This window comes from Juglans regia, chromosome 2 (assembly GCF_001411555.2).
Source record: "Juglans regia cultivar Chandler chromosome 2, Walnut 2.0, whole genome shotgun sequence".
NCBI classification, from domain to species: Eukaryota; Viridiplantae; Streptophyta; class Magnoliopsida; order Fagales; family Juglandaceae; genus Juglans; species Juglans regia.
This window is the reverse complement of record NC_049902.1, coordinates 32,722,851-32,780,836: the sequence shown is the minus strand read 5'-3', so window position 1 is coordinate 32,780,836 and position 57,986 is coordinate 32,722,851. Positions and strand designations below refer to the sequence as shown.

General features: G+C 34.8%; 4 protein-coding genes across 5 annotated transcripts; 3 read left to right on the top strand and 1 right to left on the bottom strand.

Moving 5' to 3' along the window:
- Positions 1 to 510: 510 nt before the first annotated feature.
- Positions 511 to 5,890, top strand: LOC109011398 (transaldolase). Its single transcript, XM_018992587.2, has 13 exons — positions 511 to 702; positions 795 to 909; positions 1,032 to 1,110; positions 1,397 to 1,472; positions 1,589 to 1,672; positions 1,759 to 1,863; positions 2,121 to 2,201; positions 2,324 to 2,388; positions 3,303 to 3,372; positions 3,455 to 3,532; positions 4,701 to 4,798; positions 4,896 to 5,031; positions 5,445 to 5,890. The coding sequence occupies exons 1-13, from the start codon at positions 643 to 645 to the stop codon at positions 5,589 to 5,591; spliced, it is 1,194 nt and encodes a 397-aa protein (XP_018848132.1). The 5' UTR covers positions 511 to 642; the 3' UTR covers positions 5,592 to 5,890.
- A 5,707-nt stretch (positions 5,891 to 11,597) lies between these two features.
- Positions 11,598 to 16,336, top strand: LOC109011390 (acid beta-fructofuranosidase-like). Its single transcript, XM_018992574.2, has 6 exons — positions 11,598 to 12,536; positions 13,325 to 13,333; positions 14,059 to 14,909; positions 15,060 to 15,457; positions 15,571 to 15,658; positions 15,765 to 16,336. Exons 1-6 carry the CDS (start codon positions 12,098 to 12,100, stop codon positions 15,966 to 15,968), a joined length of 1,989 nt encoding a protein of 662 aa, XP_018848119.1. The 5' UTR covers positions 11,598 to 12,097; the 3' UTR covers positions 15,969 to 16,336.
- Positions 16,337 to 23,714: 7,378 nt separating this feature from the next.
- LOC109011384 (monocopper oxidase-like protein SKU5) lies at positions 23,715 to 28,458 on the top strand. Its single transcript, XM_018992563.2, has 9 exons — positions 23,715 to 23,992; positions 24,250 to 24,359; positions 24,447 to 24,717; positions 24,811 to 24,949; positions 25,518 to 25,884; positions 26,174 to 26,539; positions 26,644 to 26,722; positions 27,691 to 27,890; positions 27,974 to 28,458. Exons 1-9 carry the CDS (start codon positions 23,852 to 23,854, stop codon positions 28,074 to 28,076), a joined length of 1,776 nt encoding a protein of 591 aa, XP_018848108.1. The 5' UTR covers positions 23,715 to 23,851; the 3' UTR covers positions 28,077 to 28,458.
- Positions 28,459 to 34,629: 6,171 nt separating this feature from the next.
- On the bottom strand, positions 34,630 to 37,451 carry LOC109011373 (protein YABBY 4-like). 2 transcript variants are annotated; one of them, XM_018992540.2, is made up of 7 exons: positions 37,084 to 37,444; positions 36,774 to 36,929; positions 36,543 to 36,660; positions 35,635 to 35,683; positions 35,429 to 35,504; positions 35,171 to 35,245; positions 34,630 to 35,071 (listed from the first exon to the last, which is right to left on the bottom strand). In XM_018992540.2, exons 1-7 carry the CDS (start codon positions 37,174 to 37,176, stop codon positions 35,003 to 35,005), a joined length of 636 nt encoding a protein of 211 aa, XP_018848085.1. In that variant the 5' UTR covers positions 37,177 to 37,444; the 3' UTR covers positions 34,630 to 35,002. The 2 variants fall into 2 exon arrangements, with proteins under 2 accessions (XP_018848085.1, XP_018848095.1); XM_018992550.2 differs by having other exon boundaries at positions 35,025 to 35,087; positions 37,084 to 37,451.
- Between the last annotated feature and the right edge of the window lie 20,535 nt (positions 37,452 to 57,986).

Below are 57,986 nucleotides of genomic sequence, written 5' to 3'. Positions count from 1 at the left end.
AAAATGATTTAATTCTGTTTTATTTACAATTTTAAGACTTGCAACTTCTCGACTGTGAGGGGCCTTTTTTCGGTTTTGGCAATCCTACTGTTGAGGTTAAGATTATGTTGGATATTGAATTGAGTTGAGTTGAGTTGAGTTGAGATGATAAAATATTGTTAGAATATTATTTTTTAATATTATTATTATTTTGAGATTTAAAAAAATAGAATTGTTTATTATATTTTATATTAAAATTTAAAAAAATTGTAATGATAAGTTAAAATGAATTGAGATGAATTTAGGATCTAAACTCACCCTCAATTAATATGTCAAAAATAATTTATACAAGTCTTAAATAGATAAGTCTCGGATAGACTTTTATTAAAAAAGAAATTATACCTTAAAAAAGTATAAAAGAAAATATTTTTTTAGCAGGACATACCTTTTATAAAAAGAAATTATCTATTTAAAAACAACATCACTTACAATTAGAAATAAAAAGAGAGTAATATTTTGTTATTGCATCACGTCATCACTTCCACTTCAATGTACTATTGGGTGTCGATAAACGTTTAATTTTTCTGTATATATACGAACGAGTCATCCATAGTCGCTCCCAATCACTTCGAAAACTCCGAGTTCCGATTGAAACACAAAAATATGTCACTCTCCTTGCAATCTCCGCCCTTCTCAGCCCTCTCTTCCTCCTCCTCTCTCCAGGTATGTATGTGTGTATGTACGTATGGATAAATGGGTCTGTATGTAAGAAGTATGCATTTGTGTACGAGGGAGTGAATTGATTTTGATGTCAGGGGAGTTTGAGGTTCTCAGCTAGATCAACTGCTTCTAATCTGGTTACACTCAAGCTTCAGAGGTCGTTTCCTCAAATTCGAGCTTCCTCGGGATTTTCGTCCTCGCTCGACACTGGTTATATATCTGGCATTTAGATAGATCCTGATGCAATCTAAAATTTCATTTTTTTTTAACCGTATTGTATTTGAATTTTGACGTTGTTGTTGCTCATCTTGAGATAATTGCTGTTTTTTTAGGTGCGAGCACTGAATTGGATGCAGTGTCTAGCTTCAGCGAGATCGTTCCGGACACCGTCATTTTCGATGATTTCGAGAGGTTATCTATTCTTCTATCTTTTAATTTATTATTGTTATTATTTTTTGTTAGCTGGATATGGAAGTATTATTTAAATTGACTCTCATTAATTAGAAAATATGGAAACCAAATGAATATGTTCATCAAGCTCAGTCTAGCTCCACTTAGTGGAATTAATTGTTTCTTTTTAAGAACCAAGTAAAATAGGAATTATAGAACATATAATCCATTTACTTATTTATTTTTTTGGAGCGACAGAATGATGAGCTAGTGCTTTTGTTGATGCTTTTCTTATTATTCGAAATAGGTTTCCTCCAACAGCGGCTACAGTTAGCTCGGCACTACTTTTGGGTATATGTAGCCTTCCAGACACCATATTCAGAGTAAGGATCCAGTCTCATCAGAAAGGGCAAAAAACTAGATTTATGATTTGCATATTGATATTGAAATAACATATGGTGTTTTTGTTCGTCAATTGATTAATCTTTTTATTTTTCAGAATGCTATTGAAATGTCTTTGGCGGATTCAGGGTGTTATGGGCTAGAAAACTCTGAGTTGAGATTGTCATGTTTCTTTAATAAGGTTGGATTTCAAACGTCAAAATTATGAGATATGAATTTGATTGGTTAACTTGACAAAATGGTTTACAACAACTGATGGAAGTGTAGGCCTTGGTGAACGTTGGTGGTGACTTGGCAAAACTAGTCCCTGGTCGAGTTTCAACTGAAGTGGATGCACGTCTTGCTTATGACACACATGGCATTATCAGAAAGGTTGGTTTCTTTAATGTGTCATTGTTGATTCCTTGTTTCGGTGAAAATGCTTTACTTTCATGTTTGAAACGGAGTATATAGTATGGCTATTGATTTTCAATTTCCGTATATCAGTTATTGATTGATAATTCAAGCTCATTCAAGGGAAAAATATCTATTTTTTGTGCGTTTGTTTTTCACAAGTAATTGGGTTGGATAATGGCACCCTAGATTTGTTCTATCCGTCTTAATAGTAATTGGGTAGTGTTATATTGCAGGTGCATGACTTGTTGCATTTGTACAACGAAATTAATGTACCTCCCGAACGATTACTGTTTAAAATTCCCTCAACTTGGCAAGTGAGTATTTGAGCAAGATAGTTCTGTTTTTCACCTAGGAACCTTCCTTAAAGACTTGATTCATGGAAGCTAATGAATCTGTTCATACTTTTGTTCTAATCACTTATTGGCTCTGTATACAGGGAATAGAGGCCTCAAGATTGCTGGAATCTGAAGGCATACAGACTCATTTGACTTTTGTATACAGGTACACACTGTGATGAGTACTAGTGCTAGCTTGAAACTCTAAAACAATGATACAGTTTTATATTTTCTTTTATTTGGGACAGTTTTAAAATTATGTCATGCAATTTGAATTAAGAAAATGTATTATATGCTACTATATTTTTATTAAATTTAACATATTTAAAGAGTGTTACACCATGGTGAGGTACACTCAAGGTTATTTCTGGCTAGGGGTACCTATTTCTGACGTTTATGGGGATTAAAATCTTTATTCTCTGAACATGATATTTCATAAAATATCTTTCAGGCATGTAACAAAATCTATCAGGTTCAATTAAAGACATGGTTAATTCTCATGAATGATTTTGCCCTAGTCATTGTTTAAGTACATTGGCTTGTCTCAAGTTGCTTTGCTGTTATCCTTTGTGATACCCCATTCTAACAAGGGTAGGTGGTGTATTCCCACATTGTTTGAGAATGAGAAGTTCTTGCTCTTTATAGTGTTCCAATGGGGTTTCAATTGTATCATTAACTAGACCTTTTGGAGTATATGCTATATGGTTTGGGCCTTCCATTAGGGCATTACAAATGGTATCAGAACTTATCCCAACTAGAAATGTGGGACTTGAGCCTTGCCACCTATGACAGACTGGTTCAACGAGGACGTCGGGCATATAAGGGGGGAAGATTGTGATATCCCATTTTGATAAGGGTAGGTGGTGTATTGGATCCCACATTGCTTGGAAATGAGAAGTACTTGCTCTTTATAATGTTTTAATGAGGCTCCAATTGGATCATTGACTAGTCCTTTTGGAGTATAAACCATGTAGCTTGGGCCTTCCATTGGGGTGTTACATCCTTGGCATTCTTAGTTTATTAGATTTTCACATCTTGTGATGTATCTTAGTCATAGATGGTTTTGACCTGTTTTTTCAGCTTTGCACAAGCCGCAGCAGCAGCCCAAGCTGGTACTTCTGTTATTCAGATTTTTGTCGGGCGTATAAGGGTAATTTTTCATCTCTGTTGTGTATTGACATTTTCTGTGGAACCTTTAGTTTGGTCATTACAATGCATTCCTTGTCCTTCAGGATTGGGCACGCAACCATTCCGGTGACCCCGAGATTGAATCTGCTATCAAAAGGGGAGAGGATCCAGGGTTGGCTTTGGTTAGTTAAACAACACTGATCTTCTGATGTGAAATTAATTTTGATATAGTCTTGTGTAGTTTACCAATAAAAAAAAACTGCTTATGAGTTTCAAATATCATATTAAAATCTGATATTGTTGTTGTTTGGGACTGCGGGCAAACTTGTCTTTTGACAGCCCTGGGGATTGGATAAGGTGGTAAGGGTTTGGAGAGATTTTAGATACAATTCTTACTTAAGAAAAAGAAAGAGACATTCTCATTGAGTTGTAGACCTTTCATTTTAGTACTTCATTTTTAATTTTGTATTTTGCCAACCCTTATCCTGACTGTTCAACCAATGCTGTCAAGATCATTGAAATACTTTGTGGAATGCCATTTTTTTTTTTCCACAGAAAGCTTATTTGGTTTGGATACTAAAATCATCTCAACTCATTTCATCCTATCTCATCTAATCATTACAAATTTTTCAAAGTTTCAAATAAAAGACAATAAACTATTCAATTTTTTCAAATATCAAAACAAAAATAATATTAAAAAATAATATACTAACAATATTTTATTCAACTTTCAACTTTCATCTCAACTCACTATCCAAACCACCTTTTTACCCTCATTGATGGTGTTATTTCCACCTTGGCTGTGTGTGATACACCAGTCCATTTCAATTGTTTACCAAAGTCAAATGCCATTATGCCTTCCTCACTATTTCTATGCTTCTTGCCTTTTAATTAGTTATTGGCACCTTCAACTTGGACCATATTGCCCTCTTATGGTGTTGAGGGGCTGTAATTGGTTGGCGACCTTGGTGTTGCATGTGATCATGGTGTCACACAACCAGATTTCCCTCCTTTTGGCCAAATTGGGATCTCAACTTCCACTACCACATGCACGTCTTCCAATACTTGTGTCTTAACGTTACAAATTTGTAATTGGAGGTGTAAATTGATTTGTAGGTAACGTTTTATTTCATCATTTGTGGTTCCATAACTCAATGCATGCTTCATATTTCATATCATCTTGGAAACAAATCTTAAAGCTCATTTCTTTCAGCATTGAAATAAAAATCTGCCAAGTTGAATAGATTTCTGGTGCTGTTTTTGATCACTCTAGTGACTTGGGTCTACACTTAACAGCCCACGAAGATCAAAATATTCCTAAATCAGACATTCGGTATTTTGCCCTTGCAGGTGACAAAGGCTTATAATTACATTCACAAGAATGGATATAAATCAAAGTTGATGGCTGCAGCCGTTCGGAACAAGCAGGACTTATTCAGTCTCCTCGGGTAATCATATGACTCACCTTTTATCACATATATACCTGGCAATTCTTGAGAAGTTTTTTCAGAATAGCCGCCGATGCTTGTGTTTGTCTGTGCTCAGAGTTGACTACATTATTGCACCGTTGAAGATATTGCAATCTCTCAAAGAGTCTGTTACTGCTCCTGATGAGAAGTACTCTTTCGTTAGGAGACTCTCTCCAGAGTCTGCTGCCACCTACAATTTCAGTAAAGAAGAGGTCTGCTTTCTTTTCATATTCTTATCATGTATTCTCTTGAGCATCGGGATTTTCTGTGCTTGAACTGAAAAAAAAAAAAAAAAATAGGGAAATGTGGTGTCAAGGTCCTCTCCTTCAAAATATTATCATATTTCTGCAGTCACCATTGTCACTGACATATCGCTACCTTCCCCTTCAATGGGTAGCACAAACACTGAAGATTTCTCTCTCATTGGTTAGGTTGTTTAAGACTGAGATATAATATCCTGCTTGGAAAAACTTGACCAATTCATAGTTGCTATGCGACAACACCAAATTGCATGGGTAAAAATCAATTCTGCACAGATTACTAAAACATTACTGCTGCTAGTGACTCCTACTTTGATTTCTCTAATTGCTCTTAAATGGTTAACTAATCCACTGTTCATCTTCAGCTTGTGAAGTGGGACCAATTAAGCCTTGCATCAGCCATGGGACCGGCGGCTGTGGCGCTTCTGGCTTCTGGACTAGACGGTTATGTTAACCAAGCCAAGCGAGTGGAAGACTTCTTTGGGAAGATTTGGCCTCCCCCAAATGTTTGAGGAGCTCCCATCCCTTGCCATGCAGATCTTTCTGTTTCTCGAGAAAGCGATGTGAATTAGTGTTATCTTTTGCAACACCTGTTTCCATGTAGTGATTCTAGTCTATCTGTAAACTGTAATAACCGGAAGGAATGGTCCGATATGATGTATTAAATGGGAAGTAATGAAACTGGGAATGCAGGGAAAGTGTTTGAGAAAAAGTAGAGGATTGTATTGATAACTGGGAAATAGTTCGAGGCAAATCCCAACCTCCAAATGAACAAGGTTCTTACAAGCAATTTCATAATCTTCCCCCAACATTTTCCCTTCCCCCATGCTCTTCAGAATAACAAATTAGACTATTTAACAAAAGACACGTGTATTATAAAATACTGAATTACAAAAGGGCAAATTGGTAATTAAGTAATTTCTAAAATAACTAACTAGCTTCTAGAACACTTAGAGATGAAACACAACATTCCATTCTCTCAGCATGTCACTTATCTTTATCCCTTTCAACGTTGCATTTTGACTCCAAGGCTTAAGGTAATGAGCCGAATCTACAGCAAAATACTTTGGCTCCTAGCTGATCTGCATTTTCCTCATGGGCATCATTACATACTCCCCCACTCAAAGAACCTTGTCCATGATGTTTGCATTGGTGCAATTGTCACACACCTCCAAAAGAAGAGTATAGACAATGAAAAACCATTATCCATTGTCAAGATACTAATATCAAATGTCCAACCACCGAGATAAAAAACAAGTATATTCTTTTTGCCCAGAGATAAACATGCCACAACTGTTGTAACAAAAGGGACGAGTGAAAGCAGTTTCGAGCCAAGTAGGATAAACATAGGCGAAATATCAAGTGAAAAAATGGCAGAAGCCATCTGCATGGCAAGTAAAACTGGTAAGAACACTAGCACGATAATCAAACTCCCATAAGTAGCAATTGATACCAGAACCCTGCAAGCATGCTTGTGCATAGGGTCATCACGCAATGGATTGTAGGTTGTATAAGTAGGATCACAAGGAAAGTACAACACTCTATTATGCAAAACCCCTTTGAGAAGGCGAGCGAATAGGCTTATTTGTAGCATGTAAACAATTCCAACAACCCAATGAACCAATGAGCTTGAAAAGGAGAAGTTGAGAAGAATTTAACTCTTTGAGCCAGGGACTTCCCAAACATCCTTATAGTATTGATATCTATCCACCATCAACATATCAGAGGAAACACTCTAAGTTCAATGACAAGAAGAAAGCAACCTTTATCATGGTCATCAAATGCCTTATTGTTGCCAAACATTGTCTGAAGAGAGATGGAAATATCTCTACTATAGAAGCAATACCATAGAATCTCCCCATAGTCAAAGGCTCACCCTTAGTGTACCGACTCAACGCCACAATGCTAAGATAGAAGAGAACTAGAGAAAAGATAAAAATATATTCAACAACGAGAGTGGTAACATAAAAAAGTCGTGATACCCCAAGGCATATAAGTAATAGAGTTGTAACTAGCAATGCCGATGGCTTAGCATATGGGTGGATTGATAAAAACGCATCCTAGGTGTTCCATCCAATCCACTCCATCTCATCTCACCCTATCGATTGTTACGCCATTCCAACTAATTTGATTGTCTAACATTGTTGCTCCATTCCGACTAACATGATTGCCTTATTCAAAAGGGGTATGCAAAATTTTTATAATAAATAAGATCATAAATTTTACTAACAAAACAATAGGGATGGTCCAAGTAGGACATATAGTATACAAAATTATCATTTTTTCTTTTCATTTGAGAATTTTTTTCCCGAAATCTATGTTCTTTTTTCTATTGGTGGTTTGAATGTAAATTGGGTTTTCTAAGGTCTGGTTTGGTTTCACGAACTTTTGAAGCCATATCATTCTATCTAGGGGTGAATTTGGTCCGATCTCGGAGGCTACTTTTTGGACTGGGACCAAATTCCTTTAGTCTAGGATTTTCCCACCCTGGACTGGACTGAACCCCCAAAGGGACCTGACCGAACTAGTCTCTATCGGTTCGGTCTGGTTGGTCTGTTAGGTCCATATGATCTAAATGGCGCTGTTTAGATCCTACTTCACTCTAAACGTCCATAGCAACCCGTGAGTTTGCTCGATTTTCGTTCGAGTTGGCACTCAAGCGAAGATCAACCCATGAGTTTGCTTGATAAGCGCTCGACACACCGCTCAAGCGAATCACTAACTCTAGTGTTTGCTATAGGCCCATTTGACATGCCACTCGAGTCAAGAAGAAGAGAAAATGAGGGAGAAAACAATAGTAATAAAAAATCGAAGGTCCCTATGGGACTCTTCATAAGTATGCATGTGTACTACAAAAAAAAAAAAAAAAAAAAGCAATGAATAATTAAAATTTAGGAAAAATATTTTATGGAACTAATATTTTTTTATTACTATTGTCTATTTACACATAATGACATAAATTATCATATGATTTATGATATATTATTAATTGATAGTATATATTATTTAATATTTTATATAGTCAATGATAATAAATTAGATAAAAATTACATTATTAACTTATATAATTATTAAATAAAAATAATATATTAAATTATTACAAATATTTTAAATATATATATGGTTTGGTCCGATCCGGTCTAAAATTTATAGACCTCGGGACTGGACCGAACTTCTTCGGCCCACAATTTTTGGAATTGAGATCCAGTCCTATCCAGACCAAATTTTGTACACCTCTAATTCTATCTAATTTCATCTCAACACTCAAACACCATTTAAACATAAATATTTTTCAATTTTAAATTTCTAGATTTTTAAATTTTTCATCTAATAATTATAAATTTTCCAAACTTTTAAACAAAAATAAAAAATAATTCAACTTTTTCAAATCTCAAATTAAAAATAATATTAAAAAGTTATTCTAACATTCTTTATAATTAATTAATTTATTATTTTTTTTTATCTTCTAAAATTATATAAAAATCTTAAGCCAAATTATTTTATTATTATTTATAAATTATTTTATTATTATTTATTAATTTTTTATCTGATCCATATAACTAAACGAGTACTAATTGGTAGGTTTTAAATTTTGAGTATTAATTTTCATTTCTTTATTCGTGATTGTGGTGGGGTTCCCAAATCCATAGACTTCTGAAATTGGAAAAGATATGCAGAGGCCCCAATAAACTGTATCATCCGGAAATGACTATTCTGAAATTGGAACAGACAAGAGGCCCCATATAAAATGTGTCATCCGGAAATGACTTTTCTGAAATTGGATCCCCCGCGGACCACCCCCCTGCCAAAACGTGTTGCCACGTTTGGCTCCGGACCACGTGCATAGTGAAGAAGATAAGGATCAGAAGATCGTAAGCAAACAAGCTTGCTTTGTGATACATACATAAAACGCTCCTTAATTTTCTTTGATTAATTGTATTTAAAATTCTTTAATTTACCTATCTTAGTTTTCGTAATTACAGTGGATCGAATCTTTAGGTTTCCTTTTTTGAAGTAAGGAGCAGATTATCTCAAAATTACAGAAATCATTTGTGATTAATGATCCAGGGAAATTATATTAATACATAATGACATAGTCTCGTTTGTTTTAGAAAATATCTCATCTCATCTTATTATTATAATTTTTTTAACTTCTAATATAAAATAAAATATACAATTTAATTTTTTCAAATCTTAAAATAAAAATAATATTAAAAAATATATTAAAAACAAACGAACACTGTTGAGGTTTAAGTTTGAGAGTGGGTGGCAGTTCATGTTCATATTGTGTCAAGTTATAAGTATTAGACTATGTAAATCAATTCAAATATAATCCATTTAACTAAATGGGATAATATCCTAAAATTTTAACAAGATCTAGGCAAATAGCAGGTGACACATATAATTTATTTAATAATTAATTTAATTAAGTTAATATGGACATGGTTTATAGAATATAGAAATCCTTTTAGACCTGGTTAATTTAGAGACATTTTTCTTGGTACTATATGCAATGGCCATCGTTGCAACAACTTTGCCAAACGGAATGGAGAGAAAAAAATAATTTGGGAAGATGCTCTTCTTTCGTGGTCTGTGTTCCTCCACGCCATGATTGGGAAAAAATAAAACTAATTAAAAAGTTGAAAGCCGTTGGTCACGTGGATCATTTGCTACAGAAAAAAGCTAGCTAGATCACTAGTCACCATCTAGTGTTGGTTAAAACAATCATCCAATACATTATGACAATGAATATATATATATATATATATATATATAAATTTGTATTTTTTATTTTTTGAATCATGTGACGGTTCTGAATTTGAGATTAAAAAATTATTTCAAAAAGAGAAATTTTTTTTATATATATTTTTAATCATTATAAATATTTTTAAAAAAATAAAAAATTCACAACATCATTAAAAAATATTTTTTTAATCATTCAGTAAAAAAAATAAAAAATCCAAGTCTCATTCGGGATATTTTTTGAGTTCTGAATTCGACACCCAAAATATTTCTCTTATTTTTTTTGGCTTATGGGTTTGGACTCCATCCGCGGTAGCTTGTGATTGTATAGGTTTTTATATTTAATTTGGGTGAGATTGGTTTTTTATTTGTTGAGATGTGATTCTTTATTTTATTAAAAGTTTTCATCCATAAGAAGTGAGGGTTAATACCGTCTTCATTTTTATTAAAAATAAAAATAAAAATAAATATTTACCTATATATATAATTAATTAATTAAATTTCAAGGATCAAAGCGATCCACTTTCTTGCATGATTGCAGTAGGGACCCAAGAGACAATAATGATATATTACGAATTTGGTATAATTCCTATCCCATTTAACTTCCACGGAGACAAATTAAGGTGGCATGTGGGTCAGCATGTGAAAAAATGAAGAGGCAACTGGGAATATGAGCTAGCAAATGGAGATTATGATCTGGTTCATGTGTATTCTTTTCATCATTTTTGTCTCTCCTCAATAATCATAACCAATAACAGAGAAAGCTACAATTATTATTATTAGTATTATTATTGCTATTATTTTAAACTCCATTATTGACCTAAAAAAGTAGGTCCTAATAAGCGCCTAGTCATGATCTCTTGCGTACGTGTTTGGAATCATTTTCTCTGACGACTCTGTCAAAACTACACATGGGATAGATTCAGATTGGAAGGCCACGTAATTATAATTTTGATCAGGTAAACAGTCTAATGGTTCATTAGCAAGCAGCTGTCCCTTTCAAATATGAGTCATCAACTCTGAATTATTTGATCTTTTCCAGTGAAATAATAGCCCCAAAAATGTTTGTGGAGGCAGTTAACTACGTACCCTAATAATGGAGTATTGTAATAGATCAGCGTTGCTTCTTAGATCGAGTGATTACACGTACGCACATATATATATATTCTTCTTTCAATATTTAAGATAGAGTTGTATTATATAAAAATCTCATATTTTACACATTACTTAAAAATATATAATTTTATTTTTTTATCCTCATATTTCAAATTTCATTAAAGAAAAATTTTATAAATCATACTATCATCTCATTTTCATCCAACTAAGTATAATGTGACATATTTATTACCATTAAATAATTCTTTATTATATAATTCTTTATCATCTAATGATAATAAATATATCACATACCATTTAATATGATTAAAATATGATGAGAATGTGATATGTAACATTATTCTTTTTCTTCAAGATAATGTTTCTTTGTTTCTCATTATCTAATCTTGGGGTGTCTATCAATCAAAATTTACTGTTTTATTTTATATTTTTTTCAAAGAAAATTAAGTAAAGGTTTCCTGGTTGAGTTCTTGACGTGTGGATGTCGTTTAGGATCAAAACAGTCCTGATCAACTGATAATGTTGACGGAATATGTGCCAGCTCAGCTCGATCTAATTGATATAAGATGGGGGAAAAATGGCAACCTAACTAACTTGCATTATTAACATGTGACAAAGGATATAATTGATGAAAAGTTAGGGGGTCGGAAGTCATAGTCTGAATTGGTCTCCTAAACTTAATGTGCAGCAACCAATAGGAGTGTAGAGGGTGGCATTATTTATTACACTAAGCTTTCACGACCAATAAAGCATTGCCCCATATCGATGACCCCAAAAAAAAGAGGCTCCACCAACCGCCCAGGTTAGCATTAAACTTCGTTGCAATAAGTTTGGAGCCAACAAGGAATGTCCAACCTCGTTTCTGCAACATCCTTACCTGTATAATGCCTATATATACGTGGTACTGGAATTTGTATGACTCAAAGCCTCGCAAATCCCTCTCTCTCGCTGATCCCTTCCCCACCAATTGCAGGAAAACCAACCAGAGCACATGAGAAACAGAGAGCTCGCCCAAACATCCATATTTGAAACAGTACTTTTAACGAGAGAATAACAAGGAGCGAAAGGAGAGCAAACAGAGGGTCTCTCCATCTCTTTTTTTTAATCCCATTTTCTGGTTGCTTACCCTCTCTGTTGTTACAAAACCCCAGCTGGTACCATGGTGGTGTCTACCCTATTACGGTCCTTCTCATCAAAGCATGAGGACCCCGCCGCCGCCACCTTACCTAGCTCCACCACCCCTCTCCTCTATGAACCCCACCCCGGGGAATTGGATCTGGAGAGGCGCTGGCCACCCAAGAGGGCTGCCCTCGTGGTCATTTTTGGGTTCTTGTTGCTTGCACTATTTTTGGCCATTCTCATTGCTGATCTGAATTCAGATGTCCATGCAAATGGGAATGTATCATTGGCTACGTCGGGATCATCGATGGCGTCGGAGCCCTTGAAGCTGGTGTCACGTGGGGTATCCGCTGGCGTGTCCGAGAAGGCGAACGGGGTATTTGCCTGCGTCAATGTCGTGTCGTTTCCATGGAACAATACCATGTTGTCATGGCAGAGGACTGCTTATCATTTCCAGCCTGAGAAGAATTGGATGAACGGTATGTTAATTTGTAAATCTAATCATTTATTTTCTCTCGGCTTGTTTGTTGGTTTTAAAAAATAAAAACTCAGTCAATTTACTTTTGCCTATTCTTTGTATACTTTATTATTTATATATTTTATTGATATGATTGATTGCATTATTTTTTTAATATAAAATAAATATTTTGGCCAATAACATTAGTAGAGTGTATAAAAAATAAATAAAAAAAATTATATATAGCAGAACTCTTTGAGAAATACTCTAGTAATAAATAGATTATAAAAAAATAATCTTATAAACTGATATGATTTTATGTAATTTATTAGATCTAATATTTTATAATAAAAATAATTTAATAAATCATATCAATTTATGATAAAATTATTTTTAAGTAATACTTTTATAGTAAGAGTAATTCTTTTTTGGTCTCAAAAGAGTTCTCTATTGTATCAAGGTCGTCGAATAGACAGCTCGCATTAACATTTAAAAAGTGACATAGAAGGGTGTAAAAGGCGTTCATAACTGGCAAAAAGTGCTATTAATTTTACTTATAAATAAAAAATAAAAAATAAAAAAATAGTGCTATTAACTGGTTTGCAGAGTTACATGTTTTCCACGTTGTCAGATAGTGACGATACAGGCACTGACGACAATCAAAATGTCAATATGTGTTTTAAGCAATAATAGGCGAATTTATTAATTTACAACATTAATCAAACGCTTATTTTTTTCCCTTCTCTGTTTTTTTTTTTCTGGCTGCGTGCTGCAACTATCATGCGGGGAATCTGGCTGGCTCTGCTTCAGATCCTAACGGTAAGACCTTCCTCTCCAATTTAGGTCGCCAGATATGACTTACTCTTGCGAAAAATAAAGAGAAAAAGGAAAGATAAAACGTTGGCAGATGTTTATCTATTTATTTTCATAGCTATGATATATTGGCCCCCATCTTGAACACCTAGACGATTGATGATTTCTGTGTTATGATGATCAAATCTTTGGAAATGAGATTTCAGGAAATTAGGTCATTTCAATAATCTATCACAATAGTGGATGGTTACAACTGTTCAATAGCATAATCATATGAGAATTGTGGGTCAAAATGATGACAGACCAAGTAGAAAAATACTTGCTTGCCAAATCTTAGTCGGAATTTTGCTATTCTGGTTGGTATTAACTTGTTGAGGTGGCTGGTTCAAAAGTTAGTCTGGTCATAGTTTTATGTATGATGCATCGGGTTGCTTGGTACCTGTTGGTTGGCGATGAAAAGTCGGGCATGTTACCTTGAGTGTGGTTGGCGGTGACGGTCTCATTAATGATTGATTTAAAATGAGTTGAGTTTGATTCAACAACACAACGAGTTCTCATAAGAGTATCAAGGGAAAAAAAAAAAGAAGTTCCAGGACAAGGCAAGAATCAGTTTTATAACTATAACTATTCCAAAACCCGTCGCCAAACTAAGCCGAATCATTTAACAATTTCTGTAATTTTTTTCATCCATAATTTGCTAACTGTTACAATCCACTTGCAAAATACTACAGGCCCTATGTATTACAAGGGATGGTACCACTTCTTTTACCAATACAATCCTAATGGAGCAGTGTGGGGTGACATAGTTTGGGGTCATGCTGTCTCCAAGGACCTGATACATTGGCTTCACCTCCCCTTAGCAATGGTTGCTGATCAGTGGTATGACATGAATGGTGTTTGGACAGGATCTGCTACAATCCTTCCTGATGGCCAAGTTATCATGCTTTACACTGGATCCACAAATGAATCAGTGCAGGTTCAAAATCTTGCATATCCAGCCAACTTGTCTGATCCCCTCCTCATAAACTGGGTCAAGTACTCTGGCAACCCGGTCCTTCACCCTCCACCAGGCATTGATTCGCAGGATTTCCGTGACCCAACAACGGCTTGGTACACCTCGGACGGGAAATGGAACATTGCCATAGGGTCCAAGGTTAACAAAACAGGCATTACTTTGATCTACAGCACCGAGGACTTCAAGAACTTCGAGCTTTCAGATGGGGTGCTGTATTCTTTCCCTGGCACTGGAATGTGGGAGTGTGTGGACTTCTATCCTGTGTCTAATACATCTATAAAGGGTTTGGACACATCGGTTAAGGGCCCTGGAGTGAAGCATGTAATCAAAACAAGCCTTGATCAGGATAGAAACGATTATTATACACTCGGGACTTATGATGAGAAGACAGGTAAATGGGTTCCTGATAACACCACGATTGGTCTTGGATTGAGGTATGACTATGGGATGTTTTACGCATCCAAATCGTTCTATGATTTGCATAAGGGAAGGAGGGTGTTGTGGGGTTGGATTCAAGAGTCTGATAGTGAAATTGCTGATGTGAAGAAGGGCTGGGCATCAGTTCAGGTATGCTGATTTCTTTCTAGCTAAAAGTCATAGGTTATCATGAATTTGTTTTTGAGTAACGTAACCGAAAGAAATACCATGAGCTTGTATATCTTGCGTGATTAACTTTCCCTGACAAGATTTTCATGTTTGTGTAATGATCCTCTGCAGAGTATTCCAAGGACAGTGTTGCTTGATACAAAGACTGGTACCAATTTGCTTCAATGGCCAGTGGAGGAGGTAGACAGTTTGAGATTGACCAGCAAAGTGTTTGACAAGGTGGAGGTCAAGGCAGGATCAGTCGTTCCTCTAGATGTTGGCACAGCCACGCAGGTAGATATTGTCGCCGAGTTTGAGTTAGATAAGGAGGCTTTAGAGAGGACAGCCCAAACCAATGTGGAATTCAGCTGCAGCACCAGTGGTGGAGCTGCTGAACGTGGCGCACTGGGACCCTTTGGACTTCTTGTTCTTGCAGATGAGAGCCTTAACGAGCACACTCCTGTGTATTTCTATATTGCCAAAGGAACTGACGGCAATCTCACAACTTTCTTCTGTGCTGATCAAACAAGGTATTCTATGGTCTTTCTAATTCTGTTCCTTGTTTGATTATTATCTTGATTTGATTTTTTTATCTCTATTATTATGCACTCAAAAAATAAAGTACTTGATTGTTTCCTTTCAGGTCTTCTGAGGCAACTGATGTCGATAAAAAAATTTATGGGAGCACCATTCCAATACTAAAAGATGAAAAGTTGTCTGTGAGATTACTGGTTAGTAGAGCTTTGGTTTTAGTTCTAAACGATTGAATGTGTTGCTATAATTAACTAGATCCATGCATCAACTTTTATATTTGCGTGTACATTTATGGTAATCCAGGTGGATCATTCAATCATTGAAAGCTTTGCTCAAGGTGGGAGGACCTGCATCACTTCTCGTGTCTATCCAACAAAAGCAATCTATGGAGCTGCTCGGATATTTCTGTTCAACAATGCTACTGAAGCCAGTGTGACTTCATCTCTCAAGATATGGCAGATGAATTCTGCATTCATACGCCCCTTCCGCCCTGAGCAAGATAATTGAATTGAGCAGAGACAAAGAAGATGATGAAAACATGATGAGCTTCTTTTGCAATCTGCATAATGCACGAATCAAACGTCCAAGCCCAATCAATTTATCTTATGGGAAAGTGATCATCATGTTGATCACATTGGGAACAAAAATGTAGGGACTTGTTGCGAGATAGCGTAACGTTTACCACCATTGCAATCGGTGGCAGTGCCATTGAAGCTCCGAGTTTGGTGCTCTGTCTGTACCATTAATTCTGTACCATAATTGTTGGAGTGGAAGGCCTAATTTGATTACGCGGTTCAAATGAGATGAGATGATATGAGACGTTGTGTTAAAAATTAAAAAAAATATTATTATAATATAATTTTTGTTTTAAAATTTATTCCGAAGAAGTGGTTCACAACTTTGACTAGAATTAGGAAAATACAAATAACAACATTAAAACCAAGAAAAATAGGATATGAGAACTTAGACGAGAATTGGTTTTTAGGTCTTTCATCAAAGGATTGACCCGTCTATCAAATCTTATCAAAATTTGAAAAAATACACTTACGTAATTGACCCGTCTATTTGTTATTAACTTTCCTTAATTCAAATCTGGGTGGGCCTTTTGAAGTTTATGAGGCCTATGCTGAATGCTCTTTTTTATCCCAATCTGCCCCCTTGTAAAGAAAAATTGTCTGTTTTTGCTCATATTTTATAACTGTGAAGTGATGCAGCTAAAACAAATTTCATAAAAGTAAAATTATAGATCGACTAATTTTATGTAATACATTAAATCTATTTTATAATAAAAATAATTTTATAATTTAATATATTATATTAAATTACGTTATTTTATAAGTTTAATCTTATAAAAAAATTTGTAGATAAAGATTATCTTAAGTAAAAGGCAAAAAAAAAAAATATATATATATATATATATATATAAAGGCAAGAGGCAAGGTACCTCCTGGTTGAGGTTGTTTGCTTCTTGGTACTTTTATCTAATAATAAATAATAATAAAAAATGCATGCTAATATGTCGTATGAGTTTATTTTTTCATTTTGATTGTTTATGTATTTAATTTTTTTATTTAATAATTAAGAAAATAATTTTTAATATATTGATATATATTTTTTTTAAAAATATATTAAAAAATATAAAAATAAAAAAATAACTTTATATTAGCAGACACGTCCCGCAATCAAAGGTGGACCGCACGCTAAGGACTCAATAAGGCGTAATATGTGTAATTACTCATAAAAGGAAAACGTAACTGCCTTGAGAAACCTCGAAGGCTATCGCTGCTTAATCTTAAAAAATTGTTTTGCTTATTTAATAGTTGTCTGCTACTGCTATCGGAGCCAATCGCGGCCTGATTTGCAGTTGGCAAATTGTATATTTTTTTAAAAAAATTTTACTCATTATTTTTATTTTTTATTTTTTTTCTCTTATGTGTAATATAATGATGATAGGTAAATGATTTTTTTTTTTCTTTTTCATTTTAATTGCGCCTTGCTACCACAACTGCAAGGCAATAAATGTTTTATTTAATCTCAGTTAAAGCTATTTATTTTTAGGACGTGCTACGTCCACAGAATCCTCTGCCGATAAATTAAAATCCTTTTATTTTTTTATTTTTTTTACTTTTACCATTTTTTAAACTATTTAGAGATTTTTTTAAAAATAAAAAAATCACATATTCATTTAAAAATATTTATTTAATTACTAAATAAAAAAAATTAAAAAAAAAAAAACCACCAACGATGACTACCTTACGTGGGAAAAGCATTTCCCTTGTTTTTTTAATAGGCAACCTAATCCAATTATTATAATACGACCCATTTTTATAGGCAACCTAATCAAGTTGATAAAGCTGTCGACGCAGTCCAAGCAAGACTTTAACGTGACAACATTTTTATTTTTTTTAATGCAATTATATTGACGATCTTTTAAAATGGAAAATAATTCGTCTATAGGGAACAAAATAATTCGTTACTTTTTCTAGGGTTTGATGGTTTTTCAATTTAACTAGGTCTGGGAAGAACTCTCATGATGGAGTTCAAGTTAATATTTTAACTCTAAATTTTAAAATGGAAAATAAATAAATCATATTTAAAATAAATTTTATAATATTTATTGTTGTTTTGTGTGTTCGGGTAAAATATTTAAAAAAATCTTAATCCAATTGTGTCATATGATACTGAAGACTTCGATCACTGTACAGTCACTTCCACCTTGAATCTCATTTCTTAAAATCTATGCCACTATACGTAGCACTAAAAATTCTAAATCCCAACAAACATGTTATGTTAGGGCTATAATCGAATTAAGTCGATTTGGTATTTGGATTATAAAGTTCCGCTCTGTTTACAAAAGTCTAGCTTGAATTTTAGATTTTTATCTTATTTTTGTTCAGGCTCGACTCAGGAGCTGAGCTCCCAACTCGAGCTCGAGTCGAGTCCGCTTGATTTTGAATTGATTATTTTTTATTTCTAACTAAAATTTAGTAATTAAGAAATTACATAATTTGTAAAATACAAATTTGAAGTTCAATGGAATTTTATAACTAACAAATATACTCTCTATTGAATTAAAAAAATTGTAAAATTTTATAAATAATTAATATATAACTAATTATGTTTATCCCTAATAACTATATAGAATAAATCTGCTCATTAGCTAGTTACCAAACCCCACACCCCACACTCTACGTGTCAAACCAGTGAACCGGTTCTCTCAATCCACCCCACCGAAGCACGAAAGCGCGATTTCCCTCTCCCTTCAAAAATTATACCCAAGGTGGAGGAGTTGAGCTAGGTAGTAGTGGCTCTCGATGGTACAAGCTAGGAATAGAGACAGAGGCAACGACAGCGGCTGACTAGGCTTCATGGTCTTGCTACTGTGTGGTGGCTCGTGGCGACTGTGGGGGTGGTCAAGGGTGGCATTGACCGAGAGGAAAAAATGGGGTAAGACTTCGGGGGGAGGGCTGGGTGAGGGATGGCGTCATGGCATGGAGTGGTGGCTCGGAGTGGCCTTGCGGTGGTGCTGCGCCGTGGAGGAAGGCAACGCACAGTGGAGGTACACGGATTTGTTGGGATTCGAGAGGGAGGGAGAGAGAGAGCGTTGACAAGAGACTAAGGGAGAAAAGACCCATGGTGGCTTAACGGCAAGAAAAGCCATTCGCGGTGGCGCAGTTGGCGGCGTTCGATGGTTTCGTGGAGAGAAATCAAGGGAAAGGGAGAGAGAAGCTTCAAGTGTGAGCTGGGGAGGAGTCGTGGGAGGAAGGGGATCGAAGGTGAATGTCGGGAGGGTGCCAGTGGGTAGCGTCTATAACATTGGGAAGAGATAGAGATTGGGAAGAGAGAAGTGGTCGACTGGAGGGGAGGAGAGAGAAAATGAAGGGATTTGAGGGAAAAAAAAATCCACATCAAGTGTGGGGTGTAAAATGAATATAGTTGTTGATTTATAATAGAAGTCAACTATATATTATATGTTTACATAATTTACTAGTATTAGTATCTATAATAGTATAGTATAAACATTTCATATATAGTTCCTACATACTAGTATGTAAGATTATTAAAATCTTACCGACTTATTATTATACAAATTATAAAATAATTATTATAATTTAATGATTTAAGTATTTGAGTAAATAACATATAATTATGGAGAATATTCAATACATAAACTTAAATTATTATGTATAAATAATTAGATTACATGTTATATATATAATTATAAAAGATTATATACTTATATTATTAACTATATATATATATATACATTCATCAATACATGAACGAGCTTTAACTGAGTTAAACTAAGGAGTCAAAACCGAGTATGCTTCGTTTGGATGACAAACATCTCTCAATTCATCTCAACTCATCTCAATTCATCATTATAATTTTTTCAAATCTCAATATAAAATATAATAAATAATTCAACTTTTTCAAATTCTAAAATAATAATAATATTAAAAAATAATATTCTAATAATATTTTATCATCTCAACTCAACTCAACTCACTTCAACATCCAAACGCAACTTAAAAGTTACTTTTTCGATTTGATGGGAAGAAGGGTGACGGGATTTATAAAGTTCATACTTGAATTTTAGAATGTAAAATGAAAAAAATATATAAAAAATAATCTTATAATATTTATTATTTATCATTTTGTGCGTTCGGGTAGAAAATTAAAAAAAAAAAGAAATCTTAATCTAATTGTGTTATATGATATTGAGGACTTGAAAAAATATGATATATGGCGCGTTTACACACAATTGATCACAGATCATTTGGTACAGACATCCATTATTTGTTGTGGCTCAGGACTTCAATTAATGGGGACCTTTATGTGTAGTTAATAATCATTGACCATTTATTCAAAAATAATAATAATAATAATAATCATTGACCAGGCCAATGCACCAACAATACACATATGCACGCCAGGTTATATTATTTATTTTGGATAATCATGATATTTAGGTAATGTTAGGTAAGTATATATATTAGGGTGCTACCCGTGGGGCGGGGTCACTCCTTTCCCACCCTCCGCCCTCGTATGAGCGGGGGTGAGGATTTTTTTCTCCGTAATCCGCCTCTGTCCATGCGAGGGTAGGGTACCCTATCCGTTGCACGAGGTGCTAGGGTAGATCCACATTTGTCCGCCCCCCACCCCCTCCTCTCCTCCCCAACTCTCCCAATCGATTATAACAAACCCAAACACCATAACAAGTTACAAACTCAGATCAAGAGAGATTTATTTATCTCGGTGTCTCTTACAACAATGAACAAACTCAGATCAATAGAGATTCATCTACTTCGACGTTTGTTACTTTCATGGCAAACGAAATCAATTTCTCCCTGTCGGCATCTATTACTTTTATGGCAAACGAGATTGAGAGAGTTCAGGATGAAAGAGATCAAGATGAGAGAGATTGAGACGAGAGATTTTTTTTTTTTGGAGGGGGGGGTTGGTTGGCCTTATACATGCAGGAGCGGAGCGGGGGATTTACTGAGTGGGGTTAAGCCCCCTCCGTCTCCTGCCTCCACAATGCCCCTTTCATACGGGCGGGGGGCCTCGCCCCCTGTTTGTGTGGAGCGGATCCCCCGCCCCACCTAAGTGGGGGCGGTACAGTGGATGGCAGGCACCCGCTACTGACCTTAATATATATGTCATTTTTCATTTTCAATGGGAACTCCTGCTATTATTCGTTTATGAGTCCTACGGGACTCTCCTTACAATCCTATGTACGTGCACACATGTTTCTCATGTGAATGACTATTCCGTTTCTGATTCTTATTTTTTTGTAAAAAAGAAATTAAATAGTGAGAAATGGTAAGGAGTTGAAATTTAAAATCTAAAAAATTTCTCTCCTCTCACCAATCTATTATGAAGTTGCAGTGGTCGTGTCCTTCACCACCACTGTCTTCTATTAACCATCGATTCATTCTCGTGTTTGTTTCGAGTTCAATCACCTATCCATCTACTTTGAACTCTATTTTTTGGTGTCGACTCGATTTTCTTCACCACCATCGACAACCGACCACAAAAGGAATTTGTATGTTTTGTTAAAAATCCAATGTTTCTCTTTCTGAAGTCTCTACGTTGGTTAAAGATAGCATAAAACAAGTACACTGAACCTACTTATAGTTATCCGGTGTTTCTTTGCATTCATTTCTTCCTTGATGAATCTCGTCAGCATTAATTAGGTGAAACTCGCATTGTTTTGGGTCCCTAGAGATGTTTTGGGTCAGAGATGTAATCTACATTTTCGTTGTAATTTTTGTTCAGTCCCCCCAAAGGTGTTTTGGGTCTACAGGTTATTTTTCCACTTTAGAGAGGACTCAACGAAAATTTTAAACATAATTATTCTTTGTTTATTCCCTTCAAATTATTCATGGTATATATTCTTCATTTTCATTTTTTTTATATCATATTCTATTGATTATTGCTGACGTGGATCTCCAAGTCAAGATGTGGATTAAAATTGAGCTGCTCGTATCTCTTGCTTGTGGCTACGATAGTGTTTGCTCAATTGGCTTACTTATTATCACACCTTGGTTTTTGGCATTTTTCACACAAGAGATGGTAAGGATTAGATAGACATTAATTAATTTGTAAGCCTTTTGTAAAAAATATATCTTTATAATTAATTGTTCGGCACATATTTAGAAAGTAATCTTAGACCATTCCTTATTGAGGTTCTCATTAATAAACTATGCAATTAAAAAAAAATTAATTAAGATGAGATTCCTATTGGATATCCACCTTATTGCCAACTCAGCTAAGAGGTAGAAGTAGTTTAAAATAAGAGAAATGATATTTATAATTGTGAATGTGCAAGTGCCGTGCAGTCGCTTCGAAAAAAATAAATAAATATGAAATCCATATGAAAAGAAATAAATTTTTTAATAATAGATCTCACTTATTTTTAAAATGATTATATGACGTTTAAACATTCTATAATTATATATAATATTACTTTTAAAATAAACCAACGACGTGGCAATCCACGTGGGTAATCGAGTACTCTCCACCTCAAAACAAATCGTTACCTTATCCGTTGGATGTTGCCTTCAAAAAGTGTCTGTAAAAGTTTGAATTTACAGGGCATTGTTCTCCCACCACTACCAAAAGCCACTCCCTCTACGAAGACAGCATACTTATTATTTGCCTTTGGCATCTCGAGGCTAATAATTTGGCCAAAAAAAAAAATTCCATTATCATCTCCATAAATTAAGGAACGAATTTATCCTTTGCATTTCAGAAAATCATAATCTTTGAACAAGGGTCGCTTCTGGTGTGTACTGTATGGCCTTGTTTGAAAAATTATAAGTGAGATAAAATGAAATGAGGTGAGACGATTTTAAATAATTTAAATAAAATATTATTTTTTAATATTATTATAATTTTAAGATTTAAAAAAATTAAATTGTTTATTATGTTTTATGTGAAGATTTTAGAAAGAGTCTACATATAATTTTCAAATAGAGATTTTTCATGTAAGTCTATATAATTATGTTTAAAAAAAATTTAAAATTATAATAATATCTTTTTTAAAATAATTTTTTTTTTTATTTCAATTCATCAATATTCTCTCACTCAAAATTATAACTAAAATTTCTTATTTCTCTTTTAGAAAATTATAATAATAAAATAAAATAAAATAAAATGAATTGGATCAATCCAACTAAAATGTAACTGTAATCAGCAGGCATCCTAGTATTTATGGGTAGGGGTCCACGCGTGGACAATGGGGCTCTCGGCTGGCAATCATTTGGTGCTTTCCCAGAGATCTGAAACTCGTGTATTTCTTTCTTTTTTATTTTCTTATGAGATCTTGAGACACACAACAGCCAAGTTTTTCTTTTTATTTTTTTCTTCTTAAAATTTATTCTGAGCAGACAACGGTCAAATTAAAAGCGTAGATATTTTGGCCAAGGCGCAATGGTGAGTGTATGTACTCGACGTGTGAACTGGCTACTCGCTGTCACTTCTCTCTCTAAACTCTCTCTCTCTCTCTCTCTCTCTCTCTAAAAGCTCTCTCACCCATGCTCGTACCGTATGAATGACGACTGGGGACCGACAAAAGCTTGGAATCAATCTTAAAAAACCATCCAAAGTGCTTTTTCTCTCTTAATCATACACCCAAGTTACGTTCTTAACTAAAGATAATCGTAAGGGGAAAATAAAAAAAAACTGCACACAGAACAGGACACGGGACGATAGCGACATATAGAGCCGTTCACACTCGTCCTCTCTCCCCCTCCCAAGCACACACATACTCTGCTTTGAGCCTCTGGTAACTTCTCTCTCCCTCTCTGATAATGTAAAAATCACAGAAAAGCTAGACAAAGATTGGCTCTAAATTTCAAGCGCACGAATTCAAAAGTCGCAAAATGGCTTTGTGTAGCTTTTTATCAGTGTTCCTCATCTACATTACCTTGTTTGTGAGCTCATGTTTTGCTGCGGATCCATTTGTAAGCTATGAGTTTGAAGTCTCTTACATCACTGCCTCCCCTCTGGGTGTCCCCCAACAGGTATGTCTCTCAGATCTCTTTCAGTCTGGAGTACCTACTTTCTCTCACTGCTTTCAGTAATCTTTTTCATGTGGGTCTGTTTAATATTCGTGGGTGACAAAATGGATTGGCTTTAGATTTAAGAAAGTTCAAATTTTTATCTCCAGATCTACAAAATGTCTTGCATTTTCATTTCCTGAGCCTATGAGTTATACTGTTTAGTGCTATCAGCTTGTAAGGTTTGAATTTTATGTCCAAATATCTGGATTATTTTGTAGGTTATTGCTGTTAATGGAAAATTTCCTGGTCCTACTATTAATGTGACTACTAATAACAACGTCGCTGTCAATGTCCGGAACAAATTGGACGAGAATCTCCTCATTTCTTGGTAGGATTTATTGTAACTTCTCAGGAGTTAGATAGGAAAAACTGCAGATTTTAGGAAATCACTGTATGGAATTTGGTGGTGTAACAGGTCCGGGATTCAACAGCGGCGTAGTTCATGGCAGGATGGAGTTCTGGGAACGAACTGTCCTATCCCTCCAAAGTGGAATTGGACTTACCAATTTCAGGTTAAGGATCAGATTGGGAGCTTCTTCTATTTTCCATCTCTCAATTTCCAGAGAGCTTCCGGGGGGTATGGTGGCTTTATCATCAATAACAGGGCTATAATTCCAATTCCTTTTGCAACCCCAGATGGCGACATTGTCATTTTTATTGGTGATTGGTACACCCAGAATCATACGGTTAGTGTTATTGGATAATCGGAATATCCCAATTGGTGCCGGGTAGATATTACAAGTTTATGTGATTTCAAGCTGTTTTCTTTTTGAATGCAGGCCTTGAGGAAGGTTCTTGATGCTGGGAAAGATCTTGGAATGCCAGATGGAGTTCTTATTAATGGGAAAGGTCCTTTCAGATATAATGATACCCTTGTCCCAGATGGCATTGATTATGAAACAATTGAAGTCCACCCAGGTGACATGATTAGCAAAGAATCTTTTTTATTTTTGTACTGGATGAAAAGTGTTTTAATACTGTTCATACAATGTTTGGAAATGCAAGCAAATTCGATCATGATATTTGATTGATGCCCGTATGACTAAGCCAGTGTCAACAGAATGTATTCTTTTTAAAGCTGAACCTCTTACGAGGTGTTGCGGTGGACTTGTATTTTAACCTTCTTAATTAGTATGATCTCTGAGGGCATGCATGTTAATTCTACCAGGTTTTAATGGGTTTTGGCTTAATTTTAGCATCATGATCAGATTTGTTGCAATTCTCTTTAGCATTTTTGGATCTGTTCCATTTGTTTCATTCCAAATGTATAGATGAATCTTTTTTCCCTTGAATGTACAATTCTCCATTCAAATTCTCCATCATGCAGGAGTGATGATGACGGTTTTACCCCTATTTTAGTGTGTTTCATTATTCATTGCCCGATGTCATCACTTCTTATTTGGTTATTGCCTTTTTTTTTTCTTTGAATTTTGCCTTGGTTGAGTCATTCAAACTCCTAAAATGACAAATTCATAATTTTTGACAGGGAAAACTTATCGCATTCGAGTACACAATGTTGGAGTGTCAACTAGTCTCAATTTCAGGATCCAGAACCATAATCTGCTTCTAGCTGAGACAGAGGGATCGTATACAGTGCAACAAAACTACACTAGCTTAGATATTCATGTCGGACAATCCTATTCGTTTCTGGTGACCATGGATCAGAATGCAAGTACCGATTACTACATTGTAGCAAGCCCTAGGTTTGTGAATGAATCGCGCTGGAAAAGAGTTACTGGTGTTGGCATCTTGCATTACACGAATTCCAAAGGAAAGGCAAAAGGTCCCCTTCCAGACCCACCAAATGACGAATTTGACAAGACTTTCTCAATGAACCAGGCAAGATCCATCAGGTTTGTTATGGTTTAGTTAAATGTTTTGTGGTCTTCCCATGTCTTTATCACAGGGACAACTTTTTTAACAAGTACCTGGTTTGGGATTCTTTTATTTGGATGAATTCTTTGTTTAATAATATCTGTTTCTGTTATTCTGAAATCATTTGGAAGAGTACAAAAACACCAGATAATTCAGGAAAGGCCATAACAAATAATAGCTCAACTCAAACTTAGGACTAGAAACTTTCAGTTCTGAGAATCACTTTCTGTGACTGATTTTTGAGGATTCTATTGTTAAATTCCACAGATGGAATGTATCTGCTAGTGGTGCTCGCCCTAATCCACAGGGTTCTTTCAGATATGGCTCAATCAACGTGACTGAGATTTATGTGTTGAAAAACAAGCCACCAGTGACAATTAATGGGAAACGACGGACAACACTAAGTGGAATCTCATTTGTCAATCCTTCCACACCAATCAGGCTTGCTGACTGGTTCAAAGTGAAGGGAGTATACAAGCTTGATTTCCCAACTAGGCCTCTTACAGGACCATCTCGGATGGAAACATCAGTTATTAATGGGACATTTAGAGGATTTATGGAAATAATACTACAGAACAATGACACGAAGATGCAGAGCTATCACATGAATGGATATGCATTTTTTGTTGTGGGGTAGGGATCTGTCATTTTTGTTCTGCTTCATTATGTTAACATCCCTAGGTAAGTATTTCTCTTTACAATGCTTTTAACCCTGCAGTTTGATTAATATATTGCAGGATGGATTATGGTGAGTGGACCGAGAATAGCAGGGGCACGTATAACAAGTGGGATGGAATTGCCCGCTCTACAACACAGGTATATTTTTGGCATTATCGTGCTCCTAGGCCATGTCTGGGCAATGAGATGAGATGAGAAATTATCAAAACTTACAATTTCCATCTCAAAGATCACTAAAACACAAAACACTTTTTAATTTCATATCTTCAATCTTTTCATCTAATCATTACAACTCTTACAAACTTCAAAACGAAATAGAAAAATCAATACACATTTTTCAAACTTTAAAACAAAAATAATTTTTAACTTTATAATATTTTTATTCAACTATTTCTCTTTTATTTCCCAAAACCCAAAAAACCAGCTGAACTAAAATCATTTTCACTACTATTTACAAACCATTTCACTACTATTCACAGAATTCTGAGATACTCCAAGGGTCCAAACGAGCCCTTAGTCTTATTTGGTTCCTCTAAACATTAAAAACCTTTACGAGTTGACATCTAGTTTCTGTTTTTGTTTTGACTTGTGATCTTCTAACTATAACTAGTCAGTCAAGGATTGACCGCATATTTGAGTGTTAAGAATCATGTTTTTGCATCTCTTGTTATCAAAATCATCATTGAGGTTTAATACTGGTTGTCCAATCATTTAAATGACCAGAGTGATTAGGATGGATCTCTATTACCCGTGTTGTGGACTATAATTAAAATGTTATAAACAAACTGCAAGTTGAGATTAACATATTTTAACCATGTCACAGTTTGTCAAATTCTGAAATTTAATAATTTTGGAGTATTGGTTGTTAAGGGACAGATCACTCTGTCAACTCCAAAAGCCCTCATTGATTGTCGCTACATTTGATAGTAGAAACTGAATTGGGTAATTATCTTGATGAGCATGACATTTTACCTCATAGTAAACAAATGAAAACATTTTCCTTTGAAAGACCTTTTTAAGTATTTATTATTTTGTGTATGCTCAAAATGGTCCTGTTATATGTCACCAACAGTCACTGGATTATGACCCCTCTCTTGGTTGTCTAGGTTTATCCTGGAGCATGGACGGCAATCTTGATATCCCTTGACAATGTTGGAGTCTGGAACATTAGAACAGAAAACCTTGACTCATGGTATCTTGGCCAAGAAACATATGTACGAGTTGTCAATCCGGAGGCTACTAACAAAACTGAGTTACCCTTACCAGACAATGCCCTCTATTGTGGTGCCCTTAGCAAATTGCAGAAGTATGTACTTCTGAATAATTTGTGCCAAATATTCTTCATTTCATCTGAGGGCAAACCTGACTCAGTTTTTTCTAATTTTGCAGGCCAGAAGATATCTCTTCAGCAAATTCAATCAATGGAAGTAGAACGGCGCTGTTCCTTACACTACTGATGATCATCTGTGCTGTAATTCCCATTTTCCGCTAAGCGTGTTCCTTTGAGCTTCTCCTCTACGTTGGTTTCTCTTAGTGAGGTTTGTGGTTGAGTTCTTCGTTCTGTAAAATTAGTCTTGTTGATATGAATCTTCGGTGATTTTGACCTTCATTTTTTTTTTCAATGTTCTAATTGTTGGCCAGCTTCCTCGTTTCGTTTATAAAGACTTGTCATTCTTTTAATGTCTACAATTTATGTTGATGACAATTCATCAAGTTGCAATACATCTTACTTACTTCCCAGGTAGTTTGATCTGTCATGTGTGATGGCTTTTGAGAACTTGTAGAATTTTGTATTGCTGAAGACAAGATGTAAAGATGTGTCTTTTTTTATTTATTTGAAGATTCATATGATCAAATGCACGAATTGCTGTAAATATCTGAAGCTACAAACAAATTTTCCATTTAAACTTGAAAGTGACACCGTCCGATATATGTTGTCCCATGCGGCTTTATTTGAAAATGCCTCTATATGATCAGTGCACGAGCTTGAGGAAATATCTAAAGCTACAAACAAAATTAGCCATTCAAACTTGAAAGTGACAGTCCCTGCAAAGAAAGGCAGGAGCATAAGCAGGCCGGCCCCTACATTTTCAATGTTCTTGCTCAGAAAAGAGAAGAGGAAAAGTCCTATCACTAGTGGACATCATGTCTCCAATACAATAAAATATTACTTGTTTACTATAAGTATTGCTTGCATTCATCACTATATGCCAAGTATTTGTTTATCTGTATTGATACCTGTACATGAAAAATAAAAAGACGGTTGTGAGATTAAACCGGAATAAAAAACACATTTGATTGGTGAACAATAACACTTCGAAGGAAAAAAGTGTTTTACTGTAGCTCAAAGTTTTTAATTTATTTTTTAACTAATTCAATGCAGTTGTGTTTGAAAGAAATAAGTTGTATTTTGTATTTGACTAAGTTTTGTATGAAACCAATGCCAATACTCTTAACTTGGAGGCGAAATATGGATCAGCAACATCTTCAATATTATAGCACCCTTTTGCAGAGATACAACATTATTTGTGGTGCTGTGGTTCAATCATATTCATGATTTTCGGTTTGTAATATGAGTTTTTTTTCTGTATTTTATCAGTGAATAGTCAGCTGTAACTTCGAGTTTTTATTTAATGAAATAAAGTATATTTTCAAAAAAAAAAAAATCATTATTTCTGGATTACAAACAGTAGTAATATATATAGCTATCGGCCTTTTTGGTAATGGGTCAGGGTCGCATCCTATTCACAGTACTTGAATTCAACTTTTAAGAGTCACGCTTGATCGATCATACAAAAACTTATAATGACGTTAACTATTTAAACAGGGGAATCGAGATTTGACCATGTCCTTCGCGTCGCCAGTCGCTTTTCTTTTCCTAAACACTCGGGTTCTTGTCCTTCGGCAAGCTTAAAAAGCTCATCTCACCCACCCAGCCTGTAACTGATCAGAATATCTCAATTTAAAATGATATGGTGGTGAATATATACTAATAAAGTTTTACTATTTTGTGTGTAAAGTATATGATATCACTTATATAGTAAGATTTGGTTTGTAAGATTCAAATTTTAAAATTTATCTTATAAATAAAAAAATTTATCTTATAAATCAAATTATTCTATATAAATATTTTACTATGTATGTTCTATACACTAACTTGTTTAATATAATTTTTCATAATAATATATACGTGAATTTTCTCCTAATCCCAAAATTATATTGAAAAATTGTATTTTAAGTAGGAGTATTATTTATCTGTAAGAGTTAAATTAACTTTTTTTTTTATAAGTAAGTTGTAAGAGTTAAACATTAACATGATGCATGGGAATTGATCTTCACGTGATCGGGCCAACATATATATATATATATATATATATATATATATATGACACATTGGGATATCCTAATTACAACTCTTAGGTGGGTTAATTGGATATTTAGTACAATATGAGATGAGATGAGATGAGATGAGATGTTAAGGTCTTAGATTTGATCTAAAAATTGTAAACCTAGCACTCATATATATATATATATATCTTATATATAATAAGTGTCAATAAGCAGACACCTCTTGGTTTATTATTTTTTTCCTTTTTGTCCCTATTTTTGTATTTCTTTTTCCTTTGTGTCACTTGGTCTATCTTTTTTTTTTCATTTTTACCCCTGCTTTCTATATTTGTTTACCCTCTATGTTCCTTTGTTTATATTTTTTACCTTTCTGCCATTGATTTTATATTGATTTTCCTGATGTATCCTTCATTTTTTTTGTTCATCTTTTCCCATTTTATTTTCTCATTTTTGTCCTTCAATTGGTAGTTGTTTCTCGTTAATGTCCTTTAGTGAATTTACAATTTTCTCATTTTTCTCCTCTCAAATTTCTGCATTCCATTTTATATGAATCTAAATTTTCCTTCTTCTGTTTTCCACAGATTTTTGGAATTTTCCTTCTCCCCTTTTCCACGGTTTTCTGGAATTTTTTTTTTCCATCTTTATTGGATTCTAGATTCCTCTTTCCCACCGCCTTCACAGTGTTCATCTTACAACATTTTGATATATTTTTTTTTACATTTTTTTAATGCTTCATTTTTTTTTGTCTTGTCTGCTGTTTTAGCTGCTCTTTTTTGCCCAATTTTTGTTCTCCCGTTTTCTATCTGTTTCTTGATTTCTTTTCTCTTCGTCTTTATCAAGTTATAGATCCATCTTCCATGTTTCGCACCACTTTAGCCGCTTGTTTTTTCTCCATCTTTATCAGATCCTGAATTTCTTTACATTTCTTTATCGTTTCAGATTTTTTTCCCAATTTATTTTGGTCTTCTCTACTGATTTAGCCGCTTGTTATAAATTTTTTCTTTTTTATATTTCCCCACCGCTTAAACAATTGCTATCAGATTATTTACTTAGTTTTTTTACACCGCTTTCACCGCCTATGCTTTAGTATAAAAGCAATTGTGATGTTTTATTTTTTCTGCTGTTTGCAATTTGATAAAATCACAAATCTAACTGCTACCTTTTGAGTTCTAAATTTCGTCGACTCTACTATTTCATTTGTGAATTTCGGAATATATTAGGTATGTTTCTACTTGCTTTTATGCTAAGTTAAATATGCTTCTGTTAATAGAATTGTTAAACATTTATGGCTTTGATATTTCCGAATTTGTTGCCTCCAATATTTTCTATGCATTCATCAAATAATACATACACATACAATAAGTCGCCGCAAATAAGCCTGCCGTATAATATGCTTAAATTATAGAGTTAGTGAGAATATATTAACTTTTTGTAGTGACTTTTTGTCACCGCAAATAAATATTCCATTTATTCCGCTACAAAAGAGTTATTTTTAATCTCCACCATTAGAATGTACAACTAGGATAACTTTAATAAAACCCTAATTTCCCCCCTCTCTCTCTCTCTCTCTCTCTCTCTCTCTCTCTCTCTCTCTCTCTCTCTCTCTCTCTCTCTCTCTCTCTCTCTCTCTCTCTCTCTCTCTCTCTCTCGTCAATGCCCCCTCGAAAGTCGAAAACTCCCCAACGCATGCAATGGCTACTTAGCGTCGTCGCCGGCAACCTCTCTGGCCACGACGAGCACGCCATCATTGGTAAACCACCCCTCCTACCCCTCGGCTTCACCCTCACCCGTAGATCTCTCTCAGTATCTCCCGATTTCTCCCCCTTCCTCTCCTCTCTCGCGTCTACCACCTCTCTCCACCACTCCGTCGTCGATGCATAACCAATGAGTTTCACTGCTCCTTCGCATCTCACCACCCACCTAGCAGTCCAACTCCATCCACCATCCATGGTAAGCTCCCTCTCTCCTTCTCTCTGTTGTTATTTCTCAATGTCAAGACTTTTGTTTCAAGGGGGAAAGAGCTAGGAAAGCTTGATGCTTGATTATTTTTTCTTTCAAACCAGAGTTTGAGTTTTTCTGACCCTTTGCATTGTGGGTAAGCTTTAAATCTCATGCTCTGTGATGTGCAAAGTGTTTCATATATTTAAGTCGTTGTTGCTGGGTTCTTAACTTCGTGTTGATGCCTCGGTAGTGCAAGAAATTTTTTATTTGTAGTATTTAGACTAGATTTAACTTTGAGGTAGGTTTTATGATTTTAAACGATTCACTTCTTTAAGCTTCTTCAACTTCCTTTGCCCAAATCTTAACTAGTAATTAGTTAAAACCCAAAACTGAATACACACAAACAAATAGAAGACTCGCCAAATATATCATCATGGGTGTGCACAACTGGTTATTGGCACTTGAATGCTTGCCTGACCGTTTGTTACTTTTATCTGATTCTAGTGATTGGGAAAGTTGTGTGTGTTTTTATTCCAGATATAAGGGAACTCATCAACTTCAATGATGTTATGGATGAACTTGGACTAGGTCCCAATGGAGGCCTTATATACTGCATGGAGTATCCTTTTTCAATTTCTTTTAATTGCCTTTCCTCTTTGTTTTTGATGATTGCATTTATGTTTGATAGTCATCTTGTGTTAAAGATTTATTGACTTCAAGGCAAGCTAATGTAGCAGATGGATTTTAGGATAGAAAGTAGTTTCCATATCAGAACCCTTTTATGGGCCCTCACCAATCACCTCCATTTTTGCTCACATGTTACCCACTACTAGGCTTGATGTTTTGAACTTATGAAATCATGAGTATGCTTGTCATGCTTATGAAATCATGATTTCATCAATTCCCATAGTGCTTTAATGAGGATTATTTTCTGTGCATGCTATTCTATGTTATGAATCTGCTATTATATGTGTGTATAGATGAATGTAGAAATTATGTTGAGTACTGATTGTAAGAAAGGATAGATGTGCATATGGTTGCTAATAATGAATGCAATGAATTAACGAAATGCACAGCAGGTGATTGTAAAAATGAAGCAGAGAGATAACTTCATATTGCCATTAGGGTTCATCGGAGAGAATCCCTTAATGTAGCATAAAATTGTAAAAGGATACTCTTGGAAGGACATAAGACTTTTATCATTATCAAGACAACAAGAGTACATTGAGAAAGCTGCACCGAATGTGGCTAGGTGAAGGAACTTATAAGTTGATAGATATTGGAAAGTGCTAGTGTTAATTTTATTTATCATATACAAGTTGAATGTTGTGTTAGTTTGGCTGAATTTAGATAGGCAAGAAATCCTTGCTATCATATTTTGTCCTTTTATTGTGACAAATTATGTACTCCATCTTTAGAATAAATAATGTTGTCCATTATTGAACAAGTTTTGGTAGACTGATATTTCTTCATTCCAAATGGTAGTGATCATCCAAAATGGGGAAAAGTACCAAAAGTTTTTTTTTTTTTTTTTCTTGAAAAAGCAAGAAGAACCTGCATGCATTGTGAGTTTTCTGTTTTCCTCATATCGAGTTATATCTCTATTTTGATTTGTGATTTTGTTGTGATTTTTGGTTTGCCACTTGTGGGTGCTTTCGTGATGAAAGAACTGAGGTAAATAGTTTTGGAAATAGAAATCTGAAATCGTTATTTTTCCATTTGTATGTTCTTATTGGTGCCAAAGCACTAAACTCTTGATTGCTCTTGGGTTCTCATTAGGAGTTTTTCTTTAAAACATGTTAGCACAATTTTAACTCTTTTTTTGAAATTGTTATTAGTGTCAATTTGAATCTTCAAGTTTTGTATATAATTTTTTATGATCATTTTTTGCACATTGTCATCTTTTTTTGCTTTTACAATTATTATTGTTTTCTTGAATTCTTAAAGCATTTGCCGAGAAAACAACTCGCGAAAAATACTTTTTTTCTTTTTTGGCCGGAAGAAGTTTTTTCCACCAAATGTTCTAGTGGGTAATACTAATACCCACTAGTATCTCTTGCGGTAATTGCTTCTATTCCCATGAACATAAACAAAAATGGACGTGCTTTTGTGGCGAACTTCATTGGCTCTTGCCGTGAAAAGTGTCATGGAAAAAGATAGGTATTAATCACGATTTAAACCTTTCATGGGCTATGATACTTTTTCAGGTGAGTTTTATCCCACGAGCTTCCCGCAACAAAATTTTATGAGAATAGGGTTTTTCCCACAAAACTCATTAATGGGAAATTGCAGTTTATGTTGTAGTGTAAGGAGATATTAAAGAAACTAATATGTACGCATAGATAATCATTAATTATTAGATTTAAATGATTCATTAAAAATCATTTGCGTCTTCTAGCTAGCTATATGTATAGTTCACATATATTTAAAAGCACATGGGTTTATACTAATTTAAAAGAACTAATTAATGTTATAATTAGATCCCTTTTCATATAGCATCATAATTAATTATCGGAAGAACTTTTCTCAATAAGGCCGCAATCTGATCGAGACTTAATTCATTGAACATCTAGCTAGCTTCTGATCTCAATCCTAGTATTACATAGCAATTATATGTATATTATAATCTGATATCTATTAATTGATCAATAGTACTATATATGATCTATAACTGCATCATTTGACATATATATGGGTTATGGCCAGTCAAGCTATATAAACATGCACACGTACAACATTAATTAAGACGATGAAAATAAACAGAAGTAATTAGATAAATTAAGTACCATGAAGAAGAGTTCAAAATATCAAGAATTAGGGAACTAGTTGATCATAATTAGCAGCTAGCTAACTACAAAGCCTACATGAGTACTGGTGAGAGACGACATAATTAGTACTTGAAGGATTAGGTTCTTCCAACATTAGCTAGGTTTTTCAAGAGAAGTAGAAACTGAGATCATCGATCTAAAAAGTACATTCTAGACGTGTCAACATTAACAGATCGAAGCCCTAACTTGCAGATAGGTTATCAAGAAATTAGAGCGAACATAGAAATTCGACAGTACACATCTGAACTTGAAAATTGTTCTCCCACCACTACTGCTGTACGCTTGCAGAGACTTTGGTTCTTTAGTAAGGAGAAACACCCACATTAGCTGACGCGAAAAACCCATCTTTAATCAGGACGTCCTCTCCTTCCTACTCAAACACAGAACTCAACGAGAGAAACGTTAGACTATATAATTTCACATGAAGTAGTACTGGTATCAGATGAAGATGACTAGGCTAATTAAGTACCTGCTGACGCACGTTTGTCTTCTTCGCAGTCTGGTCAGGCATGAGACCAAAGTGAATGTGTGGGAAGTGAGCCCACTGACACAGAAAACAGAATGGGTTTGTGAAAGGATCTCACGATCGATCGAGTTAAATAAATTGAAGAAATTATTCGAAACCCTAGCTAGCTAGCTAGCTAGCTAATTTGGTTAAAAGAAAGGAAAGAAAAAAAAAAATGCTTCTCAAGAAAAATAAAATATTCATGTTGCTCGGTGACAATACATTCTTGGCAGCGGCGCTGAAGGCTTCTCTGTGAGATATATCGGGATTCACAGACTTGATGCGTTGGATCTCGTCCCTGCAGATTCAATGTCGATGGACCATTCACATCTTGCCTCATATTTGGCAAATTTATAAATGAAACAAAGATGTGCACAAAAATGGGGGAGAGAGAGAGCTCTATGTGAAAGCTTGTCATCATTACTTACTTGATGAAGCGGTTGTAGGCGGAGGGGACTCTCTGTCTCTTCTCTGGAGCTGCACATGGCAGACAGACACAGACACGTATACGTTGAGATCTATCGCCTAGACAACTTTCAATGAATTTCGTCTATTTTTCTCTTTGTATCTCTCTACCATAATTCTGTCATTATTCTTCTCTAAATATATATGATCAATATTAGATCAATAATCTGAGTTAATTTATTATAACTTCTAGGGAGAAAGAGGTCCATTTTATCATCTATTCCACCCTCTATCTTTTTCGACAAAAAATTAGACTTGAAGAAACCAAAATGGTCTTGCAATTTTGTGTTCTTTTTAGCTAGCATACTCAGGCTCGGATATTTCGCATAAGTAAGAATAAAAAGGATTATCAGTTGACCTGCTATAATGTTTGGCAAGTTTTAAAAGAACAGGATTGATATGCAACGGTTAGGTCTTATGCAAGGAAACAGCTATTAACAAATTAACAGAAGATCAGCAGATTAATGTATCAAAACCGGCATCATATAATGGTTTTTAGGGCTCGAATGACGGGGCATAAGGGGGTTTTGGCTCTCATCAAAAGATGTTATACTCATCCACCACACCAGTCACCAAAAGATCTTCATCAAGGCTGTTCAAGTGGGCAAAAAAGCAAATGCTTTGATAGATTACCATGACCACGCAAATCTCCCTGTTGTTTTCTTTCTTCTTTTTTATTTTTTGGTTCCACAGAAATAATTATATTTTGAAGATGCCAACGTTCAAGATTTTGTGCCAAAAAGACTTCTCAAAAGGGAGGGGAAATCTGTTTGGCCCAAACAGTTTCAACTTTCAAGAAAAATTCATAAAATAGCTAGGAAGCTGGGTCTCCTAGAAGGACTTGAAAGGGAATGTTTGTAATGGATCTCACGTCTATTTATGGCTGGGGGCCGTGGAAGCTCATCGACTCCTCCCCGAACAGGCATAGTAAAGTCACTCGAATTGGTTTGGTTAATCAAGAAGTTTGGGGTTGGATTCGGTATCTCTTCCTGCAAAAAGCATCAATCAAGAACCACAAACTTTTAAATTACCAAGGTCATCACTAAAATAATTATTGCAATACATTTTTTTTTCAGCAAAAACCCTTTTCATCATCATATACCAGAACATTATGGGGAGGAGAGAAGAAAGAGTGACCCAGATGAAACTGATTAGCCGAAGGCAGAAGCAAGCCGCGCATATTCACTGGCAGGAGGTTGGTGCAATGGCCACATCTTACCGTAACAGTCTTGAACAAACTGGTGCAGGGAACACTCACCTAAACCAGACCAAAGAGCCACATGATAAAATGTTAAAAAAAATGAAATTGAGGGAAAAGAAAACAAACCCTCTAGTTCTGGTAAGCACATCATGATCTAATTAAAAGTGACGAAGAAAAAACTCAAAAGGGTAAACTGAAATGTATATGATACCGCGAGGACAGTGTCGCAAATGTTGCAATGGACATAACAGAGCTGCTCGGAGGGCGGAAGGTGGTCCAAAGACAAGGTAGAAGAGGAGGACATTTTTATTTTCTCTTCCTTTAAAAATTGATTGATGATTGGTCAGGTTGATTGATTGATTGATGGATTGACAGCTTAACCACCAGCACCACCTTGGATCTGCTTTTTCTTGATTGTGAGTTACAAAAGAAATGTGAAGGGGAAAGAGAGAGAGAGAGAGAGAGTGAGGGCGCACTGTTTGGTCTAGCAGATACAAGACGGGCAAGGAAGCAAGAGCACGATCTCTTCTCACTGTTTATTTGTGCTGTTTATAAGTCATTGAAATGTATGCACATGCAGGATTCATCATTCATGCATTGAAGCATCCATGCATGTGCCATATATATACGTGCACCATGATCATATATAGCTAGGCTGGGGGACTTCTAACTTGCGCATGGTGCTAACTATAATAACATAACGTGTGGTTGGCAGTCCCAATGTGTAAGAGAGAGAGACAGAGTGTGAGAGAGAAGAGAGGCGGCAGATGTGGGGGAGAGGAGCTAGAAAGGGACGTGTGCATGGGGTGATATAGCTTTCACATACTCACCTGTTGTTTTCAGAAGTTAAGAGGGTGTTGTCTTGTGCTGTGCTTTCAAAGCCTTTCTTTAAATTTTCCTCAATTTCCGAACCCAAAACCCCACGACTCTTCCAAGTAACTCCCGGACAATAAGCTCATTCACCTTCCGCTTCCACCTCCCCCTCCTTAGGGCTCTTCTCTTCATCACCTGCGTCTGCTCGTGAAACCCAAATGCCATAATAGCATAATCATACCAATATAATTCTTTACTGACTATATTTTATTCTATTTTATTGTTTATATTTTATATTACGTGTGTACTTTTTGTGATTTGACCTCTCGATATCGCCCATCTTACACACAGACAGATACGTATTTATGTTTAGAAAAAATAAAAGAAAAAGAAAACAAGGAAAACCCATCTCATTGGGCAGACTTGCCCGTCTTACCACCTTTGTCCTTTCCTAAATTACTATTTCTTTTCTGGCTTATGTTAGCTAATTTGGTTAGAATCGTTTACTGTGCCTCTTTCTCATCCACGAGTCTCTAGGGTTTTCGTTGCAAGTTTTGCAAAGATGACCTAACCTTGAAAAAGAAGGTTCCCGATTTTCTTATTAATTATTTTATTGGCTAATTTGATGCTCAAAAAACCAGAACCATCACAGTCCATATTCATCTAAGCCTCCTATGGGTAGCCTATTCCCAAAAAGTGCCTAAAAGAGAAGTGCTCATTCATTAACTCGCAAACTGGCATGGGTCCTTGATTTGTAACTCCTATGCAAAAATAAATGTGCTTGATATATCGGAGAAAGAAAAAAAATGATAAGAGTCTGTTACCCTTTTCCAGACCATAACAATTAACATTCGCCAAAACCATTCCAAAAAATGTAGAAAGGGAAGTGGCCCTGGAATATGGGAGACACTAATTGGACGAGTCTGCCCTAGAAAGTCAAGTAATGGGGATGGACAGACATTAATTTGACGGCGAAGATTGAGTAAGCAGAAACTAGTACTGGATGGTGGTGTTGCTTGAATAATGCTATATGCAGTCGTATAGTGCATAAGTGTCATGCAGTTGTTTTGAAAAAGAGTGAGATCTACTATTAAAAAATTAATTTTCTTTTTATATAGGTCCTATATTTATTCACTTTTTTGTTATTGCGCGGCACGTGTATATTCACAACTGTAATTATCATTTCTCGTGTTTTTAATACTAGTCTCTAGACATGAATATTGTTTCAAGTTATGGAAAACTGACTGTTTTTTACGTGAGTAATGTTATACACTAGTACACAACCATCCCACTTTCATGACCACTATGTAAGATGTGACACATTTATCATCCAATGGTGATAAATGTGTCACATCTTGTATAGTGAGATGAAAGTGAAATGGTGATAATTATGTGGTGTATCGAATTTTCCTTTTTACATATGTGTTGATAAAAAAATATTAAATTCTTTGGATCTTTGGCTTAAGGACTAATACTGGACTACCAATCAATTGAAGAGCTAATAAGACTTGACAGTCTTCTCTCTCTCTTTTTCTCTCGGGAAGGGGAGTGAGGTGAAGTGGAGTCCACGAATATTCTAACAGAATTGGAGGTGGCAGAGAGGTGCAGGGATGTGCATAACGGTTTTTGTTATTGTAGAGTGGGAGCACTGACAGTGAGGGTGGCCAGCAAGGGGGAAAAGGTGGGGCAAAATATGAATGGGCTAGAGAATAGGTGGGAAAGTATGAAGTTGATGGAGGAGGAAATCAAGTGCATCGATTGGATGATGAGATACCAGAGGAATTGAAAAACAAGGAAGATTGCAGTTTGGTAGGGAAAGTTTGGGTGGAGAGAAGCATCAATAAGCTAGTGATAGAAAATACAATGGCAAAAGTGTGGAGAATTAGCAGAAAAACTCAGTTCCAGGAGGTGGGAACAAATATATTTGTGATAACATTAGCTAACCAAATTGATAAGCAACGTATCCTACAGGGCCGACCATGGTTATTTGACAACCAGATCTTTGTGATAATGCAGCTGGATGGGTCCATCCCTCCACAGAAGATGGATTTTAGCAGAGCAAGGATGTGGGTTCAACTACATGATTTACCTTTAGCATGTATGAATAAGGATGGAGGAGAGGTGATGGGAGAGACTATTGGTAGGGTTCTGGAAGTGGAGACACTGGTCGGTGGAAGTGGATGGGGGTCCTATCTAAGGGAATAAGGTTTGTTGAACATACATCCCTCCCTTGCAAGCAACAAGAGATAACCTGTCTCTGAGGAAAATAACAGAAATCTCAAAATGCCCAATTTGCAAGAATGATGACGAATTAGTGATGCATACAATTTGGTTCTATCCAATAGCAGCAGATGTTTGGTCAGAATCAACCAATGTTATATAGAAGTGGAGTTCCAATGAAAATGATTTATTAGCATTATGGGACAGATTGGTGGAGAAGGTAAGCAAAGAAGTTTTAGAGGAGATAACAATGGTTATGAGGAACATTTGGTTAAGAAGAAATGAGTTCATTTTTTATGGAATTTTTAAAAGTCCAAGTTAAGTGATAAAAGCATCTAGAGATGAGTTAAGAATGTTCCAATTGGTTGAACAGAATGCAAGACATATCCCAGTACCAAGAATAGAAAGGGGGGGTTGTTGTGTAGAGTAGAACAAGAGAGTCCTATGTCAAAGCAAATTGAGATGCAGCTATTTCTAAAAAAGAAAGTAAGGTGGGGCTCGGGGTGGTTATCAAAGATGAGGAAGGGGAGTTATTGGTTGCTGCTAGAGAACATAAAAGCTTTTTGATAGATCCTGCAACAACCGAAAGCCTTGCACTATGGAAAGCTATGGAAGTGTGTAGAGATCTCAATTTCAACAGGGTTCTGTTTGAAGGTTATGCTCAAGTCATAGTGAATGCTGTCAATAAAGGGGAAGAGGATCTTTCTACTTATGATAGAGTCGTTGAAGATGCAAAGAAGCTGTTAAAAACCATAGAGAACTGGAGTGTTAACTTTGTATATAGGGAAGCAAATGAGGCAGCTCATGTTTTAGCACAAGAAGCTTTACTTTTACATTCTGAAATAGTTTGGATAGAAGAGATTCCAAGTTGTATTAGGAGTATCATCAGTAAGGATAAATTTTGTAATGAGGTTATAGTTCAATGAATGAATACAGAGGAGTTCATTTTCAAAAAAAAAAAAAAAAATTGAAGAGCTAATAAAAATTTACAAATGATAAAAAAATAAAAAAAAAAACTATGTGGAAAAGTAGTGGCGTTCGGTCCTATAGTAGCCTAGTTTTTTGGGAGTGGGACCATATTATATGAGGTTAGAAGAAAGGTTTACCGGAACTCATAGTTTTTTCTTAAGAGAAATCCTGTAGACCGGTTGGGCTGATGTTACTCAAATAACAGCCCACCAATAATGTACTGACACGTAGGCTGTCTACCACAATAATCTTGTGGATGCACTGCACATAACCTCCCATTTGCTATTTCGGACCCACTCTGGTTTTCCCTAATAAGATTTGCATTTTTTGTTACACTAGATTCCCAGAACTACCATGATCAAGAATCATGGGTTTCTTGAAATAATGCCCATGCCAAGTATGTTGATTATTTTGACAGAGATGAATTCCTTCACCACCCCTATTCCTATTACTCAACATATTGTTCTTATCGTCAACACAGATGTTTGATGGCGCGAGGCAAGGAGTAGCAGTGGGAGAGGGATGACGCCCACGCCAAGTGCAGTGGCGGGGTTGGAACCATTGATGTAATGAGGATTGGACATAATGGGGTTATGCTGATAGTGGTGGTGTTGGTGGTTGTGGTGGAAAGATGAGGCAGGTGTGACGACAAAGAGGTCGCGCAGGCCCACCATGCCCATCTCCGTGGAAGCGAGGCCATAATTGATTTGCCTGGAGGGCGCAGTAGACCACATTCCAGTGGTGGGTCCGGTGATGGTTCCTGCGGCGGTAGATCCAGCATTAAAGCCAAGGGAGAACTTTTTCGAGGCGGCGCGGCCCGCGGCTGAAGAGAACGTAGCCACCCAGTCGAATATAATCTGTACAAAATATTGATATACATACATGGCACTACAAGAAAAATGAGCATTTGTAACAGATTATTTGTTGTGAGAATGACTATTTATGACAAAAATAGATTCATTTTAACAGAAAACAATTAGCCATAAATAAATAATTTTCTTGTACTGTGGGCTCATTTGTTAGAAAGTTTAATATTTAAAATTTTATTCAGTCCAAATTGTCGGCAATATTAATAAGCAGCATAAATATACTCTATATATGTCTTGATATCCAAAATATATATCGATTATATAGTCTTTTGCATTTGGGTAGTGAGGTATTTTCAGGTATTATGTGAATAGTATAGTAAAAAAATAATAAAAAAATAATAATAGAATATTGAATAATAGTGAAAAGTATGTAAAAAGTAATATTAAAATAATGAATAATAATGAGGTATTATGAGAATACTCGAGATATTCTCAGTACCCAAGCTAAGATGATTCGGCCTAGCCTACATAAATCGATCGCTATAATATATATGCTTTCGACGGTGAAATAATTAAGGATGTCGAACATGACACCCTCCAATGTCCTATATATGATCAGTACCATATAACTGAGAACTCGATCGTATCTGTTTAGGATATTGATTACATATTAATTGGGCAAATCATGTTCCAAGAATTAGATTCTGTTCAAGATCATGAATTGGCTAGCTTATAGTAATTAAATTGCATGGGCTGTTTGCAGGTACATAATTGGCTATATTATATACATATATCCGGCAGTAACCTTTTTGCATGCGTAGCAGTACTTGCTCGACATCGATCATAGATAAATAATTATATGACATCTTTAATGTAAACTGTAACAATTGAAATCAAGAGCAATGTTATTCATTATTCCAACTTCTATTATCTTTTCATTATTCTATGATGTGTCATTAGATGATTGTAAATTATTTATTATATTTTATTTATAAATCTATTATCTAATACTACATCATGGGATGATAAGAGGATGGTGAAAGTTAAAATTATGAAAAGATTTTTTCTAATTATTAATTAAGAGGAAGATAAATTAAAGGTTCGCCCTCATTGTACACAAGTAGCCCGCTGATATAATTAATATATATATATATATATATTTATAAAGGTGCTACTTTTACATCTTATCCCTCGCACATATTAATGTATATATATCCATGATCTTAAGATCTTCAAAGATCGAGATCATCGGGTACTTGTGGAATAGAACTAGCGTACGTAGGTGATCTTAATACGTTTGGATATCAAGAATATTTTAATATTTTTAGAATACTCTATTATTATTTGTTATTTTATTATTACTTTTCACTTATTTTTTATTTTTTATTACGATTTAATATTCTACTATACTTTTTCACTACTATATTCACAACTCTTCTTGTTCTTCCAACACGATTAGCAACTCTTCTCGAGTACTGTTCGTAAATGCACTATCGAAATACAGCTGGCTATCAATTAATCCAGCTAGCTAGAATATCTATGTTTCTTAGGACAGTTTTAAATTTTTGTAAGTTCTTAATTGCTTTTGAAGAAATAGGACAAGTCCTTGCTCAGGCTTAGCTTCATCCTGTCATGTGTTCACTTTGTCTGACTATAATATCATGTGACCAGTGAAACAGCTGAAAAACAGCGTGTGACAACCATATATATATATATATATATATATATATATATATTTTTATTTGAATGGGGGATATATATTGCCAGAGGTTCAGAGCTATATATGGAGATGATTTGATTAATGGTGGATATTCCTAGGGCAATATTCTTTAAAATATGCATATATATATATATATATATATCTATGTGCCTTTCTACTAATGATACCACGCAAGGATGTTATAGTGCCTCTAATTAATCTTACTAAAATTACCTGAAAAAATTAATAATCTTAAGGAAATAAAGGACAGAAAATTTTAGTACATTATTTCCTATCGCAAGCCATAATTAAATATATACCATTCTATGTAGATAATTAATGGAATGAAATCGTACGTACGTACAAAGAAAGGAATACTCATGAAGATGTAAGTTTGAAGTCCCAAAATCTATACCAAATGTCCTGCAAAAAAAAAATTGCCGTATATCTTGGAAAGAAAATTTGAGTAAGAATGGTTATTTCCATAAAAAGAAAACGTAAACGAGTGTGGTCCTTCAATATAGACGTACATATTTATCTCTCATGAGTCATGATGCATCCAATATATAATAATAAAACTGTCATGCATTCATGGTGTGGCAGGATGGATGCATGGATGCATTAATCATGTTTGAATGTACGAAAGAGGAAAAGCAATCACTGCAAAAAGCCTGCTAGGAGCTATTTGTTGCTGTTTGTGGGGATATGAGGATCTCTCAATCTCTCTCTCTCCCGCTCATGGTGGTGTGGATGGGTAGAAACCGATAAAGTTGAAACAGAAAAATTTTGCTCTGGTGTCTGATATTTCTTTGGCTTCTCGACCTGAGCGGTGGGTTATCTTTGCCTGATCACGGCGAGACAAGTATGCATGGTAACGAGCTTTGAGGGTGAGAGGCCGGTGTTGATCACCTTTAGCTTAACCATAGCTGCATACCAAACCCCACATGCATCATCTTGCATGGACATTAGGGATTTCTTGTTTCTTTTTAACTTCAAAAGGACATTGGCATGCCCCACAAAAGGGATATGGGATTAGAGAGGGAGCAGAGAGGTTGCCCTAGCTACTTTTTTTAATCAGTCTTCCTGTTATACTTTGTTTCCACTCGGGACAGGACAAAAGACACAACTTGAATGGACCTGCATGCATGTACTAGATGGACTGTCTTTTACTGGTTCTTAATTTCGTTACTCGTCCAAGGGGCCGCGTGAAGGAGGAGGCCGGTATATATTCAAGTGTTTTATTAATTTCCATATATCCAACTTGTCATTCTAGAGATCAGGTGTGCTCCGTATAATAAGGACAGAGGTAAATAGTATGAGTAGTGCTTAGGCTGCCGGCGAGCATTGACCTGCGTGCTGCTAGTATAAATTTATCTTTTTATTTTTTTTTATATTTTTTATTCATATTTTATTATTATTTTTAAATATTTTTAAAAAATATAAAAAATTATCAATATATTAGTAATTACTTCTTTAATTATTAAATAAAAAAATATAAAATATAACAAAATGTGGTGTCAAAATTAAATATCAAAATAACATTTTCCTTTCTAAATAGTATGGGACCACGAACGTACACAACGTAAATTTATTAAAGAGATATGATATGTCGAATGATCAATTATAATTTTTGTTTTTGGTTTTTTTTTTTTAGTTCCCAACAGAATGAGTTTAATTGGTGGTCTATCCTGACTTTCGAGATTAGACCGGATTTGTTTGAGTACTTGTTTGTACAAGTGACGTGATTAAAAAATCAATAGAGGGAAAGTTAACTAAATAAGTTAATTAGTTGTATGATCACTTTTAATTTAATAAGGGTAAATTAAGTTTAGAGTTAAGTTAATTCATATATATCCATGATCTCTGCTTTAATGCCATCATGTTAAATCATAATTTTATCCCAAAAGCTTAATCGATAAGTTTAATTATTTTAATTATACCTTAAAGTGTAGAATACTTTGAACAGATCAGTGAAAAGATCGTCTTGGCCGTTTTGAGTCTTGCTTCAAGCTTGTTGGGTTGTTTACATAATGAGTAATGCTCTATGCATCAACTACTATTAATTTTTACACTTCATGCCTATAACTTTTTTATAAGATGTGAAGGTATTTTTCATAGAATGTGAATATATTTTTTATAAGGAGTGGATCAGTATTAGTAAGTAGCAGTTGATGAAAAGAATTTTTCTTACATAATATATATTACTAGCGGTGGCTAAACATGCAAAACACGTTTGTCACATCTATCTAATTGAAGAAAAAAATAAAATGTGATTTCAAATATTAAAATAGTCTAATACATAAGAGTAAAATTATTAATTATTTATGTTCATAATTTATTATGGAATTTGAATTATATTAAAAATTCAAATTAATTAGATAATTTTTTTCTCTTAAAAATGTTCAGTAAAACTTCATCATTTATTTAATGATGAAAAAATAGTATTTTATAAATTAAAGTTGATTTTAAGTGTATGATATATTATTCTCTTAAAAATGTTCAGTAAAACTTTATCTTTTATTTAATGATGAAAAATTAGTATTTTATAAATTAAAGTTAATTTTAAGTGTATGATAGAATATTTATATTTTAATTATTTATTTTATGTTAGTTTAAATCAATATTTAAACTTCTACCGTTAGATTAAATCTGAAGAGTTGGAATTTAAAACCTAAAAAGTAACATTTTTCCCCACTTTTCCTTTCTCCCTCTCTCTCCTTCCCCACGCACGTTTGCCTAATTTAGTTAATTAAGAATATTATCATATTTAAATTACATTAAAACTCTAATTATTTATATGGTTTTAATTTCTTAAAATTATTTAGTAAAATTTTATCATTTATTTAATGATGGAAGATTAGTATTTAATAAATTAAATTTGATACTTTATGTATGATATGATATTTATATATTAATTATTTAAATTTTAAATTAGTTTAAATCAATGTTTAAATTTTTATTGTTAGATCAAATCTAAGAATTTAAAATGAAGGGTTGAGATTAATTTCTTAAAAATATTTAATAAAATTCTATCGTTTGTTTAATTTATTTCAATATTTTTAATTAAATTTATATTATGTATATTCAAATACCTATAACCTCTTCCTTCTCTCTTACTTTTCCCTCCCCTCTCTCTCTCATCCCTCAGCTCACGCGTACGCGGTACGATGTCCCTCTCCCAGCCGAATCTTCCTCTGTCCAGCCCGACGCCGCCGTGATCCGGTGAGCCTCACTGCCCCTTCCACCAGCACCACCTCACTCTGGCGAGTCCCCCCACACCGATCTCCCTCTCTCACGCTCTCTCTTCCTCTTTCTCGGCTGTGCAGAGCCTGAATGAGTTTGATGTTGCTGCGCCGCCGTGCGCCATCCTCCAGCGCCACCACCTCCAAGGTTGCCCTCCCACCGGCCATCCTCCTCCAGCGAGCTCGACCTCCATCTCCCTGCCGTTTGCTCCCACGAAATCCACTTCTCTCTTGCATGGGTTCTCCACACCCACGGCGGAGCTCCACCTCCTCTGGCCACCACACCACCACTAGGACCTCATTTCGCCACCGACCACCTCTCGTAGCCATCCTCACGTCCAGCCGAGCCACCATGCATGCTCACCTTCCCTCACGGACGCCCACTTCCCCTTATGCCACCTCCACCACCGTGATTTGTGTGGTGTTTTTTTTTTTATTTTATGGTATTTTTGTAGTGATTTTGTGGTGATTTTTTTAATTTGTGGTATTTTTATGATGAGTTTTTGGTGATTTTGTCGTGGTTTTGCTTCGAGGATGCAGAGAGGGACGCGGAGAGATAGTGGTTTTGCCTTGGTTTTGTGATTTTGCAGTATTTATCACTGTTCATAATTATTGTTTACGACTACTGTTTATTACTGTTCACATTATAGCCTTATATATCACTTTTTGATACCGCTCTTAAAATAAAATATCTAAGATGCACAATGTCAAATAACATAAAAAACCTGAGTATGTCTTTCTTAATACCAATTAAGATCAGCTCATGGTCCACCTAAGCATGCAAGTAATTTGAACCAATTAAAGAGAAAAGATAGAAAGCAGGAGAAATGTATAACAGTAATACAGAAAGTTGGCAAGTAGGAAGCTGGCAATGGCATCACGCCTGTGGGCTCAGCCCTCAGAGGCTGAATTAAGTTCGGCATTTATTGAGAGTTTGAAAATTTACCGGACAGCGGCAGATAGAGTACTTATGAGATAGATATATTTGTATTTGAAATGGTAGCCCGTTTCGGTCAGCCCAATCAATGCCTCCAATGGTCCCTCACACCAACGCCCATAAAAAAAAGCGATAATCGATATAAAGAATTCGCTGATCCCCAAAAGCTGTATAGGTTCTTAAAGAAATGCCCCCCGAATGATGCTCGAATGTATGATCTGCAATAGATGATCTGGTCCTGGCTATGGCCCATGAAAAGGAGCCTGTACGTGTGAGGGACCATTCTGCGGCATTGATTGATGGCTCAACTTGAAGATCAGAAGCGATAAAAGTGGAAGCACTTGTTCTTTAGAGAGAATTAACCGGACATTAGTATTGGTTTATGCATATGCATATGTAAAATTATCTCTTTTGTATATTTACTTTGTCATTTAAACAAAATTTTCACATTGACTTATGCATATTTGAGACAAAATAATAATAAAATATTATTATTTTATTATTATTACTTTTTTACTAAAATCAATTTTTTTTATATATATTTTACAATTAACATCCACTACATACATTTGACATTAATAATACAAATGTAATAATAAAAAATATAATTTTTTAATAATAATATATTAAAAATATAATAAAATGAAAAAAATATATAATATATTATAATAATAAAATGAATGTGCAAGTGAATGTTTGTTTTGTTGTTAAAGAAGGGAGAAAATGAAAGGATTGTGTGAGAGAGAGTAGGAGGAGAGAGAAATAATTATTTAAATATGATTTGTAGGGTGAATAGTGGTTATCCAAATTTGGATAAGTACTATTCATAGGTAGCTAAATATTTAGATATGCATAAGTCAATGTGGAAGATTTTAGAGTCATATTATGCAAATATGACTTTACATATGCATATGCATAGATCAATGCTAATACTCTTAGAGTATTACGTCATGTATCATATCTTATTTTCCATGAAATGGCAAAGACTTCGATCAGGGAGCAGTAGCAAGTGGCATAGCTACAACCAAATTAAGCTAGCTCAGAGAACATGTGTGCTCATCTCCAGTATCAATCCTAGATCTGCTTGCAAAAATAAGTGGATAAAGGCCGCAAAAAAGGAATATCTCATTTTGGAGTACTTAATAGATATCCATACCTTAACCCTTTTGTCACAGGATCACTGCCTTCACCTATTATGTCTCATGTGTTGCATCTTTTGGGACATATTTGTAAAATCCCTAAGCATATATTCATCGAATTCAAGGGTTAAGTACTCCCTGTAGTGTGTCACAAAGTCTAATTTTGTCATTTTCAATCAAATAGGCTTGAAGAAATATTATTCTCACAGCGATTGTGTCGACTGTTCTAGGCTATAGATAATTAAGTTACTACGCATTATCAACAAGTAATTCGTAGCTAACTGAATGTTGCTTACAGAGGAAAATTATTCTGAATCTTGGGACATACTTAAGCTCAGAGCCTCGGAGGGACACATATTGCACATGAAAGTATCTATGAGACTACTCCGCTTTTCATTGCTTCTCACTGACCATATCTAAATTCTGCCATGGATTTTCTATTGGAAGCTTTTGGAAACATAGGAACGAAAGCAGTAAAAGAAAGAGGAGAAATCTTGAAATTGTATTGAATGAATGGAATTGATCAAGGATGATCTACATTGATGTATTTATAGAAAGAGAGAGACTTATTACAGCCAATGACCATTAATCTTGCTTAACTAATTTCTAACTAAATTCCATGTAAGCAAATAAACAATATCAACAACCTCTGCTAGATTAGCAACTCTAAGATACTCCCTTAAGAGTGTGGATGTCCAAAACTCCTATCTTGGTAAATAAAGCATGAAATTGAGTGCAGCCAAGAGGTTTTGTAAAAATGTCACTGAGTTGATGAGAAGAAGTAATGTGAAGGGGTTTGATAATATTGGCTAATAAATTTTCTTTTATAATATGACAGTCAATTTCAAAGTGTTATATTCTCTCGTGAAAGACAAGGTTAGCTGCGATGTGAAGAGCAGCTTTGTTATTGCAGAATAAAAGTGCAGGCTGAGAATGAGTAACTTGAAAATCTTTCAAAACAAGTGTGGCCACCTATGTAGTCTAACCCGAGAGTCATTTTCAAAATAAGTTTTTATTTTATTATTTAATAGCAATCAATGTTCGCCCAAGTGGAAGAATGTTAGAATATTTTCAAAATATGAGTTTCATTTGATTGTATATTTTGTATTTTATAAAAATGGGTTAGATATATAGTTCATAGTGGTACTTTGGTTAAACCCAATATGTTGAGTGATCATTTGAGGTTTTTTGCACCTTAGTAATATAGGATTATATCCTATTTAATGTGGTAAATTACGTATGTAGGTCAGGAAGCTTAAATGTTTTATTCTGGAAATTTCCTAAACCCTATTGGGAAGTTTAAGGATTTTTGTTCTGAAAATTTGAGTCTCTAATGGGAGGACTACATAAGTTTTCTATATTTTTAAAATATGGGCTTCATTTGATTGCATATTTTATGTTTTATAAAAACGGCTTAGATATATAGCTTATAATGATAATTTGGTTAAACCCAATATGTTGAGTGATCATTTGAGATTTTTTACACTTTAGTAATATAAGATTATATCTTATTTAATGTGGTAAATTACGTATATAGGCTAGGAATCTTAAAGGTTTTATTATGAAATTTTCATAAACCCTATTGGCCAAAAGTTTAAGGGTTTTTGTTCTGGAAATTGGAGTCTCTAATGGGAGAACTCTATAAGTTTTCTATATATATGACTAGGTCCCCTCTCCTCTCTGCATGTATCTATTGGCTTGCCCCATTGAAGACTAATACTTTTGTGAGGAGTAAAGAGAGGAAGATTTGGTTACATCTCCTATACCATGGCTTCTACAAATACATTTTCAACTTTTTTTCAAAACTGTGTTTGTCAGGTTGTGATTCTCTTTCTTAGCATGATTACTATTTTTCTACAGGACTGTCACGGAAAAATAATCAGCCATCTTTCAATAATTAAAGACAACCCAAACAATTCGAACTGTCCTACATCGAGACTATCTATCGTTGTACGTCGGTTTTCATGGAGCTCGGATTCTGCCTACGACTCTGGTTGCTCTCGGACTTTCTTCTGCGATTAGGATTGAAGGATGTACATTTATTCTTACGGGCATTGAGGCTGGGCTGGTTTTAAATTTATTTAAATTTGGGCAGTTCATAGGCCACTGGGGCCCAGAATTTGGCCTTTGTTAATGGGTTTTTCTTATCACTTTATTTGTCACAGGCGGGTGGATTTGAGGGACACGTTAATGGACCGTATGATAAAGAAAAAAAGAAAATTCCCTGTTCGTTCACAAGACTACGTTTGGGTTTGGATGCTGAATCTATGAATAATAGAAAAAAAAGAAATAAAAAATAGTAAATTATTTGTAAATAGTAGTGAATAATAATAAAGTAGTTTCACTTACCAAACACAGCCTTAAATTCGATAAACTGATCTGATGAGTTAATAACAGAATTGTTTGGATTTCCTCCAACCTATAAGTACTCTCATGTTTCACGGCCTTGTTTTTTACAAAGTTGAGTACGTACGTAATACGTACGTCGTTATAGTGAGTGAATGAAATCCAACGTTTCTGGGCAGTATTTCAGGCATAGAAAGTTGTACTAAAAACTTTTTGGTGCCCAAAACTACGTACAGAAATGAAAGCTGATGATAAGGAAGATAAGGCGAGCATGTGAGGCGTGGCCGCTGGTATATACGGCCTCATCATCATTAGATCACCTGCACGCCATCCTCAAATTATTGAGTCTCCGATCAAAGTTGGCCATGCATGATCAAAGTTGGAGCTAGCAATTCATGAGAATCTAGTCAGGCAGCGATAATTAACCAAATTCAAATTCAATTGATCAGACTTCAAAAGTTTTAATTGTAGTAGTACTGTAGGTACGACGTTGACAGTACCCAAAATTGTAAGCATATATAAATGGTCGTCTGTTCTGAGAAAAATTTACAACATGATCATCTAGCTGTTTCAAGTTGGGAATATAATATTTTGGCATTGTTAGTCATGTAGTAGGACGTACAATGAGGTCTTAATTGGATGGAATCCCGGCTCACTAAGATCAAATTCGGAGAGCTAATAATTTTATGAAAAATGTTAAATGTACTTAGAAAAAAAATTTACAAAAACTTACTTTTTCACATGTCAGTTATTAATACGTTGAAATTTATAAATTTTGAATTTCAAAAGAAAATTAATAAAATGAGTCTTGTAAGTAAAATTGTAAGCTATAAAAGTGTAAATATATGATGTAACACTATCATTTTTATATATTGGTCGATTAATTACAATTCTAGGTTAATTAGAAGCTAGCATACTCAAGAGTAGTAGCACTCCTCTGAATTTTATGGTCAATGAATATATATATATATATATAATATATATATATATATATATATATATATATATATATGTGCGCGCGCGCGCGCGCTTCAGAGTTTGTGAATTGCCAAAATAAAATTAATTAATTAATTAGATTAGATTAGATCTTTTAGAGTTTTAGAATTAAGTGATTGTTTATGTAACGATGCAAGGAAAATTCAAATTATATTTGGACTTAATTATACTTCAAAAGTATATATCAACTAAGATTAAAATTCATGAAGTCCTTTGAAATAATTATTATAAGGTGCAAGAACTTGACTTGATCTTTCAGACAATGTTGGGATATTTCTATTCACATCCCCATTATCATCAATCCGAGGTATTATAGTTTATAATACATATTGGTGAAAAAATAGCTACCAGTTGGTATATACAAAAGTTCTAAATTAAGTTATATATATATATATATATATATATATTCATTTTCCCAGTAAGTTGAGGGGTCTTCTTCACATCGACAGAATTGAAATTCCCTATTTGCAAACTTCGTAGTGATGTATTTGTTACTTTGCACCTGTTTTTCTTTATTATTATTCTTATCAGTGTGAGCTGACGTTTATATGCATGATTGTCTTTCTTTTTAGTTTTTTAAGGTTTGCTCTAATGTTGATTGACCTGTAACCCTTGGATATCTGTCTATTGCTGTTTTATATTAGGTTCTTTTGATGCCAAGGTTTTGGTCTAGCTTAATTTATGATTATCTGTAATCCCCAAGTGTCTGCTTGTAATCACGGTTTTCCTTCAGCACAAGTGAAGGATATCAATATACTTGGGGTACCATCCTCACTATATATATATGAAAAATTATTCTCATCCGCTATTATTAATCACTTCACATCCCATGCTCTATGAAAAACACCATCTTACCTTATGAAAAACATTCACACACCCTATAAAAAAGTTATAGGTGTGAGGTGTGAGGTGTGAGAGTGAATAGTAATCGATGCATAGTAAATCCCTTTATATATGATTTTAAAGTAATTTAGAATTTTATTAATCGGAAATATTGGTGCTAGAACTTAAATATCAACGCTACTATACAGTAACTTCAGAGCAACAAATTAAAGGACATCGATCACATAATTGCTTCGGGTCAACTAGCTGAAAAGAAGTCGGAAGTACAAATTAAGAGAGGGTGGTAAAACAGCAGAATGCAGCCTTTGCAAGTTGAGTACTCTCAATATGAAAGCACACAAACAAATTGTGGACCCTATCCCCAGTACTCCCAAGATAAGTTTAATTGAAACCAGACATTGAAGAAATGATCAATCAAAAGTTGCTTAGCCTTTACTTTTCTCCTTTATTGAAAGTGGACCAACAAGCACAAGCACTCAATTAACAACAAAGGTATTGAGACATCAATCAACAAGCAAAGAATCCGTTGTCTCCTTTTATGGTTACCTACAGTACTATTTCCCATCAGGGAATGTACCCTCTTTGCCCGTCAATTCTCTTTCCTCCCTTATCCTCCTTGTCAGTACCTTGTCAAGCCCTGCCTGCTAAACACTCTCGACATAGAGGCCGGAAACTAACAATCAAATGTTCTGCACATAGATCAGGGGAGAAAATAATTACAAAAAAAAGTTAAATGTCAGTGAACCTAATTAAGCCATTTGCAGCTAGCAGTGCAGATCATGGATGTAAAACTGATGTTAAAAGACGTGTTAATTGTCATATTAATGGATGGACTAGTCTACGTACGAAGGCGTTGCATTTGGTTTTGAACTAGATATATGTTACTCACCTTTATAAGCAATAGAGCGCAATATCACTGGCTAGTTTTCCCTTCGCTTGTATAGTGTTCTCACTTAGACAAATAAATTCTGTACGTTGATATAATATTACAGCTGGTGAGATCAGGAAGTACTACTTTTAGTCCACATAAACCCATCTTGGGTTGCATATGAAGACTGGTCTGTAATCAGGAAATTGAGAAACAGAGAGTTCGCTAAACTGTCGCTCGACCTAGCACTTGAACGAAGCTCAACCCGTAAATTCGCTCAAGTCTCACGCGACAATGAGCTCGAGTGAGACACAAACTCTAGTGTTCGCTCGAGACACGTTCTACACCCCACTCGAGCCAATGATCATTGGCTGTTCACTCAAGCGAATGACATATTTTTGTCAAATTAAGATTTCCAGTGCCGTTTTCAATAAACTTAAAATATTTGACTTATTATGTATGATTCTTCAATAGTTTCAAAGTGAACAAAGTGTGAGTACATATTATGTGAGGGAGCAAAAGCCTTAGAGAAAATGAATTGAGATTGAGTTATTGTAATCTCTTCTGGACTAATAAGATTTATGCAGTTCTATGAACATAAATAAGTTGTCAAACTATGTAAGTTGTGTGTCGTGTGCTTTTGATTGTTGGTTGCTTTCATTTGTTTGCAATTGTTGATATGTGTGTTTTGCACAACAACCCCAACTCATGGCATACGGAAACAAGTAGTGAAAAGAAAGAAAATAACAAGGGTATATATATATATACATATATATGGAAAGGATTGACTTGAAATTTTATATTCTATGATGAAGATTTTTCAATCACAGCATGCACTCAGATGTCCCATTTAGAAATTGATTTCAGATTAGAAAACGAGACAGCATATATAATGATAAGAAAAACATGAAATCGCTTGACACCGGAAACTGCTGAGACGGGAATATTATATATGAGGAGCTTATTAGGAAGCACGTGAATGGTGCTGCCTCACATGCAGCTGTTTCACATGCCTGGTCATTAATGATTATCTTTTATTTTATGGCAAGTTTATCAATATTATTGCTTACTTGGTCTGCGAACGATATTATTAATATATATAACCTAATCATTCACCCCCATACCGCATCAATACGCATGGTCTGCTTGTCCTGGGCTTTGCTGGGACAGTGTGAATCCACCTGTCTCTCCTGATCCCTTGCTTCTGGCATAAAATCGAAGCCGTTTTTTAGATTCCTTCAATCGCAAGTGGCGCAAGAAGAAAGCATGCGTAGAATTGCATGTCAAACTTGGTGAGAAAGAAGCATTTATGACTTCCTCTACCTTTTTTCTATGAGAAGTCCTCTCTCTCTCTCTCTCTCTCCCCAAGTAAGAGTGGATGCATTATGAGTTCATGAGAGCACGCCCAATTATTGTTATGTCCCCAACTTAGTTCTCATTGCGTAAAAGGGATTTTCAAGCTTGACTTCAACCCAAGTAAGAAGATCGGTCTCCAAGGTCAAATTAAGTTCAACCGACCAAACATATATCCTTTTCTTGTTCATTAGTTCCACCATCCATGGATCATATAATAATATGCTTAAACTTTGATCGCCCTCTTGTTGGTATTTAAACCCAGATAAAGTTTTGAAATATATAAATTTCAGGCGGTCAAATTCACACAGCATCTCCCCCGCCCCCGAACTGCACTTAGCTCAACCTGGGAGCTGAGGATGGGTGCCTCGTATATTTTCTTGATGCAGTTACGCTGCATGCTTGAAAATATATCCAACCACCACGTGAAATCCTGGATGGTTGGAGTACTTTCAGATCTATCTTGGTAATTACTCTGAGATGATATTAGTTCAAGGTTCAAGCCAATGGGGAAATCACTATATTCGGTGATATAGATCTTCTTGCTAACTTTTACAGCGAACCTCTTGCAAAGGTATGTATTGGGACTAAATGTAGAAATTTTTGTTGTTAGTATTGAGTATGATTGAATTCAAAATAACAGTAATTCACAAGATGTATACGTTTATTATGTATATATGTCTTTCTAGTGATATATACACGTACAGAATGAGCAGATATAGTTAATTTCACTACCGAACCTGTCCATAGCAACAAGTTCAGTGTGGCTTCGTTACTGATCATGAATGCCTACGCCTTGCATTTGCATTTGCATATATATATATATAGCCACCCATGCATGAATGTCATATACCAACCCCAGTATAAGGAGAGCTAGCACAGCCATATTTTCATTCTTTATGATCACATGCATGGTTCTTCGTATTAAGGGAACATTTGATCAGTAGAAATGACGTACTATATGATCTGAAGTACTAAGACTCGTTAACCAAAGATCTGTTCCATTTGAATATCATTTGCATGCATATATGATAAATGCCTTCAAACTTTTCACATCCTAATGGGTGCATGATATGAAGTACTGGAGGTCTCTAAATAGTCACTCGCTACGAATTCAAGACCACTCTTCTGATTTCTGGGTGTGAATGTTCCTAGCTATATATATTAATTAATGCTTAGTTAACGGGAAGAATACAATGTCCTTTTTTTTACAAGAAGGCAGGCCAGATCTAGTACAGATCAGACTGATCTATCCCTAGGCACTGATCCTATACATTCTTAGACGTACATTAATAAAAAAACGATTGACATATATATATGATTTAGGATATTTTTTCAAAGAGTAGTAGTGCTATATATTAATTAGAAAGTTATTACACTGCACATCATTCACGTGACATGTATAATTTGATTTGTAAGATTCAAATTTTAAAAATTTATTTTTTAAATTAAATTATATCATGTGGATATTAGCTGCATGGGGTGTAAAGACTTTCAAATAAAATTATTTAATTTACTCCAAAACTCATTGTAAGCATGCATGTACCTTAATTGAAGTACTCACACTACTTTTTGCAGTTGATGATCATGCATTAAACTCATGAACGTAATTTTTATTACATTCAACCATTAGACTTTCTATTTGTTTCAAATTACTCCCTAAAACGGTTGTTAGCTTTAAAATAATGAAAAATCAGAGTACTAATCAATAATTTAGACATGGAATGACAAAAATACCCCTAATACCCTAATTTTAATAAACAATGTCCTCACCAAAGTTATATTTCATTGCAATATTATTGTACATGCCATTAAACTCTCAATTTGCTTCACACTGTACCCTCCGTTTAGTTGTTGGTGATAAAATGGATGGAATTAATAATTAACAACGCGCGCATGCCTTAATGCATGTGTCATATGGGAATTAAATAGTACAGTTCAAAACAAATTGAAAGTTTGGTGATTCCTTAATTAGTATCTTTGAAGTACGTTGATGATCTATTCTTACTTCTAATCTAGCTAACACAAAGTACGTATAATGGACTTTGAAGATCATATAATTTCATGAACTATATAGACATTTGATCACATGACATGCATGCATGAATTCAACGAATACAAAGAACTTCTATCGATCGTTGGTTAATTAATTAATTTAATTAGTTACTCTTGTGATCTCTGGATCGAAGTATTAATTCTTGAGATCTAAGGACGACTTAACTAGGGAGAATTGAATTCAGCCGCATCATGAGTTTACGTACACCATGTAGCTTTCAAAATTTTCAGTGAGTACTGATTGGTTTATAAGGTTCTGCCATGACATTTCAAGATCAAACTAAAATGGTATTCGTTGAAAGTAGTACTTTAGCAACCCTAGAGGTACAGGCCGGAGGGCGGCCAGGAGGAGGCCGTAGAGCTAAGCCCTCGTTTGGGCACTAAAAATATTTCTGAATATCTGAAAATATTAATTCATGTCTCAAAAGAGTTGGTGGCTACGTTCTGTTACATACAGTCATTTTTGCATATTTCTTATACATTCTACTAATGTTATTAGTTAAAGCAGTAATTTTATATTAAAAAAAATAACGCATCCAATCACATTAATAGAGTGGATAATGAATATATAAAAATGACTGTATATAAAATTTTTGTTAATATAAAAATATGAACACGTGAGTACCTCTAGTCTGTATATATATCCTGTAAAATCACCAATTATTTTATACCTTAAACTGACAGAAAAACCTAAATTTTATGTGGGTGCAATAGTTCTTCAAAAGGTCCAGTAACTAAAAATCCTTTTAAGTGCTTCTTCATATTAATAAATTAGGCCAGAGAACATACGCAAATGTGTGTGTATACAGACTAATTACGTCCATA

Bases quoted from the DNA above. Each gene is read 5' to 3' on its own strand.
- LOC109011384 (XM_018992563.2), top strand. From the start codon at position 23,852: ATGGCTTTGTGTAGCTTTTTATCAGTGTTCCTCATCTACATTACCTTG. The intron at 24,950-25,517 runs GTGACATGATTA...AATTTTTGACAG, and splicing joins AACAATTGAAGTCCACCCAG to GGAAAACTTATCGCATTCGA. The intron at 25,885-26,173 runs GTTTGTTATGGT...TAAATTCCACAG, and splicing joins AACCAGGCAAGATCCATCAG to ATGGAATGTATCTGCTAGTG.
- LOC109011398 (XM_018992587.2), top strand. From the start codon at position 643: ATGTCACTCTCCTTGCAATCTCCGCCCTTCTCAGCCCTCTCTTCCTCC. The intron at 3,533-4,700 runs GTTAGTTAAACA...TTGCCCTTGCAG, and splicing joins AGGATCCAGGGTTGGCTTTG to GTGACAAAGGCTTATAATTA. The intron at 5,032-5,444 runs GTCTGCTTTCTT...GTTCATCTTCAG, and splicing joins ACAATTTCAGTAAAGAAGAG to CTTGTGAAGTGGGACCAATT.
- LOC109011390 (XM_018992574.2), top strand. From the start codon at position 12,098: ATGGTGGTGTCTACCCTATTACGGTCCTTCTCATCAAAGCATGAGGAC. The intron at 15,458-15,570 runs GTATTCTATGGT...GTTTCCTTTCAG, and splicing joins TTCTGTGCTGATCAAACAAG to GTCTTCTGAGGCAACTGATG. The intron at 15,659-15,764 runs GTTAGTAGAGCT...ATGGTAATCCAG, and splicing joins AGTTGTCTGTGAGATTACTG to GTGGATCATTCAATCATTGA.
- LOC109011373 (XM_018992540.2), bottom strand. From the start codon at position 37,176: ATGTCCTCCTCTTCTACCTTGTCTTTGGACCACCTTCCGCCCTCCGAG. The intron at 36,661-36,773 runs GTATATGATGAT...TGCTTTTTGCAG, and splicing joins CTCCTCCCCATAATGTTCTG to GAAGAGATACCGAATCCAAC. The intron at 35,072-35,170 runs GTACTTAATTAG...GTGTTTGAGTAG, and splicing joins AGACAAACGTGCGTCAGCAG to GAAGGAGAGGACGTCCTGAT.